Raw genomic sequence first — 69218 nt, 5'->3', positions numbered from 1 at the left:
TCGATCGTACCGATCTTTATTGGGTCCGTGTGTTCTCATTTCCTTCACTGTGTTTAATTTATTTTGTTTGTTTAAATCTCTCCAGCACACTTAATGCAACTTTTAAAATCTGCAGGTTTTAACGTCGTGTGGAAAGTCGCAGAGGGGCGGGTGAGTGGCAGACGGGTGATGGGTGGGGAGAAGGAGAGACGGCTCCCAGAGTGAGAGCTTACTTCCTGGTCCCCACTGCCTCCCCAGAACCTGCGGGTGACCATCGTGTCCCTTTTCTCATGTTCAGCACTTTAATTTTTTGCCTTACTTTCATGTGCAATGAGAATTATTTAGAGAATTGGTAAAGCACGTAGCTTTTTTAAGTAACCTTGGAAATTCTAGTCATTCTAAGGAATCATAAACCTTGCCCGGACATTTGCCACCTAAAAGACCAGTGTGGTGCTGCGTTCTGGCCAGTAAATTCCATATTTTTGGCTATATCTCATCCAAATGGAGCAGTGTGTATATATAGAAGGTAGAAATGGAAAGTGAGAAATATTTGAAAGGGATTATATTAATTGCTAAATATTTTATTCACAAAAGTCAATAACATGGCAAGATGAAATTATTTGTATAGTTTTGTCTGAATGAGCAAGAAAAATGTGGATGTATTGTTTGTATATATTGTATATAGTAAAACAAAAGAGATATGTGCATGAAATCAAGAAAAAAGAAACGAACAAAAGCAAAGCATTAGTGGCTATGGTCTGTAAAATGAAACAAAAAACTTTATTTCACTATAAGAGTACTTTATTTTAAATGTTCTTTAGAAGAACATTTTGCTAAAGCATGACTAAACTGCAAAAAAAATTTTAAAAAAAGAGCTACTGTATTTAGACTTAGGAAAAAAGGCAGAGTAACATTACTTAAAAAAAAAGGATATGTTTACATTTAATTTTGGCTACCAGGAGTTTATTTTATTTTATTTAAAATTTTTTTTGCCAATGGTGCCAAGTAATGTGAATGCTAATAATTGCTTAAGAAAATTAAGTTACTTTTGCTAAACAGATAATCATAAGATGAATCAGTATACAGCTTAACACCATCCACTCGCTCCAACAAAGAACACTTAGAATGATCAAAACCCGACAAAAGAAATAGTATGAAAGGCATAAAAATGTCTCACGTTTTCATATCTCCTGTTGGAAATCAGAAAATGTAATAAAAATTGCACAAAAATAGCTAAAAATGAAGAAGATGCAAACTGGTCTTATAGGATGCCGTGGTGTATTACTATTTCACATAATGAGGAGCCAAAGAAATCTGATGCTTTTAAAAATCAAACTACTAATGTTAAATTGAGAGAATCACGCTCGCATTTGCTGATGCCAGTTTAAAGCCCCCGGGTTAAGTTTCAGGACCAGTTGCTGTAAAGCTGAAGTTATAGTTTTTTTTTCTTGGTTCTGGCTGCCAACTGTAAGTTTAAACTCCAGGCTTGTTGTGAAGCCTGAAAATATTCACAAATAAGCTTTTAAACTGGTGTCTCTAGAAGGAAGGTAGATACAAAAAGATCGTGGTAAAAACTGGGGTCAGTGCTCTTGGTGCCTTTTCTATAATTGTACTTGTTTTCTAATTCCTTCCTTTCACTGCCAACCTCAAATTACTGTACAGTATACGTCTCACTGCTTGGGATCAGCTTCGACAACACTGGCAGCCCCACAACGAGGAGCCATCTGTACATTTGTAAACCGAGCTGACTCAACTTCGTTATTTTCAATGTGCGGGTTGTGTTACAGCTGTTGCAGTCCCCCCGGACACCTATTGTTTTTCCACAATTTGACCTATAGGAGGACACTGAGTAACTTTCCAACACAATTGCATCCATCAGTGGGAATAGAATGTGAAAGCCAGCTCTCTCAGAATATCCTACATTAACACTGAAGTTAGAAATGTTCATTCCATTTATTACGGTACAAACAACTAATTGATCTTTCGACAAGAGTAATGACCTCAGTGGGTTTGCATTAACCCTCACATTTATTTTATTTTTTTAAATGTTTCACATGCTACATTGTTAGCTGAGTAAGTTAGAAAATTCCGGAAGGTAAAGACTTACATAGAATTAGGAGGGTTCTTGCGGAGGGGACAGGAAGTAGCAGTACAACTGTGAATCCTAGGTGAGGTACAAACACACTTCCACTGAAACGAAGCATTTCTGACCGCTTTTTCTCGGTTGTGAATCTTAATTTTGAATATAAGATGATAGATAAGCGCAGCTTTCTTGGATAATCTGAATTCCCAAGTGCCAGGAGTAGGATTTCATTATAAAATTAATAGCTAATCTTATTCTGTCTCCTGAAGATTTAATTGCTATTCTTGTTACCCATTTGAAATCAGCTGTACTGTGTGAACGAAATAAAGACACTCACTCGAACCCCTCTGGCTGCACGGTCGCTTCTGGCAGTTCCACACAGTAGTTGGCGCCCAATGGGGGGTCCCTGAGACTTGCATGTAAAACTAGTCTAGATGTCTTCTTTTTTGTAAGTTTTATTTTTGTAATTGTGCATGTAAAGCATCGTTGAATCAATGGATCTGTTGAAGAACTCAGCTGCTGGAAACCATGCAAAATGTTTTGAATTGCCCTTAAAATATGGAAAATGTTTTCTGAATGCTTTATATTCTTTCTGCTGTAAATTAAAAATGAAGAAAATTTCCCCATATTATGTGTGTGTGTTGTTTTAACTCGACCTGATACTACGAGGTGATGGGCATGTTTCAAACCATATGAAATAATCTCAAATGTTTCCTTATATCAGAACTTATGTGTTGACATTGACTGTTTCATGGTTTGGGGCATGTCCATGAAGGAGAAAATTCCTTAGTACAGCCACTGTCCCTGGAACACCTGCTTCTCAGCTCCCGGCACCCCTCAGCCTGTCAGTCCCTCGTCTCCGTGCAGTTATCTGAAAGCTAGACACCAGTGTAAAGTCACCTCTTCAGTGAAAACCCTCCGAAGTTTGTTAAAAGGAACCTGCCAGCTGACTACTGTCAGTCTCCCTTTCTGAGGACGTTGTCATCGTTTCATTCCCTCTTACGGCAGAGCCTCAGTGCCCTGGTGGTCCCTCTTCCATCCACCCTGTCGCAATGACAGTGCCAGACACAGCCTGCGTGATCTCCCACCTCCACGGGGCCGCAGTGGTTTCTTCAGCCAGCCGCATGTAAATGACATCTTCCTTTCATGTTTGTCCTCACCCTTTATTCCAGCTTTACTTCACCTGTGCCCCAGCCCGCGCCCTCTGGTGTGTACAAACCATGCTTGTTTCCACTTGTATCTTTGTTCATGACGTTTGTTCATCCCTCACTTGGAACGTTCTCCTTTTGGTTACTTACCAACTCAAATCCCATCTTCTCCTCTGTGACCCTCCCTTGCTGTTCACTCTAATGTACGCTAATGGTTCCCTTTCCATAAATTATTCCATGAAGAGTTGGAAAAGAGAGGTTCGCGTTTATTTCCGTTTCTCGTCTAATCTGCCGGTCGACAACCCATTAGTGCTTTTTGTTTTTTAACTCAGGAGTTGTCTGTTGGCAGGAATACTTTCTGTTATAACCGGAAGACAGTGAGTGCAAAGTGACCCTCGGCATTCAGATACCTGCCTCCACCTCCGTGCCATTGAAAGGTGAGGACCTACTCTATGCCACGCCCAGGAACACAGCGGTGGAGAAACTAGTGCCTCAGGGCAAGGCTCGCGCAGATTATAACACGGCCTGTACAATGACAAATATTTGTCATGAATACGAAGAGAGTGAAGCTAACCCAATCAATTATCTGTGACAAATACACCCAATGGACTTCCTATTTCAACAGGTTGCGTGCAAAAACGTGGTGTCTGCGGGGCCACTAGGTTCCTGTGGGGAATTGCGCAGGAACACACAGGCTGTCTCCAGTATTGTCGCCGCCAGAGAAACGGCCCAAGCTCGTTCACCTGCACAGTCCCTTTGCAGCACGTGAGCGCCACTTGCCCAGCCTCAGCACCTGCGGCTGCGGAAAGCTGGAGCACACGCCACCGCCCCCGCACACAGCAAAGCCACCCCTTCCCAAGAGCTCAGCGCCCCAGCGCTCGCACGTGGCCCCGCCCACCTCCTCTTGCCCCCTCCGTGCCCCGCCCACCCCTCTGGTCCCGCCCCGTGATGTCATCGGCCCCGCGCCACTGCCACCGCCCCACCCAGATCCCCGCCGTCTGGATTCGTTCCGCCGCTTCGCCGACACTCGCCCACCGCCGAGGTCGCCAAAATGTGAGTGACGCGAGGCGAAGCTGGGCTGCCTCGGGCCCAGGGGGCGGGCGGTACGCTACTGGGCGCCCTGCCAGGCCCGGTTCCTGCTGGCCACCGCTCTGACGCGGGCCGAGGCCGCGGGGGCCTGCGCGGAGCTCCCGAGGCCTGCGGGTGGGCGGCAGCCCCGGGAGTGCAGGCTGCAGGCGGGCGGAGCGAACCCGCGGCCCGGCCGACTGCCCTGGAGGGCTCTCGGCCGCCGGGCGGGCCCGGAAGGAGCTGAAGCTGGGAGGCCTGGGGGCTGTCCGGGGGAGGAGCGGCCCCGCCCCGCCGCTGTCGGGTCCCCGCCCCTTTGTCGTCACTCCTCCCCGTCCCCACCCCCAGGGTCCCCGAGAGTTAGGGCTGTCTGGGGGCTCTCTTCCTGGTGCTGCCTAGGCTGGAACGGGCTCCGGAAGTTGCAAGGGAAAGAATCTCGGCGCTGTCTCGAGGCGCCCACGGTCAGAGTGGAGGGGGCCGTGAGACAGAGGAGCCCTTGCAAATGGGGACTTCCCTGTGGTAACGTTCAGAAAATGCTGTCAAGAATCGCGAGAACCCTCTGTTCCCTCTCCGGCCTGTTCGTGGCACACCCATAGAGGAGAAAGGAATGCGTCCTTTCCCCGGGTGTCTTCTTGGGAACACCACGCTGGGGTGTTAGTACCGAGGACTGGGCCAGCAGGTCACAGCGGTGAGATCTAGATCCGTGGATTACACAGCGGCGGCGGTGACTTCTAACCTCACTTTCCTCACCTATAGTCGTCTATAAAAGGGGCATACAGCAGTGTTCCCCTTGGACAGTTATGAGGACTGAATGAGAAAATGCCCCAGTACACGAATATCCATCAGACTGGAGGGCCGAGATGGTCATTGGCACGGGGTAGAATGCTGCCTGTTGAATCAGTGAGTCAGGGGCTGTTGTATGCCAGACACATGCTAGGTGCTGGCTTGACATCAGGAAGACCTCTAAGACACAGGAGCCTGGGATCTCGCAGGGAAGGCGAGAACATATGCACACACATATATAAATAATCAAAGCACTGCCAACAAAGTAATGGAAACTCTAAGGATTTCAAACCCAGAGCAGTCAAGGAGGATCTGCTTGGGGAAAAATAAAGCATTTGATGAGGTTTTTAAAGATGAGTAATCTTGCCCTGGCAGGTGTAGCTCAGTGGACTGAGTGCCAGCCTTCAAACCAAACGGTCACTGGTTTGGTTCTCAGTCAGGGTACATGCCTGTGTTTCAGGCCAGGTCCCCAATAGGGGACATGGGAGAGGCAACCACACATTGATGTTTCTCTCCCTCCCTTTCTTCCCCTCTCTCTAAAAATAAATGTTTTTTTTTAAAGACAACTAACCTTTTAAGAAAGGGAGAGTTGCTCTTTGCTTCTGTAAATGACTGTATTCCCCCACACTGGAAAAAGGGCATTCTGTAGCTGTTCATAACTATGAAAACAGTTCTTGCCGCAGTGAAAAGATCAGAAGAGAACTGAGTGCATTTAAGAAAATGTGTGGCTTTTTAAAAATGACATAAAATTGGCAAGTAGCGTCTATCTATCTTAGGATCAGGTTCATCAGTGATACAGAGTAGATCATATTATGTCTTTACTTTAGACCCTGATCACTTTTAACATACGGGTGAATCTTGGGAGTTACAGAGGAATTAGAAGAAATGTCATTAAGACCCATTGTTCATTGCTACAGGAAGGATTTCTTTTCTGCTTTACTTGTGAAACACCCAAAGTCTTCATACTTACCACAGTGTCTCTGCAGTGATGATTTACTAATGGTCCTGCCTTTCAGGTCGGCAGGTGCGCCCAGCAGTTCAAGCGCCGCCTCTGGCAGTAATCGGAGACTTCAGCAGACTCAGAATCAAGTGGATGAGGTATTGCTCTGAAATGTTGAAAAGATTAATTTTAAATTAGCAGGAGAACACGGTGGAAATAGTTGTTTAGAAAAAATGTGATAAAAGTGTGAACGTGAAGTAAATTTTACTGTATCAGAAAGTAACAAAATTTTGTCCCCCACTATTCTGGAAGCCATCATCTAAGCAGAAGACAGATTTTCCTGATTTCATGTGTATTTTTCTGTGACCACATCACACACCTGATACACAAATACCCCTTCCCTGAGAACATTCCTTCAAGAACTACTTTATAATGTACATTTTGCCACAGTAAGAAAAATTTTGGAAAAAAGAGAACCACTTTATAAAGTAGGATAATAGAGTTTTCAGAATTAGGTCTATCGACTGTTCAAGCCAGGACCAGTGCTCTGACCAGACAGATTCTTCATCACGTACCCTGCCAGTAGCCTGGCCTTTCTGCCTGAGCGGGCCTCTGCAGAGTGCGCTCCCGCTGTTGCCCACTGACATGGAGCGCAGGTGCTGGCAAGCTGCTATAGCCCAGCGGATCTGTATCTGTAGAGTTCTTGAGTTTGAGGACGTTCACAGTGTCTGTGTTCTGCCCTACATATGCAGACTCACAATGGTTGAGAAATTCAAACTAGCCTTTCCACATTCCTAAAAGCCATCACTGCCAGCAAGGCTGTCTTGGTCTTTCTGCCTTGAGCTGCCTTAAAAAGCAGCGTTAAACTTAGGTTAAACTGGGGGCCAAATATTTAGTTGGCCAAAAAGTCCATTTTTTTTAAATAAAATAAAGGTGCATTTTTTCAGTTTCACCAATAACTTTATTGATTGGGGTGTTTTGAGTGTGTCGGCTGTCTCCCACTATTGGCTTCTAGTGAATGGAGGCCGGGGCTGCTGCTAAACATCTTCCAGTGCATCAGACAGCCCCACAGCGAAGAATTGTTTGGCTAAAGTGTCAATAGGACCAAGAAACTTCACAAACCACTTTTGACACATTTTATCAGTCACAGCACCTTTTCCAAACACTGCACAAATCTTTTCTTGTATTTCAGTTGTGTTTTTACCTTTCTTGAAATAATAAAGCATAATATGCCAAAAATGTTGCATATCTTTTTCTATCTTCAGTATTCAAATAGCTGCACAAAAATTCACCAATTTTGATTTTTTTTAATGCATGCTGCTATGACAGCTGTCACAGTGCATTCTAACCAAATTGTTTCAAATGAAGTTGAAGACAGCTAAGCACCAGTAGAGCCACTGCACAGAAAAAATTAAATGAACTTTTCAGCCAACCCAGTGTATGGTGACAGAAGATGATCTGACTTTGGGTGGTGGGCACACAATGCAATATACAGATCATGTGTCATAGAGATGTACACCTGAAGCCTATATAATCTTATTAACCAAATCACCCCAATAAATTTAATTAAAAAACAAAAATAAAACTGATGTTAAGCTGCGTTTAATAGTGGATGGTTAAACATACGGTAATATTTTGGTGTGATGGCTATTTATGAATGTCTGAAAGTTTTATATTTTCATGCTAAAAACCCATCCTAAGTCCATCCTGCATGAGATTTTTGTTTACTTACAAAATCAAATTGAGTCCTTTTTCTTAACCAAAGGGAGTTGGGTTTTTTGTGTTTTTTTTAATCGAGCTGAAATTCACATAACATACTGAGCCATTTTCAGGTGCACCGTCCAGTGGCATGTGGGTATATTCACAGTGTTGTTCAACCATCAGCTCTGTCTGGTTTCACAGTTTTCTCCGCACCACAGAACACACTGTACATGTCTAGTACTTACCCCTGTTCTTCCACCTCCCCTTCCCTGCTAACTTCTCATTGGCTCTCTGTTTCTATAGATTTTCTTATTCTAGATATACCATAAAAAAGGGATCATATACTGCGTGGCCTTCTGTGTTTGCCTTTCACTTGGTAAAATATTTTCAATGTCTATCCAAGTTGTAACAAATATCAGTGCTCCTTCCTTTTTCAGGCTGAATGATATTCCAGTGCTTGTGTACACCTTGTTTGTCCATTAGATGATTTTTCAGTTGTTTTGGCCTTTTAGCTATACCAGCAACGCTGCTATAAACATTTGCATACAAGTTTCTGCGTGTACATGTTTTCATTTCTCTTGGGTACGTAGCTAGGAGTAGCACTCGTCTACCGTTTTGAGGAGCTGGCATACGTTCCCACGGTGGCCGCACCGCGTCACATTCACACCGGCAGTGCCACGGGTTCCTGTTTCTCCACATCCTCACCGACACTCGTTATTTTCCTTTTTTATTTTTATTTGGTTATAGCCATCCTAGTAAGTATAAAATAACATCTCATATTGTTCTGATTTGCATTTCTTTAATGACCAGTGATGTTGAGTATCTTTTCCTGTGCTTATTGGCCATCTGCTAAACATCTTCCAGTTGTACACTCTTTGTTGAAATGCCTATTCAAGTCTGTTGCCCTTTTTAAAAAAAAAAATCCTTACCTGAGGATACGTTCATTGATGTTTAGAGAGAGAGGAAGGAGGGAGAGAAAGAAAGAGAGAGAAACACCGATTGGTTGCCTCCTGTACGCGCCCTGAATGGGACTCAAGCCCACGACCTTTTCTCGTGACTGGGACGACGCTCCAGCCAACCGCACCACCCAGCCAGGGCCACTGAGCAGTTTTTAGTTGGGTAGTTTCTCTTTTGTTGTTGAGTAGTAAGAGTTCTTTATATAGTCATTCTGGATTTTAGCTAATAATAACCTATTAAATATGCAAACGTGATAAAAATTTTAATAGAAACGAAGTAGGTGTAATCGTATGTAGTTTTTCAATAATCAAATTTAATTGAGATATTAGAAAATAGTCACATTCTGAGAATTAGTACTGAGTTCTTTTATTTCTTACGACCACAAATACCTTATGGTACTAGCTACCCACTTGTGATCATTCCGGAGCAGGCAAAGAAAACACATACCCATTGAACCAGGCCAATCTGTTCACTGGAGAACCAGAAGATTCTGGAACTGAAGCCACCAGGGGGCGTTGACATGGTATCAGGTCACTGGATTTGGCTCAGTTCTTGAATGTAATTCCAATGTCAGTCAGTGTGGAAATGAAGGCTGCCTGATGACAGCAGGTATGAAAGCTGCCTAATGACAGCAGGTAATTTAGACTTTGCGGGGAAGCTCTGTGTCCCACGGGCCCTGGTTTGGTGATCCAGTGCTGCCAGCGATGTGCAGCCGTCTCCTCGGTTAATCCCCACCCCCACCCACCATTTCTTTACCCCCTCCCACTTCCATTCCTTTCCCAATAAATTTGAGTCTGTAAATTCTTTGGGTGAGCAAAGTCACTTCTATATTGCGTCCACTAAGCCACTGCCTGAAGCTGAGGTTCCTATTGCCTGCCACAAAGGTCTTCAAACAGAAAAAAGAGTGTCATAAAAAGGAGTTTTTTAAATATTCTGGATATTAACTCCTTTTCAGATATATGATTTGCAAATATTCCATTCTGTGGATTGTCTTTTCACATCCTCAGTAATGCCCTTTGATGCACAAAAGGTTTTAATTTTGACAAAGTCCCATTTGTCTATTTTTTTGTTGCTTTTATTTTTTATTTCAAATCCATGGCCAAATCCAAAGTTATAAAGGTTTACTCTTCTAAGAAGTTTATAATTTTAGCTCTTACACTTAGGTCATTGATCCATTTAAGTCAATGACCTAAGAGTTATTTTTGTATATGGGATGAGGTGCTGATCCTACTTCATTCTTTTGTATGTGGCTCTCCTGTTGTACCAGCCCATTAGTTGAAGAAACTTCTTCCCCATTGACTGATCTTGGCACCCTGTCGAAAATCAGTTGGCCATAGGTGTTTGAGTTGATTTCTGGACTCTCATTTCCATTCCATCATCAGTGCTGCTTTGTAGTTTTCCATGACCCAGTTTTTGCCTCCTTGGTTCAGTTTATCTCTGGGATTCTATTGTACATGGAATTGTTTTATTAATTTCAGTATATGGAAACACTGTATTTATAGTTGCTGATCTTGTACCCTGAAACTTTACTGAATTTGTTTATTAAGCCTATTAAGTTTATATTGCAGATTCTTTGGGATTTTGTACATATGGAATGTCTGCAAATATGGATCATTTTACTTTTTCTAATTTGGACACCTTTTCTTTCTTTTTCCTGCCCAATTGCTCTGGCCAGAACGTCCAGTACACTATGGAAGCGCAACATGACAGCGGGCATCCTTGTCTTGTTCCCTGATCTCAGCTTTCTGTCTTTGACCATGGAGTGTGGATGTTAGTTGTGGGGTTTTTTTTAAATAAATGCCCTTTATTATGTTAAGGAGGTTCCCTTCTAGTCCTAGTTTACTGAGAGTTTATTTGATGAAATGGTGAAGCCCAGCCCCCCTTTTAATGAAAATTAAACTTAAAATAATAAAGTGCTGACCTGTGGTTGCTCCATTTCTTCATGTGAAACTTGATGTGACCATCTTCTTTCAGGTGGTGGACATCATGAGAGTCAATGTGGACAAGGTGCTGGAGAGAGACCAGAAGCTCTCTGAGCTAGATGACCGCGCAGATGCACTGCAGGCGGGAGCTTCCCAGTTCGAAACCAGTGCTGCCAAGTTGAAGAGAAAATACTGGTGGAAGAACTGCAAGGTAATTCTCCTCAACCGTCTTTACAGTGAATCTCCCTCCACATCCCCAAGGGGTGACAGAGGCCTTAAATGTTGGACTTGCATCAGCCCTGCAGGCAAGTTGGACTTCCCACACATAGAATTTGGACTGACGCTGAATCCGGATCACTGACCGAATGCCCTTGCTCTCGCCCCACAACTGGGGAATCACCACATGCTGTGGCCAGCCTTACAAAGCATGCGGGAGTGTCCAAAATCAATCTCAGACATACGCCCCTTCCAACTGTCTGCCCCAGGGGAACCTTGAACACAGACTGACAGGAGAGGGTGGAATTGGCAGTCAGATTGTGTGTGCTTGTGTCAGTGGCTCCAGCACCCAAGGGAGGAGCTTCTCAAGCTACAGTTCGCTCCAGAAGAGCAGGAAGCAGCCACCCGGGAGCCTGGACCAAAGCAGATTATTATATGACTACCAAAGAAATTTGCTGCCCTTGGTCCCCAGTGTGTCCTGCCCCATCCTGGTGTAGAAGTGACACTTTCCAACACAACACAAATGTGTTAGGAGCCCCGCCCAATGTGGAGACCTTGTGTACACAAACGTGCCTGCTTAGGGCCCACAGATCATTTGAACAGCTTGTGAAAAGCATGTAAGGAAGCTTCAGGTCCTAATGGAGAACATTATAGTTAGGCTTTAAAAACTATGGATTATTTCCGATTGCAGCGCCCCTGAAGTTCTCCTTCATTGACTAGGATGATACCGTCTGCTACTCATCAGGAAGCACGTTAATCTCTTTCTGACATGTGACTGGGACGTGTGTTTCATTACAGATGTGGGCCATAGGCATTAGCATCGTGGTCATCATCATCATCATCATCATCGGTGAGTGCTCCTGCTCTAAACCCACTGAAATTTACATGGGTTTGCAAAGATCTTTTTCTTTAGTCAGTATTTTAAATATGATTGTACGATTAAAGCCTGGTTTTTGATGTAAACATTAATGCTTTGAAATTAGAGAAAACTTTCTGATTATATTTTCATCAGCTCTTCCCTTTGTGACTGTGCAGTCTAGCGACTGAACGCACAGCCACCTGTGTCCACCCTGGCCCCACCACCATCCAGCTGTGTGGCTTTGGGAAATAGGTTCATAACTCTGCACTCTAGTTTCCTCATTTTAAAATGGGGTAATAAGAGGACCTACCTCGTATGTTTGGTATGAGGGCAAAGCTGGTGAATATATAAAAAGTGCTTAGGATGGTGCCTGGCATGTGATGATGATGATAGTTATATAAATAAATACACACCCCGTCGTCGCTGTGAGTACTAATGGGGCCATATACAGCACTGGGACAACCCACTGCCATCTCAGCCCAGGACAGCGTCTTCTCCAGCCCCGTCTTTGGATCATCCCGTCTAGCGCTCCACAAAATCGAGACAAGCCCCCAGGAGAAAATAGGCCAAATCACATTTCTGTTCGCATATAGACTAGCATTCAGTGTTCATTCTGGATTTGCTCTAAAAGACTAAACTGTTTTCCTTGATTTTTTTTTTTTTTGCATTTCCCTGCTTATTAGTGTTGAGTGTTTCTCCATGAAGAACCAGTGAAGCTCCAGCCTTCTGTTCCAGAAACCTCTTCAGGATTTTTGACTTAGAACTTTCTTTATCATCAGGCTTACGTACTGTAATATCTAAAATGTTTGTTTTCTGTTAATGTAACGTTTGATTTTTAGAAAATGTGCCTTTAAAAAACATAATTCCAAACTAGAAGTACACTCACTCCAGCCCACATTTTGCACAGTGCCTTTACAAATTTACATATGGGCTGATGACAAGGACTTCATAAACTCCAGAGTGTTATAACTTAGAAGTAACATTGTCTGATTAATTGCCATTAATTCTAGTCAGGGGAATTTTTGCTAAGTGAGCTATCCTCATCATATGATCTTATCTTCAGAACCACATTTTAAACCTTTGGGTTATCAGATTTTCAGTTTGTGCCTTCCAGAGAAAACACTACTGTCTGACTCAAGTCTGTGACTATGACAGGCTGTGCCTTATTCCGCTACCTTCCCGCTGCCCTATGAGCGCCTTCTACTGTTTATGAGCACTACTGACCTTTGCGCTGTATTTAAAATAAGATGCTGGTAAAGAATTTTTGCTCTTACATTAGACACAAAGATGTTTACTTTCTTGTTATTGTTTTGTATCATTTGCTAAAAATATTTTAATCAGAAATAACCTCTTTAAAACATTTTTATAGGACTATGGCTACGACCAAAGTTTCTATTTTGCCAAAAAGTTAAATCCCAGTAAAATGCCCTTAAGTCTGTTCCTGACCTGACAGATAAATCTGAAAAGTGACAGATGGAATTCAAGGTGCCCTTGAGAAGTTGTATTATTATTTGTGGAGCTTCTATATCCTGACAGGCCTTTCTTGCCTGTGAAATACTATATGTGGTACAGCTCCCCTTCCTAGACAGCATTTCCCTGGGTTTAGAGAAGGCTCAAACTAGACTCTCTCCATCTCATGCCTGGAGACAGATTGCAGAACAAACACCAGCTATGGACTCCAGCATGTTTCTAAGAATTATGTGAGCAACAATTTTGTAGCCTTCAAGTAAGACAGTTGTGAACTAGTCATTACTTGGCCCAGTCCTCATAGACTATAGCTTTTTGGAGTTTGTTTCTATTTTTATTCATATTCCACTTTCTAAATGTCTCCTATATTATGCTTTCAATTAGTATTTGTCAGGGTTGGCTGACTTTTCACAGAAATAGCTGACCGGAGACCTTCTTCGATGCACTGGGCTGTTGCACAAGATGCTGCTTTGCAAATAGCTGTTTTCATCTAAGAGACTTTTGTGGAGACTTTCGACATCAGGCTATATGGCCTAAGGATAGGAATTAGATATGAATGACACAGGCAAGGAGGCACTGAGGGAGAAAGAGGCTTACCACTCTGTGGCCCATTGTACTGGAATATTCTAAAATTGTTTCTTGCATGCTAGTATGTGACTTACAAAGCAACAGTGGTTGAGGCACACCAGGATATGGGTTCCAGTTCTTTGGTATCTGTTCCCGTCAGCACTGAAATGAAATGGTGAACACACACCCCACTGGGAGAGGAAAGCAGCTGTCAGTGTCAGGGCAGTAGCGCCATCTCGGCTTGGGGTCTGTGGTGGGGTCTGAAGCTGAAACTCTGGTGCTCTCTCCTTGGCCTTGATGCTCAGTCCCATGTAACTCACCAGCTCCCGCATTAACCCAGGAGTACCTTGCTTGTATCTGCATTTAGCTGGTTACTTGCCCACTGTAATGAGCTGAATAAAGTGTTTATAAACATTACCCTGGTACCTGTGTTGCTTGTAGAGGAATAGCTGCACCTCATCCAAGTCCTAAAAAATAGCATGTTTTGTTGTTCCCCCACCTCTCCCTTAGAAACCCTTAACTCCACTCTGATCCTTTCTCACCCATCCCCTCCCTAAGTACTCAAACTCCCTATCACCCAGCCTGTCCCCATAGCTAGTCAACAGAAGCAAAGCAGACCACCCCGTTGTGAAAAGTGCTTTCATGTAGATGACTGAGGAACTGGCTTTCTTATGAATACCGAAGCCTTCCAACATTTGACTTTTGAGTTTATAACTACATGGTCTTTCAAAAGCGATGCGCAGAACTGGCCTTGTATGTGGTCCAACAGCTGCCTGCATGGGACATGGGGACTTTAAGTGGTGGTGAGGCACATCTCCAAACACACGGCTCTCATGATTCCGTGTATCTTCCCTTCAAAAATACTTATTCTGGAACCCTAGGGAACTGTACAGTATGGGTGGAAGTAGACTTTTGCTTCTCTTCACAATAAAATGTCAGTTTCTATAAAACCCTATTGGGAGAGAAGTGGACTTTCCCCGTTGCCCTGGACAAGTGTCCACTGCTTGCCTTGTCTGACATACTGCTGTGTGCTGGGAAAGAGCTGCAGAACTATGCCTGTTGTTCAGGGCCTTTCTTCAGAAACGTCAGTATGAACTCTTGGTGTCATTTTCAAGATTTAGAAGGAAAATCTACATGTGAGCTTCACTACTCCGCCCCTCCCTTAGATACCAGGGGTCCTTGGGCCTGGGTCCTCAGCCAGCTGGTCTTTCCTGTGGTACCTCCATTCATAGTCTACTGGCTTGCAAGACATAGGCCTCTCAAACTCCACGCCCCAGACAGAACTGAGCACGCCCCTGCCTCGGCTGCTCTTCCTGTCGTTGACAGTGTGCATCGCAGAGAATGGCTGGGAAACCATCGGCCCACAGGGCCCGTGGAAGTGCAGTGCCCATCTCACACGGGACTTGAAGAGAAGCTCCCGGGCCTCCATCAGCTCAGACCACCCAGACTTGCCCATCTCGGTGTGTGTTCCATCACAGGCAGCTCGGCTTAAACCAGGCCGGGGAGTCATCCCTGATTGTTCTCCCGGAGCGTACATTCAACCCACTGGCAAGTCTTGTCTCCTTGTAATCAGCTTCTTTGAACTGTTTCCTGTGCAGCAGCCTGACCCATACAAATCCCTTTCTTAAAACCCTCCTTTCTACCACCATTAAAAAAGAATTCCAGTTTCCATAGTGACAGAGCCCCCTCCCCCAATCTGGCCCTTCCTGACTCCCCGACCCTCTCGCCATTCTCCAGGCCAAGTACACTGCCTGCTTCTACACAAGCCTCTGCTTCGAGCCCCACCCCCTTCTCATTCAGGTTTCCATTTCACCCTCTCAGAGAAGCCTTCTGAACTCCACGAAGTTGTTCGTATGTCGTATGCCAATAAAATGGAGAGTCCCCGAGTGGCAGGGACTTTTGTCCCCACTGTCCCCAGGGACCACCATCAGCCCTCCCGGATACGCACTCTAAACACTCGTTGAATAAACGCAGCCTGACGAAGGAGCTTCGGAGGCCAGTGAGATCGGCCACCCTCTGGGAAAAGAAGGGGGTTTACCCCATACAGGGGAGCAACAGACGGCACCCCTCACTTCGCACGCAGTTCCTTTCATTCCGCCCACAAATAGTGAGGATTTCTGACGCACGGACACTGGAGAGGGTGGAGCCTGCCCCGCGCCTCCGGTTTCGGAGGAGTCGGGAACGGTCTAAAGGGAGCGTCCGACTGTGAGACCGGCGTTCCTGAAAGGGCTTCTCTGCGCCTCCCTTTTACATACACGTGTCTTCCTCCAGCTGTTAGACCAGGGACGTGTTTACGTCCCACCGTCAGAATTCCGTCCTGAAAAATCGGGTTTGATTCTTCCAGGGCTGCTCTGCCGCCGGGCTCCTCCAAGCCCCTCGCGGAGAGCTGGCGGGACGGAGAGCGAGGGAAAGGAAGGCTCAAACTACGGCAGCCGGAGAAGACACAGAGAAAGCGCTCGAAAGTCCAGCGCCTTCCTCAGACTGCCCCAGGGGGCACCCCAGGCACCAGCGCCCGCTTCCTCAGCACAGCTCCCCCCAAACCTGGGACCGCTGCTCCTCACCGCCCGCCCGCCGCCGCTCACGGGAAGACCCCGGCGGTCCCGCCTTCCCCCACTACTAGGGTCCCACCCCTTGACTGACCGCGGGAGCGCCCTATCACGGACGCGCAAGTTCGGGGGGGGGGGCCCTCCCTCCCCTCCGGCCGTGAAGGGGGCCGGGCACTCGACTTGCTCAGCCGGGGCTCAAGCCTCGTCCAGGGAGCCTCCACCTCCTGCTTACAAGTCAGTCTGTTGGGATTGGCCAGCCTTCCGCCCTCTGCGTGTTATGTAACGAGCAGTGGGACCTTCGCCCCGCCCACTCGCTTTCGATTATGTAACCCGGACGCCCCAGCCCGGGCCCCGCCCACGGGCCAATAGGAGCCCTCAGTGCCGGAGGCGGTGGCCAATCGTGGGGTTAGGGGGCGGAGCCCAGTCACGTGGCACGCGGGGGGCGCGGCGCCCGTGGCCGCGCTGCACGCGGCGGGCCTCGAGACTCGGGCCCCGCGGGGCTGGGCGAGCCACTGTGTGAGGGGCCGAAGGGCGGCGACGGAGGCAGCGGAGGCGGCGGTGACGGAGGGTGAGTGCTGGGGTCCAGCAGAGAGGCTTCTGGGCTCGCCGGTCGCAGGTTAACGAGAGCTTGCCGTGAGCGCCGGGAGCGCCGGGAGCGCCGGGTCGGGAACCTGGGGTCCTCGGAACTTTGTGCTTAAAGTTGCCCCCTGCGCCAGCTTCCATTTCTGGGTGCACTCCGACTTTGCAGAGCTGCGGGCGGGCGAGCCCGAGTCAGGTTTTGTGACCGCTGGGGCTGAGGGTCCTTCCCGGGGCTGCCCAGCTGGCCAGCCACAGCCTGGTTTCTCGCATCAAATTCAAATTGTCCGTTTCACTCGACATTTGTTACCTTTGCCTCACCCCACCCCCCAAGGCTGGACTTCCCGGGAGTGAAGACCTCCAAAATTGTATGGAAACACTAGAGAGGAAAGTGCCTCCAGATGACCAGAGATCAGTAATTGCCGGTTTCTGATGACTGATTATTATCTCTCATGCAATGGCATGGATCAGAATGAGGAGTAAATGGCTGTCGCCAGTTGCAAAATAAGAAAGAAGCAGGCAACAGATTGGAACTGCCATGGACCCTTGTGAAGATCTAAAAATGTCCAGCGGTAAATCGGACTCCCCGGGGGTTGAACCTAATGAACTTCAAGGACCACAGGCCGGCGGCACTGGGGCCCTGGGGAAAGAAGCTGATGAGATGTGGAGCCAGAAATACCAACTTAAGAGCAAATACCTGGAGAGCAGCAACAGGTGATACTTTATAGCCGGGTTTGTTGTTCTTGGCCCGAGTACTAAAAGGGAAAGGAGAGTTTAAGGCAATTTCTTTTGTTTGTTTTAGGTAAGACTAGGAGGAAGTTTAGGGGGAAACTCTGGGAGCTTAGAATGAAATGCTCTGGGAAACTGAAGAAAATTCCCAAAGAGTAGATAAAAAGTAGTTTTAACTACTACTGTACAGTAGTAGTTAAGCTGAGTTTAGCTTAATTGAGACTGAAGTGGGAATGAGAGTAGAAAATGTTCAATGGTGACCAGTTTCTTTGGCTGGGATTCCCTGGCCTATAACAAAGAGATAAACTTGTGACAAAGAGATAAAGCTACAAGAGCTGATACATGTTAAGCACTTAGAAGGTTGCTTGGCACATAATACCCTGTTCAATAAAAGTCGGTGGCCTATAGTAATTGAAAGTGTGAATTTATTTTTATCTCACAGTGAACAGCAAGATCGCAACAGAGTTTCTGAAGAGCTGATAATGGTTGTCCAGGAAATGAAAAAATACTTCCCATCAGAGAGACACAATAAACCGAGCACTCTCGATGCCCTCAACTATGCCCTTCGCTGTGTGCAGAGCGTCCAAGGTAAACAGGAGGGGGAGAGAACACAGCCCTGCAAGGCCACCACTGCTCAGAAACATCAGCCAGGCCAGATGCGTTGTCAGTGGGGTTTTCTCACACTAGGGGCACCAGGAGGACCTGGTCTGGGTAGAGTTCAGTGGTGGTGCAGTATGTTAGTGAGCTGTGGCAGGAGAGAAGAGTTCAGTATAAGCACTTTTTGAAGACTCACTTTTAAAAGGAGCATTGTCTGCTATAAATATTAGGGGGGAAATTCATTTGACTGAAAACATTTTACCTTTCCCGGCCATATACATGCTTTTAAAATGTACTTGTGATGTATCAGGAACTTAGCAAGTTAAAAAATGAACAGTTGTACGCACTTTTTCCTTTTTATCTCTGACTTTGCTTCTCAAGGGATTTCACAAGGTGCACAGTCTCGAGTGCAGACTTCTGTGGCCTCGCATGTCACACATAGGTCCCAAGTGCTGGAGTGATGTTGCTGCCATTGCAGTGCCCCGTGTGTATGTGGGGTGTGGGGTTTCGGTCCCCTCTCTAGTACCTGAAATGTTCTCTTCCTTGTGATCTCGAACATGCAGGATTCCAAAAATTCAAAGTCTTGAGTTTGCACAATTATCAGTGCTTGAGGTGAAGGAAGGGTGATCTGGTTCCAAGGATGACACTGAGCTGTGTCCTCACATGAAAAAGCAGCCAGCTTACCTAGTTGTAAAAATGATTTCCTAAAGATACTCTTTTCACGGACTCCCTGTTTATTTTCCTGTGTTTTTTAGCAAACAGTGAGTTTTTCCAGATTCTCAGTCAAAAAGGAACACCTCGAACAGATGTGACCATGTACAGTCTTGAGGAGCTGGCCACCATTGCTTCAGAGCACACTTCTAAAAACACAGTAAGAACTCGGAATTTTGCCTGTGAACCTGGGTGATTTTTCCTAACAGCCTTATCTGGTAAAAACCTGTCTGCCTGCAGGTTGTTAAAAACAGTAATGGAGAGTGTCAGTAGCCACAGTGTGAGGTAGACAAGAGAAGAAAATTGCTAGAGAGGCACGGTGCAGTGTCCCCTGCCCTGGCCAGGGGACAGGGCTGCAGGCGTTTGCTTTGCTCTGGTTCCGAGGTGCCGCAGTCTCCCAAGCATCCCTGCGTTCTCTCAGACTAATGACAGAGAGAGCTCTGCAGAGTGATTCCTGTATCTTATTCTAATCTCCCAATTGCTAATTTCTACTGACATCATTTTTAGTTCCCATACCTACTACTTCAAGTTGTAACAACTGGATTTGGTAGAACAGGTGAGTTGAGATGCTGTCATTTTTTCAAAATTTTGGAAGAGACATTTGGTATATCTTTTTTGAATCTCTTCATGTTGAAAGTAATTTCACATCATGTTTAGCTAGATAACTTTATGTTTAGCTCGCGACATAATTGTAACTTAAATATTTTATAATATTGGAACGTGAGCTATTCCTAATATTACAGCAGTGCTTACATTGCTAACCAGTGTGTTCATAGTCAGGTAGTAGGTGCTATTGAGATTTGAGGGCAAAAAATGTAAGAAAACATATCCCCTTGGTGGTCTGGGAGTAAAGCTGGAGAGGAAAACATGGGCCAATGCTAGCAGGTATACCCAGTGGGTGATTGTAATAACTAAGTTACATTTACGTCTGATGGAACAAATTCAAAAAATAATCCTTTTTTTCCTCATCCTCACTGAAGGACATTTTTTCATTACTTTTAGAAAGAGAGAGAGAGAAACGTCAGTGAGAGAGAAGCATCGATTGTTCCTCTCTATAGGTGCCTGAACCAGGGATCATACATGCCTGGACAAGGCATTGAACCCGAAACCTTTTGGTTATGGGACAATGGTCCAACCAACTGAGCCACGCTGGCCAGGGCTCGAGAAATAATGCTTACGTAATGATGTTGGTTAAAGACAACGTCTTCAGGGTGACTCTTGAGCTTGGTCTTCAAGCCTAGAATACACTTTGGTGAAGAGAAGGCATTCCCTCCAGGTGTAAAGCACAGTTTGCAAAGGAGAAGGATTCAGAAGTCTGTGTATTAGTCCTGGCCAGTGTGACTCAGTGGTTTGAGTGCCGGCCTGCGAACCAAAGGGTCACCAGTTCCATTCCTGGTCGGGGCACATGCCTGGGTTGCAGACCAGGTCCGCAGCAGGGGGTATGCGAGAGGCAACCACATGTTGATGTTTCTCTGCCTCTCCTTAAAAAAAAAAAGAAAAAAAGAAGAAGTCTGTGTATCTGTATGGTCTACGCACTTATTAGTCAGTGTGGAATGAGCTGCTGTGGTTTTTTGACCTAGAAATCTAGCCTTCGAAAAGCGCCACACAGGTGTCACGGTATTGCCCATGCCAGGTGTGTGTGTGTGTGTGTGTGTGTGTTCGTTCTAAGCTATTGATCACTGAAATCTAGAAGACATTTGTACCTTTTAGGGGATATTGCTGGTATCTCAATATTTGCATTTACTTTGAATGTTTTTCGTAGGATACCTTTGTGGCAGTTTTTTCATTTCTGTCTGGAAGGTTAGTGCACATTTCCGAGCAAGCAGCTTTGATCCTGAATTGTAAGAAAGATTCCCTGGACTCCTCTCATTTTGTTGAACTGCTTGCTCCTGAAGATGTGCGGATGTTCTACACACACACTGCACACACTCAGCTTCCCTTCTGGCACAACTGGACCGAAACAGGTAATGGGACCCACATTCAGCTGTCTGCCTTGCCTCATGAAGATCAGTTTTATCCTTCTAGTAATAACACAGAAATGTATGCATTTTTTGGAATAGGCAGACTGGGGCTTCTTTTCTTCTTTTTAAAAAAAGTAGAATTGGTGAAAACATTTTAAATGCTTCTAAAAGAGATTCAATAAATTTGCTTTTGTGTAGTCAAGTTAGTTTCATAGATTACATGTTGTAAATATAGTTTGAGTACTGGCATACTATGTAGCAAGCAGGTGAGTTGCTATGAGATTCTGTTTAAGTTAATAAAATTAAATGTTTTTTCTCTTATATTGACTTTGTAATGTCTTAGCTTGGCCTTGGAGAGAAACACCTGATGGTCAGCTTTCTTTTCCACTTTTTCTTGTCCCTAGAAGTTCACAAATCTCGTTACTTTTCCTTGTGAACTACTGCTTTTCTGACCTGGGCATGCTTCTTTTCCTGACCTGGGCTCCGTTTTCTTTGTGACAGTCAGTCCTGCATGATCTTCAAACAAGTCATCATTTCTTTTTTATGTCGCCCTTTATTAGTTCATGTTTTTTGTAAAATGTCTCTTAGGAACTTAGTATAGATCATCTTCTCTTTGATGCTAATCCTTTTCTCTAATTTAAAAAAAATATTCATTACTGTATTTTGCTGTGTGTAATGCACGTCCATGTTTTTGTGCGCATTATACATGGGATTATTATATTTCTTATTATACCCATGGTATGTCATCAGTATACCCACATATAATGCACATCCTTATTTTCCTCTAAAATGTTTGGACGAAAGGTGCATGTTATACATGGCAAAATACAGTAATTTTTTTTAAGATTTTATTTATTTATCTTAAGAGGGAAAGAGAAGGAGTGAAACATCAATGTATGGTTGCCTTTCATGTGTCCCCTCCTGGGAACTGGCCTGCAGGGGACCAGCCTGCAACCCAGGCATGTGCCCTGACTGGGAATCGAACTGCGATTGTCTAGTTCGCAGGCCTGCGCTCAATCCACTGAGCTACACCAGCCAGGGCAGTAATTTTTTACTGTTGTAAAAAAACTGGTTAACAGAATTGATTATCTTAACCGTTTTTAAGTGTATAGCTCAGTGGTACTAAGCACATTCACGTTGCTGTGCAACAGATCTCCAGAACTTTCTCATCTTACGAATCCAAAGCTCTGTATCCGTTCTGATTTTGTAATCCAGTGCCTGTTCCAGTGAAGAGTATAGTTTTTTTTTCCGAGTTGTAGATCGTTGTCCCATCTTTTATGCACCTCGTGCAGGAGTTTCAGAACACAGACCTATCCCCTTGCTTCCTATGGCTGCCCCCTCCTGTTGCCATCATCACTCAGAAACATTGATTTCGTTCCTCTTCCTTTTTCCTAAACACCTACATTCAACCTTTCATCATCCGTGTTTGTTTCTCCACATTTATCAATCATTAAGTCATTCCATAAACATTTACCCCACAATCACTGTGGGCCAGGAGCTGTTCTGGATACAGTGGGAGCAGAGCAAACGTGACAGAGTTTGCAGGTTCACTCACCTTCCCCAGTGTTCTCCTTCCACTTTGCCTGTAGAGTCGCTGTCTCACCCTCCCAGCCTTTTTCTCTTTGCTAATTACTTATTCCGATCTACTTCTCCTTGTAAAGCATGATCTGACCTGAAATTGTTGTCTTGTAAACCTAAACATTTACTTCATTAAGATCTGATGCTCATTTCGTTTGCTCCTCACCTTGTACTCTACCTCATAATCCTCAAGAATTCACTCTCCCTGAGCATAGCCTTCAAACTCGGTGGCATTCTGGGGCTGGGCCCTGTTCCTCCTCCTTTCTCTCCCTTGTTTTGAGCTCAGAGAACATAACGAGGGCATAGAAAGCTGTAACCTCAGCTGTTGTCGGCTTTTGGCCCTGCATTAGAGTATGTTTCAACTTCAGTTGTGGTCCAGACCTCTCAGAAGGAGCCAACTATTGTTTCTTTAGAATTCACTTAAAAAACGAGAAGTCACATGTTGCCGCTGAGGTGTGGAAGTGAGAAGGGCCCACATCTGTGTTTGAGGTCACATGGTTGGCTCTCTGTGCTTTGAGACTCTGAATGAAGGCAGTTGAATTAGGTGCCTGCTGTAACGTAAAAATAGCGTAAGGAAGTTTGCGTACATAGAGTTGCACTGTTTTCTACATGCAAAGAATATTAAGCTAAGAATCTGAAGATCTGAGTTTTAATTTTTTTTATCCTCACCTAAGGACATTTTTTCATTGCTTTTAGAAAGATGAGAAGCGAGGGAGAGAAACATCGATTGGTTGCCTCTTGTAGGCTCCTCGGCTGGGTATCAAACCCTCAACCCAAGTTATGTGCCCTGATTGGGAATCAAACTCTCAACCTTTTGGTTTATGGGGGACAATGCTCCAGCCAACTGAGCCACTTGGCCAGGGCTGGAAATCTGAGTTTTTAATTGAGTTCTGTCCCTTCATGAACCTTGAAGGCCATTTAGCTTCTCAGTAAAAAATAATAGTTTCTGACGAGCCTACTAATACACAGTTGCTGTAAAGGTCAAGAAAGTGAAGGGTTGGAAAGCTCTTTGGAGACTGGGAGCATCTTACAGCATAAGGAGCATCCTGACTGCTACTCCCTATTGAATGGGGACTCTTCTTAATGCGTTAGTGGGTTTTATCTTCCCAGAAACCTTGTGAGGTGTGGATACTTTCGTCATCCCCAGTTGACAGAGACAGTAACTGTTAGTCGAAGTCAGCCAAGAAGCAAATGTCCAGTGGGATTAGCCATGCCCAGGACTTAGGGAGAGGAGCCCCCGTCCCCAGTTCAGGGCCGACCCCCACGGGAGGAGCAGTCTTGGCCTGCAGCGTAGCTCAGAGAGCAGTGGGGCCCAGCAGCCCCAGGGAGTCCAGGCCACAGCTGTGTGTGTGCGTGGGAGGACCCCTGGGTCTCCAGGGAATGGCCTGCCTCAGGGCCCCTGTGTGCACAGGCAGTGGCCAGAGCAGCCTGCAGGAACTGATGCTCCCTGAAGCCAGGAGCCCTGTCCTGTGTCAGCCACCATAGTCCTCAGGCACAGAGCCGAGTGACTCACCCAAGGTCACACTGCAAAGCCCAATTTCACCTAGGGGAGGGGGACCCGGAGCCCCTGTTCTTAGCCACTGCCCCCACCCTTCAACAGCAGGGCTGCCTGTGACAGTTACTCTCCAATGGGACTGTACCTAACAAGGCATTTGGAAGTGGCACTGAGGTGGGTTCCTGTCCATGAAACCATCTCAAAAAATGAAGGATGTTTGTGAAACGTCCTCGTCCTGCATTAATTCCTCCAGTTCCTGCGTGCAGGCTGGAGTGTACCTTTGCGCAGTTAGTTCCTTAGGCTCACTGACTGAGTGGTTCTTTCATTTACTTGCCACAGACATGCTGTAGGGACTGTTTTCTGCTTTCAGAATTCTGGGACTCTAACCTTCATAGTTTGATGAATTTTGATAGTTTGATCATTGGTCCTTTGACTTTTAAACTGGAGTTTTTTTGCTTTTTTTTTTTTTACTCATGTACATTTCCCTTGATCCTTCAAAAGCCCATTTTCTGATTCTTCCTGTGACCCTTTTCTTCAGAGTGCGAAGACCAGGACCAGATTCCACGTTTTGGTTCTTTAGAACTTTGGTTGTTTATGCTCCTTCAGTGTATATATTTTTTAATATATTTTATTAATTATGCCATTACAGTTCTATTTCCCCCCCTTCATTCCCTTCCACCCTGCACACCCCCTCCCCTGCCATTTTCCCCTTTAGTTTATGACCACGTGTCTCAAGTTCTTTAGATTCTATATTTCCCATACTATTCTTGCCCTCCCCCCTATTTTCTACCTACCATCTATGCTACTTATTTCCTGTACCTTCTCCCCCCTTCTCCTTCTCCCACTCCCCTGTTGCTAACCCTCCATGTGATCTTCATTTCTATAGTTCTGCTCCTGATCTAGCTGTTCTCTTAGTTTGCTTTTGTTTTAGGTGTGGTTCTTAATAACTGTGAGTTTGCTGTCCTTTCACTGTTCATCTTTTTTATCTTCTTTTTCTTAGGTAAGTCCCTTTAACAGTTCATATAATAAGGGCTTCATGATGATGAACTTCTTGAATTTGACCTTATCTGAGAAGCACTTTACCTGTCCTTTCATTCTCAATGAAAGTTTTGCTGGATAGAGTAATCTTGATTGTAGGTCTTTGGATTTCATGACTTGGAATACCTCTTTCCAGCCCCTTCTTGCCTGTAGGGTCTCTTTTGAGAAATCTGCTGACAGTCTGATGGGAACTCCTTTGTAGGTGACTTTCCCCTTATCTCTTGCTGCTTCTAGGATTCTCTCCTTCATTTTAATCTTGGGTAATGTAATTATGATGTGCCTTGGTGTGTTTCTTCTTGGGTCCAACTTCTTTGGGACTCTCTGAGCTTCCTGGATTTTCTGGAAGTCTGTTGCCTTTGCCAGATTGGGGAAGTTCTCCTTTATTATTTGTTCAAATAAGCTTTCCACTGGTGGCTCTTCCTCTTCCCCTTCTGGTACCCCTATAATTTGGATGTTGGAGTGTTTAAAGATGTCCTGGAGGTTCCTAAGTCTCTCCTCATTTTTTTGAATTCTTGTTTCTTCATATTTTCCTGTTTGGCCATTATTTTTTTCCTTCTGGTTCACTCCCTTGATTTGAGTCCTAGTTTCCTCTTCATCACTATTGGTTTCCTGTGCATTTCCCTTCATTTCAATTAGTTTAGCCTTCATTTGTTCCTCTAATTTGTGACTATAATCAACTAGTTCTGTGAGCATCCTGATCACCAGTGTTTTGAACTGTGCATCTGAAAGTTTTTCTATTTCTTCATCACTTAGATTTATGGGCTCTGGGACTTTGAGATCTTCTTGAGCCATTTTTGGTATGTTTGTGCCCGTTAATTATGAGGAGCAGAGCCTTAGGTGTTACCAGGGTGGGGCTGCCCAGGTCACTGGGTTGTGATGCTGTATGTGGGGGCAGGGTCAGAGTGGGGAAATGGCGGCCCCCTCTGCTGCCTCTCGCCGCTGGTGCCTGCTCGATCCCGTCGTCTCACTGCCCACTCCCTCGCTGGTCTATCTGCGCACAAATGTGGGACCACGGTCAACCCACTGCCCTGCACCCTCGCTGGGTCCGCCAGTCGCTTACTGGGTCTCTCACTGGGTCCGCCCGTTGCAACCCCACACCTGGGATCCGTGCGCCTGAGTCCATCTGACCGAGTTTTCCTGTACAACCCAGCTCCGCCAGGTGCTGGCTTCGCCCCTCTTACCGGTCAGGCTGAAGAATTTGTTGTTATCAGACTTCCGAAAAGTTCAATTTTCTGTGTTCTGGCTATGTTTTCTGTTGCTAATATTTTGTTGTCTCTCAACTTGGTTGTGGGAGAGAGCACGGTGTCTCCACCTATGCCTCCATCTTGGCAGAAGTCTCAGTGTATATTTTTTAATGTCTCCTTGGTTTTAACATTTCATTGGTTCCCATCACTGAGGACTTTTTGCTTCAGTGAACAAGGTAATTTACCCAGATGATATATACAGGGAACTCTAAGCCCAGAAAATACAGTCAGCAAACACTTAGGAAAAGGTTCAGTTTATAATGCATCCTAGAATAGACAAAGGTGAACATTTCTGAATTACCACCTCACAAATCAATAAATTTATTGAGCAGTGTGGTTAATGACGTTTGTCAGTAGGTAACAACTTCTGGACGTCAGTTCCCAACACATGGTGAGAGTCATGACACTGTCATTTCACCAAGGGACACAACTTAGGGGAGTTTGTACCAGGAAAGGAAACAGTGAAAGAAATTTGTACCTCGTATGCCTAAAAGTTGTAAGGAGTCAAATTCTCAATATGTAAGACATGTGGAATCCAGACTCTTACAGTGGAGTAGAATGTTATCACCAAAATAACTGTGTCAAAGAATTATTACTTGGACGTATTTTAGGAGTGAGTCTGGGCAGTTCCAGGCGGTCTGTTGGAGGTAATAAGGGGGAGACTGAGTCCAGGGCTCTCGTCATCCTACCTGGAGGCTCCTGTCAGTTAGAACAGAAAACCCTGGACACGACCAGATCTCAAAGTAAGGGTGGGGGGAGGCCCATTTTAATCAGCATCTCTCTCTTAAAAACCACTGTCTCCTTCGTGTGGTGACAGTGTGCTACTGTTTGTCTGAGGAAGTGCTGCCCTGCAATGTCTCCAGGGGCCTGAGTGACAGTTTCCCTTTGTCCCCAGCAGCGTCGCAGTATGACCGTGCTCCAGTGAAGTCCTTTTTCTGCAGGATCCGGTAAGTGCAGGGGCTCGTGGAGGCCACACGGTGGACTTTGTTTTATTCAGTGCTTGCTTCGACCCTCTTGCGTTCGCCAGCTCTGTTGTGGATACAAAGGAGAAGACTTAGTTCTTACCACAAGGAATTTATAATTCGATTGCGGGGAAGAAACATCCTCGTGAGAAAAGTAGAGTGCCAGGAAGAAGATCGGAGGGACCACTCGTAACCCAGGGCACTTTCACCTGGCCGTTGCTGGGGCCCGTTCGTTTGTTTGCTTTTTGTTGTTTGGTCGCATCTAAAATTAACTTTGAAATTTTGAATAACTTGAAAAAAGCAAGATAGTATATTTACGACAAAGATTCAGAAGGTCCAGGGATAACTAAACTAGAGGAAAATGGACCACAATTACAATAGGAGTTAATTTCTCATAGGATTTATTAGTGATTTTTTTCTACCGAATTTGCTGCCGTGTTCACTACTGTTACACTCATGCCAGTGCTCCCCTCACGATAAGATGTCGCGGTGCTGATTGGGCGTTGGTATGTGAACATGGCGTTCAGGGGAGAAATCCAGGCCAGAGGCAGATGTCAGGCCACCAGCAAATGGAAGACGCTGAGCCCAGGGCTCCAGGGCTGGAGCAGAGGAGCCAGCCCAGGGGCGGGGTCAGGAAGGGAGTCACGCAGCACCTCCTTCTGTCTTGGCACGCCCAGCGGGCCCAGCCACTACTCCACGAAACCTCTCCCTCACTGCGTAACAATGGTCTGGAATTGCCCTGGGAATTGAAAATTTAAGCCAACATTTCCCTTCTCTTTAAAGTAAGTACATTTAAATAATTTAGACTGGGCTATGTCTCTTTTAGAAATCACCAGTAAAATATTTTCCAGCCATGTTTCCCATTGGGCCGATTGAACACATCAGGACAGCCATGAACCATTTCTGTTCTTTGCAGTGGAGGTGAAAACAGAGAGCAAGAGAAGCGTTACTACCCATTCCGGATTATTCCGTATTTGATTCATGTGCACAGCTCTGCCCGGCCAGAATCGGAACCCTGCTGTCTCACACTGGCCGAGAAGATTCACTCAGGTTACGAAGGTCAGTTGGGAGTGTCTGCATCCCCATGTCAGGAAGGGCCTGTGGGACAGCAGCGAGCACGCAGGCCTTCAGCTGGACACGGGGCACACGTAGCCGGGTCTCGGGTGGCCTTGTTTACCAACCAGGACGCCTTGCTCGGTGCTCTCCTTCATGGACGGCCTGGCCTCGGGACTTGCTACACATACTTGGTTCTTGAATGTTTTCTCTACTGGTGACAGTCCAATGGCCTTTTGCTTCTGTCTTCGGTGAAATTGTGAGTGTTGAAGTCATTGTACAGTAAGGTCACAAGAATGAATTTATGTTTTTAAAGTGTTGTGAAGGCCCCTGGTTTTTATTGTATGTAAATATAAACTTTTTAGGCTGATGGCAGAACTACATTTTAAAATTCGCATACCAATGCAGAGCAGCTTCCATTTATTATTTGAAATTATAGTCACTTCTGCTGAAACATGGCATATGTTTTTCTAAAAATGATAGGCCTATGCAAAAAAAAATCACACAAAAGAAAAACCACAGGGCTTATGGGGAAAAAGAAGTTAGGGCACAATGCTCAAAAACTTAACCACATATTAAAAGTAAGACAAGCCTCTATTAAAAACAGTAACGGTTTAAACATTTAATGGTTAAGTAATCAAATTGGTGCAGCCACTATGGAAAACAGTATGAAAGTTTCTCAAAAAGTTAAAAATAGAATTACTATATAACCCACCAATTCCACTTTCAAGTATATATCAGAGGACATCCAAAACATTCATTTGAAAAGATATATGCACCCCTGTGTTCATCGCAGCATAGTTTACAACAGCCAAGATACGGAAATAACTTAGCTGCCCATCCACAAACCATTGGATAAAGAAGACGTGGTACTTGTATATATATGTTGGCCTGTTAATCAGCCATAAAAAAGAATAAAATCTTACCATCTGCAACAACATGAATAGACCTAGAGGCTGTTATGTTACGTGGGTTACAGACAGAAAAAGACATACCACGTGACTTCATTTATATGTGGAATCTAAAGGGTGTTATAAATGAACAAAATAGAAACAGAAGCAAACTCATAGATACAGAGAATAGACTGATGGTTACCAGATGTGGGGGAGCTGGGTGAGGAAGGTGAAGGGATTGAGAAGTACAAATCGGCAGCCACGAGGAAAACAAGGTACCAGCTTCGAGAATACTGTCAGAAATAGTGTAATAACTATGTATGGTGTCCGGTGAGTACCAGAGTTCTTGGTAAATTATGTAATTGTCTAACCACTATGCTATATACCTGAAACTAATATAAAATAGTATTAAATGTCAACTGTAATTGAAAAATAAAATTTTAAGATGTGCAAAAAGAAATGCACAACAATCCAGTAAACAGGGCTCGTCACCATGGAAAAGCCCCACAGTTTGCTTGTGGGCATGGCTATTGGAATGATTGTGAGGGGTGTGAGGAATTTTTTCTGAAATAAGGCTGGCAGTTCTAGCGTCAGATAGACAGGCCTGTCCTGTAATGCAGGGTGTGTTGAGGAGGTGGGAGGGTGTGTGGGGTGTGAGCATGTTTTTGTGTATTCCTGCATGACCCCAGGCAGGTAGATGTTTTCTGCATTCGCCTCTTGTTGCTTGCCACCAAAATCGGGCCTAAGCAAATGCAGACTTTGTATTATTCTCAAATGGTTCTCTAATGTAGTAATCACATTTTCAAAGCGAGCTGTGGCAGAACCGACCATACCAATTTTATCACGCAAATTAAAAAATGTCCATGTCATACTGACATTTTAAATCCTCTGTGTTTAGTTCTATGCAACCACTAAAGATGACTAAACTGATCGTGAACCGAAAGGTGCTCCTGCTTTGACTGTTAGATTATTTGTGATGAGCGAGCTCCTCAGTGTACATGGCTTTCTCTGAAATTAGCTTTAGTGGGCATGACATTTTGACTTAATTAAGAGGTAGGTAATGATGCAAATTATTATCATCTAACTGTAGCTTTGTCTGCTCAGAGTGAGACTTTACCACTTCACGTAGCAATTGTGTTAAGTGGTTAGTTGAGTGGATGATTAATTAGATATTTGCCTTTAAATGAATATCTGTTTTCCATAGCTCCTCGAATCCCAGTGGATAAAAGAATTTTTACCACAACACACACTCCAGGGTGTGTTTTTCTTGAGATAGATGAACGGTAAGTACTTCCTTAAGCCTAAAAGAAATTTGTTTCTGGAAATAAATACAAATATGAAAAGGTTTACACATGCTTAATACTTACACATTACATATCTGCTACCTACCCATTATCTTTTGATTTTTGTTAGTTTGAAATTATTTGTGTCGTCTCCATTTTTAATATAAATATCTTTTAAATATGAAAAAAAGGTGCACAAATACTGTGGGAAAATAGTCACATAATCTAAGAAATGTTGGTCATCTGACTCACTGCATCAGAATCTTCTGGGGAACCTGCCAACATGTGGACTCCCGGGCTCACCGCAGGCTCACAGGGTGGAGCTTCTCGGGTAAGAAAAATAAATACAAAACCCTTCTAAGATTTGCAAGCTATATTTGATTTCATAGTCTGCTTTTTAGGTAAGTCAGGAGTTATTGTTCCCTTTACACAAGAGGACAATGAACATCCTCTTGTTTACCAAGAACGGATGTGCTCTGTAATCACAGACAAGGTGACCCTGGGACTCCAGGCCCCGGCACCTGGTCTGGGGTTATTTCCACCAGACAGGTGCTTCCCGAACCAGTTGGTGACTTTTTTTTTACTCTGAAGGGAGGGGAAAAAAGACAGATTGTATGTGTGTGCATGAAACTAAATTTATTTAAAGAATCATTATTTATTTTGACTTGCTCCTTCCTACTTTTTTAAGTGTTAAAATAATTTTTTTTACTTAAAAAATAGTGATGTTGTTTTTTAATGTCTTTATTTGGAAAAATAAAATGTTATCTCCTGATCAGTACCCCTCCATTTTCCCCCAATGTATTTAAAATTTTTTCTTGTGAAATCTCAATATCACACATAAGCATAAATGTTAAAACTTGGTACAATTATGATATGTTCATTTTGTTTTTTAAAAAATTTTAACATCCGAAAATGGGTTTATTTCACAATAGATACCCTAAAATAATAGTTGGTGAGTTACTTTGTCTACTCTAATCTATAGAAAGTAAGATAACCAAGAATATTCTGAAAGTAGCTTAAATTTTACCACATTAGACAATTTTTCAATTTGTAGCAGAAAATGTCTGTGGGGGTGGTTCTTCCCAAGCTGTCCCGAGGGCCGCACCGCGACCTTCACCCACAGACCCGTTGTCCTGTGAGTGGCTGTCTGTCTGGTGTGGCCTTTGCAGGACATTATTTGTGTTGTTTGCATCATACCATACAGATTTGGAGTGTGCTGTGTTCACTTAGTGTCATAAGCATTTGTCTGTGTTTGGATGTGATCTTTGTATGCTTTTTAAATGGCAGCAGAGTGGAGGACATAGGACCTCAGCTGGACCTGTGAAACTTGGATTCCAGGTCTTGCCCGTGAAGCTCCGCCCTGTGAGCCTGCGGCGAGCCCATGAGTCCCCAGACGATTTTGATGCAGTGAGTCAGATGACCGACATTTCTTAGATTGTGTGACTATTTTCCCACAGTGTTTGTGCACCTTTTTTTCATATTTAAAATTAAGTGAACAAGTATTTTGTTAAAGTAGGTTGAGTGTAAAAAGTACTGCTCATAACCTGTTGCCTGTGCTGGGTCTGTGCCCAGAGCCGTGCCTCTGCTGGGATACCTCCCTCAGGACCTGGTCGGAACGTCCATCCTAACATACCTGCACCCGGAAGATCGTGCTCTGATGGTCGCCGTCCACCAGAAAGGTGAGGACGGACTTCTTTGTGGGGGGCAGTTACTTTCTTAGTCATGGATCTGAGTTTTTGTTTCATTTTTCATTAGAGCTTAACCTTTAATCAGGTCAATGATGTGTTGAAACTGCTAAGACAACTTATTTTCCTACTTTTACATTCTTAAAAATTTATAAATAAATGCCGAAAATGCCGACATATGTAACGTTTGTATTCAACTCTTATTTTGTATAGTGCTGAAGTATGCAGGCCACCCTCCCTTTGAACATGCACCCGTCAGATTTTGTGCCCAGAATGGCGATTACGTCATCCTGGACTCCAGCTGGTCCAGCTTTGTGAACCCGTGGAGCCGGAAGGTCTCCTTCATCATGGGCCGGCACAAAGTCCGAACGTAAGCCCATCATTTTTACATTCTCTAAAAGAATCTTGTTTTATCAAATAATATTTCTTCACGTACTTACTCCACCTTGAATCAGTTAACACATGAACTAAATGGAAAAAAACAAAAGGTTTTTTGTGTGTGGTTTTGGAGGATAGTTTAGCAATACGTATCAAGGGCCTTGAAAGATTTCTGTCTTTGACCTTATGGTTCATCCGTAAATGTTCTAAGGAAATAATGGGTAAACACAGAAAAGCTATAGAGAGAAAAGGTGTATTTTGAGATTTAATCATAATGGCAAATTTACAGTAGCTTAAGTGGACATTGTTAACTAATCTAGAATACTTGCTTGACATGTTATGATATTGGTCAATAAACATTTTTACAAATTCTGGTCAAGATGGCGGCATAGGTAAACACAGCTCACCTCCTCTCATGACTACATCAAAATTACTACTAAATTATAGAACAGCCATCACTCAGAACTGTGAGAAATCAAGTTGAATGGAAGTTTGACAACTGTGGAGTTACAGAAATTACACCCATCCAGACTGGTAGGAGGAGCGGAGAAACAGAACAGGATGGTCCCGCATCTGCTTGTGGTGGATAAAAATTCAGGAGGGACATCTTGGGAGCAGGAAGTCCAAGGCCCACACCAGGCCCTCTGGTCTAGGATTCCAGTGCCAGGAGGATAAATGCCCATAACTTGTGGCTGAAAAGCCAGTAGGAATTGAGTCAGTGGAAGAAACTTCTGGAGTCCCACACAGTTCCTCTTAAAACACCTACACGTGGACTTAGTCAGACTCACTCCCTCTGAGCTCCCGCACTGGGGTAGCAGCTTGAAAGGCACCAGTGGTGTACGGGGGGAACTGAAGTGTCTGGCATCATGTGAGAGTTGGGGAACCGCTTTCTCCCAGACAGAAAGGTGAGGAGAGGCCACTGTCCCTTTTTTCAACCCTCCCCCCACAGAGGTGGCAGGCAGGTGTCATATCTGAGACCCTGTCAACCAGGCTAACACTGTCCTGCCCTGGAGGTCCCTGAGGCTCCATCCCACCCAATTTACAACTTTTACCAGTGGCTTTTTCATATGAATAACTGGTCTTGGCTCATGCTTCACAACTTCCTAAATTTTTCAAATAAGCAACAGCTGACTTCAGTGAGCCTCCGTCCCTTTACCTCTTGCCAAGTGACCCCAGGACAGGTACTAGCAGCAGCCAGCCTAGATTCACAGCTTGGCTTTGCCTGGGAATCTCCAAGCCAAGCCCAAGGAATAGCCATCTCAGACTGCTTTATAGCTCAGGAAGGGTGGCCCTGGTCAAAATACAAGTGGGGTCTGACCTTGGCCTGTACTACCCAGGAAACTCCAGGGACAGTGCACCCAATGGACAGCAACAGACTATGTTAAAGCACTACCACCCCACCACTGAACAGCTGATCCTCCATGGAGGACAGAGGTTGGTGGTCAGTGGTCACAGCCAACCCTTGCAGCTGACTGTCCTGGGTGAATCCCTCCCACTGACCTGCCAAGAGTAACCAAGGCTCAACTATGAGATGAGGGTATACTTAGCCCACACAAAGGGTATACCTTGAGTACCGAACTTGGGTGACGGGAGGCTGTGCCACTGGACCCTACAGGGCACCTACTACATTAGACTACTCTACCAAGATAGGGAGTCACAGCAGCTCCACCTAATACACAGAAACAATCTCAGGGAGGCTGCCAACACGAGGAAGAGAAACATGGCCCAAATGAAAGAACACAAAAAAAGTCCAGAAAAAGAACTGTAAAGTGGAGATAAGCAATCTATCAGATGCACAGTTCAAAACACTGGTCATAAGGATGCTCAAGGAACTTAGTGAGGACCTTGGCAGCATAAAGAACATCTAGTCAGAAATAAAGGATACACTAATTGAAATAAAGAACAATTTGCAGGGAAACAACAGTATAATGAATGAAGCCAAGAATCAAATCAATGATTTGGAACATAAGGAAGCAAAAAACAACTCTTCAGAACAAGAAGAAGAAAAAAGATTAGAAAAAAAAAAGAATAATGTAAGCAGCCTCTGGGACAATTTCAAGAAGTCCAACGTTTGCATCACAGGGGTGCCAGAAGGAAAACGGCAAGAAATTGGAAATCTATCTGAAAAAATAATGACAGAAAACTTCCCTAATTTTATGAAGGAAATAGACATGCAAGTCCAGGAAGCACAGAGAGTCCCACACCAGATGGATGCAAAGAGATCCACTCCCAGACACATCATAATTAAAATGCCCAAAGGTTAAAGGTAAAGAGAGAATCTTAGAAGCAGCAAGGAAAAAACAGTTACCCACAGGGGAGTTCCCATAAGACTCTCAGCTGATTTCTGCGCAGGAACTTTGTAGGCTAGAAGGGATTGGCAAGAAATACTTCAAGTCATGAAAAGCAGGGACCTACAGCCAAGATTGCTCTACCCAGCAAAACTTATCATTTAGAATAGAAGGGTGGATAAAGGGTTTTCCAGGCAAGAAAAAAACTAAAGGAGTTCATCATCACCAAGCCATTATTATGTGAAATATCAAAGGGACTTATTTAAGAAAAAGAAGATAAAAACTATGAACAATAAAATGGGAACAAATACATATCTATCAATAAATGAATCTAAAAAACAAACTAAGCAATAAGAGGAACAGGGACAGAATCATGGGTATGGATTGCATTTCAATGGTTGCCAGATGGGAGGGGGAGGGGGAGAATGGGTGCACAGGCGAGGGGATTAAGAAATACAAATAGGTAGTTACAGAATAGCCCTGGGGGTGTAAAGTACAGTATATAGGAAATGAAGAAACCAAAGAACTTACGTGCATGACCCATGGACAAAAACCATGGTGGGGGGACTGCCTGAGGGAATGGGGAGTGCTGGGTGGAGGGCAACAAAGGGGGGAAATGGAGACAACTGTAATGGCATAATCAATAAAATACAATTTTAAAAATTCTTCCATAGATTGTACAACATGGGAAAGTGATGTATTTGGATGTAAAAAGCAGCGTACAAAATTGTTTATACCATGCAATTATAATTGTCTAAATGCAAACACTACGAAATATGAAAAAGATTAGAAGGAAATAAAATATAAATTTTGTTTTTGTGTGGGGTAGTGGGAGTGTGGATGTAAATTTTTTTGCCTTTTTAAAATTTTTAAGGTTCTTTAACATTTGTTTTCCTGCCTGCATGGCTGGTTCAAGCCTTTTTGATTGCTCTTTCCTGTTCATTTGACATGATCTGGGAACTGGATGGAGAGCAGCCTGGCCCACCACCCTCAGAGCCTAAAATGCTCCTCGTCCCTTCACTTTTTGGTCCATTTAAAATTGATGTATAGGTTCCTCGACTGGGCCATAGGTTCCCTTTGATGTCTTTATTTTAAGGATGGAAATTGAACTTTATCATCCTGCTGAGGCCGAGGTGTCTCTCGAATTTTGTTATGTGGCTGTGTGCCCATAAGCATAACCCGAGAGCAGCCGGTGTGCCTCATGGCCCGTTTGACCACGTCTCGGACTGTGTCGTGTGTGCACAGCCGTGGTGAGGGATGGGCTCCACAGCGCACCTGCCTCTTGGTCCTCCAGGGCTCGGCTCTCAGCAGAGCAGGGCTGGAAGCTTAATGGAAGAAACGAGCTCCTTGCCACCCTAGCTCAAAGAGACTGACATGTGCCAAAAAGCTAATGTAGCAATTAAGATAAGAAATATGATTGCCAAGTAAGTGCTGTGCATGTTGGTCACAAAGGACTTTTTTCCTTGGCAGGGAAACTTATTGGGAAATGAATATAAAATCAGATGCTTGCTTAGCGTGAACTCAGACTAATAAATAGAAGACGTCCGTCCAGGCGTCTGTTGGTTGGTCTCTGTGCTCTCCGTAGTCCGTGCTGGCGATGAGGCCTGGGTTCCTCAAGTCGTCCTTTCAGTTATTTGATTGAATACATATGAAATTAACGTGACATATAAGGACTCACAATGCTGCGACAATTTTTAAAAATTAACAGTTCCCTGATCCGTGTGGCTCAGGTGGTTAAGTGTCAACCCACGAAGCAAAAGGTCGCCAGTTTGATTCTCGATTAGAAATAAGCACATGCCTGGGCCGTGGGTTGGGTCTCCAGTCAGGGCGCAACCAATCAGTGCTTCTCTCCCTCTCTTTCTCCCTCCCCTCCCCTCCCTCTAAAAAATAAGTTAATTAAAAGTTTTATGTAAATTGAGAACTGTGTTTTTAAAGAATATACTACAATATTCATGTCTCATGATTTAGAATTAAGAGAAAGAACTCAAGAGTCTAGTAAGTATTACTCTTGTACAATAATTATCCATTACATTTATAAGTCATTTTAATGCATTTATTCCTTAAATAAGTATTTACAGATCATATACTGTTACAGGGACTATGCTAGACCCTGGGAATGAGATGACAGATGCTCTTGCAACTGTCCTGAAGCCCACAGTGCAGTGGAGAAGCAGTAAATAGAGACGGTCAGCAGGGTTTAGGACAGTGTGACAGTTGAAAGGGGAATGGGGCCCTGAGAGAGTTCAGCAGGGACTGTCCCTATCTCTGTGTGGGTCCCTCCCAGCAGCCCTGTGCATGGGCAGGTTAGGTGCTGGTAGCAGCCCTTTCACGGAAGAATCCGTAGTGGGGGAACCAGAGTTACTGCCCCGGGGCCCATGGAGGAGTCTCTGGGGAGGCCGGGTGCCAACCTTCTCCCCACCACCCGTCACTGTCCTGCATCAGCCCTCGACAGTGACAGCTGTGCGATCTCACCCAGGTGGCAGTCATCTTGCATCATAATTACTGATTAAAGAGACAACTTTGTTTTGTACAAAGTTTCACAAGTGGGAACATCCAAATCTCCTACCACAAATCCATCTGTTTTGTTTCTGTTTCTGAATTTTACTTGAAAAATAAAATGCAGACACCTCAGGGAGACATCCAGGCCCCTAGTGTGGGAGTATGTAGATCATGAATCCAAAGTGCTCGGTTCCCAGACTGATTCTCCACTGACGTTCATTCCATCCTGTGCCAGGCACTGCCGTGGGCACAGGAGGGGAGAACACAGTGCACAGGACGGCCTGACCCTACAGGAAGAGACAGACCAAGACCCACCAATTACATAAAAGCCACTGTGTGTCCAGCTGTGCGTTCCAGTGCAGTTTCTCACTTATGCACAGCATGCACTGTGCTGCGCCGACGGACACAAAGGGCATACTGTCCGAAGGTGGAGCTGCTCCTGACGACTTTTCTGATACTGCTGACACCCTGTGGCATTGTGGTGATGATTTCTGTCTGGGGAAGCCTTGCGGTCTGTAGGGCACGAAGCTGCACAGTTCTGCAACAGAAGCCACAGGATAGCACAGCGGGGGAGTCCCACACTGGCTCCTGAGTCCCACCCTGCTGCTTGGCTATGTGAACTCTGACCTCAGGGCCATTCCTCCTCCTGGGGCTTTCGAGGACCTGGACATGCCAGATCTGACTCAGTATACCTCCTTTGCAGTGCTTGCTTTTACCGAGATAGCGAGAGGCGGTCAGTATGGGGAGCACGTCTGGTCCCTTCCAGACTCCCTGCTTAGACCGCACCAGCTAGGTAACCTGGCACAAGCGTCCACTTCAGGTGAAGCAGACGGCACCTGGTAGAGCACTTGGCACCTGGCTTGTCATGGGGTGTAGAAATCTCTGGCCATTCTCACGATATAGGGCTGGCCCACTGCCTCCCCATCAAGGGCCCAGAGAGGCGTCAGGCCTCTTCCTTGTTCTCCCGTGTGCATGTCTGCTCCTCACGGAGTGCAGGTAGAAGATGCAAAATGCTCTAGAATTTGGACAGAGAGAAGACTTGGAGGGATTCTGACGGCCACATTGTTACCACTAGGGCATGTCGCAAATTCATCTTTATTACCTGGCTTTAAGGTGTTAGGTGCTTCAACCACTCAGTGGTGCTTGGCAAACCTAGGGTCCTAGGTTTCCTACAGTGGGTTACTCGGTTCCTGCTAAATTATGAGACCAGTAGTTGTTGGATGTTTATCAGTATTTTCTCGTCTATTCTGTGCGTAGAATTTTAGCTTCGTATTTTCTGTATTCAGAGTCTGTATTGTAGAAACATAGGTTTATTATTTGAATATTAAAAGACACATTAGACTTCACTGGCAATGAATTTTACATCGCTTGGCTCAACCTGCACTTGGTATTTTGTAGGAGTCCATTGAATGAGGATGTCTTTGCTGCCAGAATAAAAAAGACGAACAACAGTGACAAAGACATAACAGAATTACAAGAACAAATTCACAAACTTCTGTTACAGGTAAAGTGAGAGGTTTTTAAAAGGATTATGTTTGTTTACTTTTAGATAGAGGGGGAGGGGAGGAGGAGAACGGGAACATCAGTACAAGACAAACATCAATCCGCTGCCTCTCGTATGCACCCCGACCAGGGACCTGGCCCGCAACCCAGGCCTGTATCCTGACCAGGGATTGAACTGGTGACCTTGTGCTTTGCCAGGTGACTCCCAGTCAATGGAGCCACACTGGTCAGAGATCAAATGATTTTAAAAAACAACACGAAATTCCCATTATAGTATTTTGTGTTAGTATTCTGTCTTAGTGAGGTCACTTCACAGACATAAACTGCGGAGAGAAGTCCTTACCCTCTGCATTCCCAAGGTTTTTGTCTTCCTCTCTAATGTTTTTGAAATTAAAATTTATTAATCTTTTCCCCTTTTTCTGTATTAAATACACAGAACATTTTGTAATAACTCAATTTCAGACAACAAAACTGAGAGTGAGCAGTGAGACAGAGAAGTGATTCTGAGTGAGAGAATTCTTCTCGTATTCCAAGAACAACCAGTGTGCTCAGCCTCTGGGTTTTGGCTTGAGTATTTTTTAGAATAATTCCAGTTTTCAAGGTGGGGGAGAGGGCTGGCCAGTCTTAGTGTCTGGTTATTATAAGGCAGAAGTAGGAAAAACAGCTTATTGAAAACAGTTAGCAAAAGTGATTTCTATTAGAGATTCAAGCAGTGAACTTGGAAAGCAGGTGCTGAAGGTGTCACAGGGTCTCGTGAACCCCCCAGGGCTCACACGGCGTGTGCCACAGGAGCTCCTGGGGGAGCCGTGCTGTGTGTCTCGCTCCCTCTGTCTATCCTACACACAGCCTACAGAACAAGCTACTTGCCGATTCTGGTAAATCACAGTGTGGCTTTAAAATTTTTTTTTGTTCCAGAAATACCTACTTAGACTAGAAAACTAGCTTTTGCCCTTGAAAATTACAGAAATGCGAGGGGAATGTTTCTCATGGCATGTCTGCATTAGGGCGAAGCACGTCAACCTTCACACACTTCATGTAGGATTTCAGAAATGTCAGTCTTCACTTGGTGATGACTTAGATGAGCTCTGGGGAGCCGATGCTTAACTCTGACCTGCACGTGGCCAGTAACCCCCACGTTGGCCTCTGTCCTTGCAGCCAGTTCACGTGAGCGCGTCCAGTGGCTACGGCAGCCTGGGTAGCAGCGGGTCCCAGGAGCAGCACGTCAGCGTGGCCTCCTCGAGTGAGTCCAGCGGGCCCTGCAGGGAGGACGCCCAGAAGGAGCCGGTGAGTGGGCAGGTGTGCACCCTTTCCCCCCCGCTGTCTCGTTACCTGGGCCACGGTACTGGGTCTGCAGCCTGGCTCTGGCCTCTCGGTCCAGCCCCAACATGAAGACCCTCCGTGTTAGCAGAGATTCTCATCTGGTTTGGGAAACTGAAAATACCATCTTCGGAAAGAAAGTGATATTTGGGTTGATAGCGTGCTTTCTAAATATTAGCATGTTATAAAGAGACTATTTATTTTTATTGAATTTACTGGGGCGACATTGGTTAATAAAATTATACAGGTTTCAGGTGTACAATTCTGTAACACATCATCTGTACACTGTACCCTGTTTTCATCACCCCAAGTCTCCTGTCACCATTTGCAGCCCCTTTTACCCTCTTCTGCCTCCCCTCACCCCCTTTCCTTCTGGCATCACCAGGCTGTTATCTGTCTGGGAGGGTGTGTGTTTTGTTTGTTTGTTTGCTGCTTACTCCCTTCACCTTTTTCCCCAGCCCCCGTGTCCCCGCCCCTCCAATGGCTGTCAGTTCGTGAGCAGATTTACTTAGTTTTGTCCGCATTACTGTAGTGTGGCGGGGAACTGAATTCGGGTTGTTACTTTGCTTTTCGTCATCATGTGTTCAGAGAACCAGAAGTTAAATGTATTTTGTTTATGTGCCTTTCAATGTTCATTTTTATAACATTTGAAACACACTTTATTCTTTCCCCTAAGTTGACTTTGCAGCAGGTCTATGCCAGTGTAAACAAAATTAAAAATCTGGGTCAGCAGCTGTACATCGAGTCAATGACCAAATCACCCAACAAGCAAGCATTGCGGACACGCCCAGGACAGCCTGGCGGTGAGTTGGCAGGGCCCCTGGTGCGCCCTGCACTCTTCTGCATGGATGTGGGGTGTGAGTGTGTGAGCATGAGGCCATAATGTCATGCTGTCCCTTTGAGGGTCACTTGCCAGGATAGTAATAGTGATGATAATGATGGCAGCAGCGAGGGCTCTGCTCAGAACTCAAGGGCACTAGAGCGTGGTTGCTTCTTCTGGCTGGTGTGGCTCCAGCCAGTGGGTTGAGCACCAGCCTGCAAACCAAAGTGTTGTTTGCTGGTTCAGTTCCCAGTCAGGGCACATGCCTGGGTTATAGGACAGGTCTCTCCGGTTGGGGACAACCAGTTGATGTGTTTCTCACACACGGATGTTTCTGTCCCTCTCTGTCTCCTTTCCTTCTCCTCTCTAAAAATTAAAGAAAATCAAGAAAAAGCATAATTGCAATGTACTTCTACTAAAGAATTGACATTTCTTTCTTTCTTTCTGTCTGTCTGTCTTTCTGTCTTTCTTTCTTTTCTTTCTTTCTTTCTGAGAGAGGGGAAGGGAAGAAGAGAGGGAGAGAAATATCAGTGTGTGGTTGCCTCTCATGCATCCACCACTGGGAACTGGCCTGCAACCCAGGCATGCGCCCTGACTGGGAATCAAACCGTGATCCTTTGCTTCACAGGCCTGTGCTCAATCCACTGAGCTACACCAGCCAGGGCAGAATTGACATTTCTGATGCCAGCATAAACATAGATTCCCCCTCATGAACTATCTATAAACCAAACATTCATTTGAAAATACATTTCAGGTAATAAAGTATAGTAAAATACTAATCCTTGTCATTTCAAACAAATGGAGAACTCTTATGACCTAAGTTGAATGAAAAACTTGGCATTTTTCTTTATATATGTATATTTTTTCAAATATGACTTAAGCAGCGCTGCATAGGAATCAGGTCTATCATGATGTATTATATTCGTTTGAAAAACTGAACCTACTTGCGTTATGTGGCAGAGGAGAGTTCGGTGAGGTTGACATCCAACTTTATTCACTTCTGATTTAGCGGACTTCCCCTTCATTGTCCTCCCTGATGCGAATTTGGGAGTCGTTACAGGTTTGGGCACCTGAGCATGATGTGCAGTCTCTACTGTTGTCCGTTCACGAGGTAGCGGGGGAGTTTCTCTCTGTCGGCAGTGACCGCTGCCGTTGTCTGGACTGGACATGGCGCCCACAGCAGAAAGGCCAGGCCCGCTCCTGCGGGCTGTCCCGTGGCCGGCAGCGAGCCCCCCAGACTCAGCGAGCCCGCACTTCGCTGTGCTCCTCTCTCCTTGGTGGGGGCTTAGCATTCTGTGTTTCTTCTGTGATGTGAGGGTGCAACAAGGTAGACATAACGGCTTTTTGTGCCCCTCAAAAGTGTCAGATTCCTTCTCTCCGTGAGAGTTCATCCTAAATGTCTTTCTTGCTGTGTATTGTTATCCCTTGTCTTGGCAGAGAAAATTCTTTGGGCGGATTTAAAACCTAAGTTTTCAAAGTGTTTTCTTTATCGTCCGGTCCGGTCAGTGCTGTGTGCTCTGCCTTGGCCCAGGACCTCACAGTCACACCCCTGTCAGGGTCACAGTGTCACGTCCCGACCTCTGTGTGTGTTCTCAGAGTAGAAATCCTTCGTCCCCTCCCACTTTATTCAGTTTCTTACCATCTGCCCGTGGGCATCACAGAAAGCGCCGTTGGGCGCCAGGCCAGCGTGGGCTGCACTGTGCACTTCTCATGGTGACACCTAAGGTGTGCACAGTGCCAGGTACCTACCCGTGGTGCCAGGACGGCCCAGTCGTGCAGGTGGTTTCAGATCACCAACCCTTCACCCAGTAGCTTTATTCCTGGGTACCGTTCGCCTCAAGTATTTGTTTCTCTCCTTTTTAAAACATAGTCACATGCGTATCTTTTTGTATCAGTGCATTCAGAACTGAGCTCATTTGTAGTAGCTGCATGATACTCTATGGAATGTATTTATTCTGAAGTACCATGATTTCACTTTGCTGAATAAGTGCATGTTCTTAAGAACAATGTATTTCTAGCCCTGGCTGGTGTGGCTCTGTGGATTGAGCACCAGCCTGCAAATCAAAAGGTCACTGGTTTGATCCCTGTCAGGGCACGTGCCTGGGCTGCCAGCCAGGTCCCTGGTTGGGGCGCACGAGAGGCAGCCGATCCACGTCCCTCTGGCACAGTGATGTTTCTCTCCCTCCCTCCCTCCCTCCCTCCCTCCCTTCCCCTCTCTCTAAAAATAAGTAAAAATAAAATCTTTTTAAAACAAGAATGATTGTTTTTAATTGTTCATACTTTCATTCTGTTTTAGGTGAGCAGAAGGCCTTTTCGTCCTTACAGACATTGAAAAACACTGGTGTGAACACAGAGTCTTGTGAGGATTTGAGAAAAGATCAGCATAGCCCATCCTATCAGCAGATAAACTGCATTGACAGTGTTATCAGGTATGAAACACATTTTGATAACATGTTAGTTTTTCCAAAGGCATAACATTGTGTCTGTGAAGCCTTTATATAATATTTTATAGCTGTTGTCTTGATTTTTTACTATAAACTGATAGGTATTTATGGACTGCCTACTTACTACATATAGTTTATAATATATGCAGCATTTTGGGGGATGCAAAAAATATAAGATACATTTCTTTTCTGAAGAAGCTACTGGATAGTTAAGACAAGACCTGCACTTTTCAGATTTTAATATTGTGAGATCAGTTCACACCCACAGTAAAAGAGAGGCAGCCACCCAGCAATTCAGGCTGGGATGTCGAGGAAGATGCCATCAGGGAAGAAGTACACGGTCAGCATCATCCTTTCTTCTCTCTCCTTCAATTTTCAACTTCTTGGACATCCTTAACTGTGAGAAAGCGCCTCTGCACGGCGTAGCAGTACACCCGACAGACCCATCCACCTGTAACCTGCGCGTGGGCGGGCGGCCGCAGCAGTGGCAGCAGGGCCGGCAGGGGGCCCGCACGGCCTTCCTGGCAGCGGAGAGGGGGAGTGAGCATGGTGGGCTGGGGATGGCCTCGTCGGGCGTCCCGCAGTTGGAGGGATCGTTGCTCCCTGAGGAGAGACCACAGTGAGGGGAAGGAAAAGGACGTAGGCAGGCAAGGACAACAGAAGGAAGATGTCTGCTCGGGATTCTGGCAAGATTGTCCATGAAGCTCTGGGGGTGCCCACCCCCAACCTGAGGACCCCTCTCTCAGGCCACGGGCCCACCTAAAGCCCCAGTGCTGAGTACACAGTTCTCCGTTCTGCTCTGTACTTAGTTTTTCCTTCTAGCAGCTTTTCTAAAGGTGTGCGCTCCCAGCCTTAGCACTGGTAAGGCAAACCCCGAACTTGTTACCATAGCACCACTTCCTGGAAGAAAGCAAAGGGGGGTTTGTCATTACCAACCTATTCAACTGTTAAAAACAAAGTGGACAAGTCCTTGCCCAAATAAGAAAGGGGTTGGCTGCTTCCAGGGCAGCAAGAGAGGCACTTTACATCAAATACCATGAAACATCACAGCAAGGTGGGTCACAAAGAGAAGATAGCAATTTCCCAACAACTGGATGCAAAGCCATGGCATATTGCTGTCTAACTGATAAAAGTGCAAACTAGCTGTGTGAAGAAATCCAGCAAGCTGCAAGAAAACTCAGAAGGGTGATACAGTGATCTCAGGAATGAAGCTAACGAATAGAAGGAGTACTGTACCAAAAAGATTAAAATTCTAAAAAAGCATTGAATTGTGGAACTGAAGAACTCCATAAAGGAGATAAAGAATGCATCAGAGCCCTCACTGGTGTAGCTCAGTGGATTGAGTGCCAGCCTGTGGATCAAGGGGTCATGGGTTCGATTCCCTTTCAGGACACATGCCTGGGTTGTGGTCCAGGTCCCTGGTGTGGGGCATGCAAGAGGCAGCCAATCCATGTGTCTCTTGCACATTGATGTTTCTCTCCCACTCTTTCTCCAGTCCTTCCCTCTCTCTAATAATAAATAAGTAAAATCTTTAAACAAAAAGAACTCATTGGAAATACAACAGGTCAGATGGAAGAATTAATGTGGTGGAGGATAGGACTCTAAAAATGATTATGGTTGAAGAAGAGAGAAAACCAATATTTTTGAAGAGTGAATAAACTCTACAGGAGCTATCAGACACCATTCGAAAAGTCAGCGTGAGGACAGTGGGCGCTCCAGACAGAGCGAGCACCAGCACCGCGTGGGTGCCGAAGCCAGGCAGGGGCACCGCAGGGAGAGAGAGCTAGACCCGTGTTCCTGATGGACGTAGATACAGGAGTTGTTAGCAGACTGTGAGCAAATTGAACAACACATTGAAAGGGTTATACCCCATGAGCAAGTGGAGTTTATCCCTGGAATGCAAGGATTCATTCCCAGAATGTAGAAAAAGCATTTGGTAAAATACAGCATCCTTTTATGATTTAAAAAAATAAAACCTCTACAAATTGCATATAGAAGGAACATACCTTAACACAGTAAAGGCCATGAACAGCCAACCCACAGCTAGCATTATACTCGGCGGGGGGGGAAGTGTTTTCTTTAAGGTCAGTAACGGATGCCCACTCTCGCCACTCCTATTCAATATAAGACTAAAAATCCAAAAATAAGAGGCATCCAAACTGGAAAGGAAGAAGTAAAAGTGTTGCTGTTTGCTGTGATCTGATCTTACATATAGGGAATCCCAAAGAGGCCGTCAGAACCTGGCGGAATGAAGCAGCGGTGTCAGTGAAGTGGCGGGGTGCAGAGTCAGCACAGCGGTCCATTGCATTCCTTTACACCAACGGCAAAGCATCTGGAGAGAAGTGAAGAAAATCGTCTCATTCACAGTAGCATCAAAACAGTAAAATACATAGGAGTAGATTTAACCAGAGAAGTGAAAGATCTGTGCGGTGGGAACTACAAGGCTTTGCTGAAAGAAACTGAAGAAGACACAAGCAAATGTAGACATTGCATGTTCATGGGTAGGAAGAAGTAATATTGTTAAAATGGCCAAGTATGGCCCAAAGCTGTCTACAGGTTCAGTGCGGCCCCCATCAAAACACCAAAGGCATTCTTCCGAGAAACAGGAGAAACAATCCGAAAATTTGTGTGGAGTCACAAAAGACTCTGAAGCAAGCCTCAGGGAAAAAAGACAAGTTCAGATGTATCTCACCTCCAGATTTCAAGTAATACTACAAAGTTATAGTAATAAAAGCAGTATGCACACAGATAAACACAGCGATGCTGTGTATGGATGCTGATATAGACACAGGTATAATATATTCAACTAGTATTTGACGGGGAGCCAAGAATACCCAATAGGAAAAGGATAGTTTCCCTAACATATCGTGCTGGGAAAATTGGGGAAACGTATCCAAAGCCATGAAACTAGACCCCATCCAATGCCACTCAGAAAAATTAACTCAAAATAGATGAAAGACTAAAATATAAGACTCAATACCATAAAACTGGAAGAAAACATGGGGAAGAAGCTGACTGATGCTGTTCTTGGCAATGATTTTTTAATACGATACCAGAAGCACGAACAACAACAGAAGTCCCAAAGTGGAACTGCATCCAACGCAAAAGCTTCTTGCACAGCAAAAGAACAAAATTTGAAACCAACCTACAGAATGGAGATTTTTGTAAACCCTATAGCAGATAGGGGGCTAATATCCAAAAAATACAAAGGAATCAGTCAACAACAGCAACAACAAAAAAGATCTGACTTTTAAATGGGTAGAACTAAATAGACATTTTTTCCAAAGAAGACATCAAAATAGCCAATCAGCGCATGAAATGATGTTCGGTATCCCTAATCATCATGGAAATGCTAATCAAGACCACAATAATGAGCTATTACCTCACACCTTTTCAGAGTAGATATCAGCAAGAAGACAGACAGTAGGTGCTGGGAAGGATGTGAAAAGGGAACGAACCCTCACACGTTGTTGGTGGAAATGCAAACTAGTCCAACCACTGTGGAAATCAGTATGGAGGCTCACCCAAAATTAAAAAGAAATCTACCATATACTTCAGAAGTTCAACCTCAGGGTTGAACCCAGAGGAAATGAAAACAGGGTTTTGACGAGATACATGTCCTCCCGTGTTTAGCACAGCATTATTCATGATCACCTGATTGCGGGAACACCCCAAATGCTCGTCAGCAGGTGGATTTTAAAAAGCACGGTGTGTACACAGTGGAATATATTTCAGCCGTGAGGGAGGAAGGCATCCTCCCACTTGGAACAATGTGAACGGACCTTCAGCACAGTGTGCTAATAAGCAAGATAAGTCGAACATAAAGTCCTGTTCTTAGGGTAGCACATACGTGAAATCCCAAAAAGTTAAACGTGTTAAAAAAAATGAGGGTCACCAGGGGGTTGGGCACGGGGTAAGTGTGATGGTGTTTAAGGGAACGCACTTTGAGTGGTGGGGAAGCGAGAGATGTGATGCGCAGTAGAGCGAACATACTGCATTGTGTAAGGTGATACGGATCTACATCTGCGGTCCTGTTACAGTGTATTAATGTGTCAACATGCTGCACACCTTAGATCGATACAGTGTTACATGTCAAGTGTATTCTGTTTCTTTGTTTAATAAAAGGAAGTACAGTCCGTCCCAAACAGAAGCGGTGTTAAAAAAGCAAAGAGGCTGATGACAAAGTTAGGGGCCAGGTAAGACTACCTGACCTCAGTGTGTTGTCGCAGATACCTGAAGAGCTACAACATTCCAGCTTTGAAAAGAAAGTGCATATCCTGTACGAATACAACGTCATCCTCAGAGGAAGACAGACAGCACCACAAGGCAGACGATGTCCAGGCTTTGCAAGGTAACAGGAGTGCCTCTCATTGTTAGAGGAAAAGCATTACTACAAAGCCACCCCTTTCTCTCTGTTTCTAATTTTGTGGCATTAATTCTTTCATTGTAGTTAATCAATCCCTGTTTCAACCCCTCTTTATGGTCCATAGGTTATCATTTGTGAGTTACCAATGTCTGAACTGTTCAGTGTCTCACATAAATTTCCCGTTGGGAGTTAAGTCTTTTCACTGTGTGTTGTTCTCATGTCTCCAGCTGTTTCCCAGCTCCCAGCCACAGCTAAGTCGGAAGTGCCCACTCACAGACGGCCCGCCAGCACCAAAGGGGGTGCTCCACAGAGCCTGTCCACCGCGGCGCTGAGCCTGGGCTCCGGCATCAGCCAGTGCAGTTACAGCAGCACCATGGTCCACGTGCCACCGCCAGAGCCAGGTACCACACTGACCTTGGACTTCATTCACAGACTGCACACTAGACATGCTGCTGTGAGGAGATAAAAGTCATTTATACCCTTTGCTGAGCAATAACTTCTACGTTACAAACACTTTTTCTTTAATTCAGTTCAAGCATTTTGGGAAGTGTCTCGTTATGTTGGTTACATATATACATGTATTGTAGACTCTATTTCTTAGTCATGTCATTTGTCAGTCAAATCAGCTGACACATGGAAGCACTTGGAATGCTGCCTATGGCGACAAGCCCTCAGTCGGTGTGGCCGCTGCTGATGCGGGCAGGCCACCGGGTGGCTGACCTCAAGAGAAGGCGTCTGTTTCACACTTTGTAATTGGGCCTGGGTACGTCACGCGCGTGTGTGTGTGTGTGTGTGTGTGTGTGTGTGTGTGTGTGTGTGTCTCTGCAGAAACACACACACACAGAAATCTTGTGTTTGACCACTCTGTTCATTTAGCAATGTAATGACTTGGTAAATAGCTCTGATATTTTCTTTTTATTCCTTTTTACTGCCTCCTATTCTTTTGACTTATTACTCATCACAGTTTGGTGGGTGAAGGAAAAAAAAACAGTGACAGATGTGTTATATCAGGTTTCCAGATTAGCTCTGATTGACCTTTGTGTTCCACGGTATGCCCATCAACCTGTGCCCCTCCCTGTCCCTGGTCCTCAGGGAAGCCACCCTCCTGTAGCACTCACAGCGCCCCCTTGAGGGGAGAGTACAGTGCTGACGGGGCCGTGGGCTGGTGGGGAGAGGCCAGAGACCAGCCGTTGTGAGATCGGATGGTGTTGCTGATGAGCCAAAGAGAGCTTGTTGATTTTCGAACCACATGAATATATTACAGACTAAAAAATAAATTCAGAGATGAAAAGGAACATTTTTAAGAGTTTAGGGAGATAGGAAAATATTTACAATAAAAGCAAGATTTAAAGAAATCCATAAGTTTCGGGTACTACAGCTCTGTAAAATGAATACACAGGTATACAAAGACTGTGAAGACAGGCAGAAAAACAGAGTGTGTGTGCTAGGTTGATGAAATTTTTGTTCTAGCTGCTGTAATAATGTTCATAAAACTTACTGAAAGGTTGGTAAATTGGTGAAACTGAAGAAATACAAGTAGTCATTAGCAATTGAAATTAAATCTTTCTTCTTCCTCAGCAGAATTGACTCCAGCTGAGGAAGCCACTGCCACCTGTGAGCCTGGGGCACCCCCGACGCAGGCGTCCCCGCTGACTGCGGAGGACTTCAGGCACGTGGGGCTCACGAAGGCTGTCCTGTCGGCCCACACACAGAAGGAGGAGCAGAACTATGTGGACAGGTTCCGGGAGAAGATCTTGTCATCTCCCTACAGCTCCTATCTTCAGCAGGAAAGCAGAAGCAAGGCTAAAGAGTCCTGTGTTCAAGGTAACTAAGTTTTTTAATTGCATTTCATTCCTGTATGTAGCCGCCAGGTTTGTAAGTCACCTGTCAGTAGTACCAGGAGGTAGGGGCTATGAAACTGATGAGGAGCTGATGGAGAGGTGCTTGCATCAGTTTATTTTTATTTGATTTTAAAGAGTTTATTTATTATTTTTAGGCAGAGGGGAAGGGAAGGAGGAAGAAAGGTAGAACAGTATCCAGGTGTGGTTGCCTCTCACGCACCCCATACTGGGGACCTGGCCCACACCCAGGCACGTGCCCTGAGTGGGAATCGAACCAGCGCCGCTTTGGTTTGCAGGCCGGCACTCAGTCCACTGAGCCACACCTACCAGGGCATCAGTTTATTTTTAGCATTACTTGTACCTGGGATTTTGCTCATCTCCTCCGAGCTGCTCGCAGTCCCTGAGCAGACAGAGTTGGTGTCGTGATCTCCCTGTCACCGCCGCCCCTCCCCCCACAGGGCAGCCTCCCCCCTTCAGTTCGGTCTCCACCGTGTGCCTCCTCTCTGTCCTCTCAGGAGACTCGACTTCCAAGCAGACCCGGCCGGCCAGTTGCAAGAAGGGGAAGCACAGGCGTAAGAAGCTGCGAGAGCCGCTGGACAGCCAGTGCGCTGGGGACACCTTCTGTCCCCACGTCAGGGTGGACGCCCAGAACCCGCAGCCCTGGTGCTCGGCCCCCGCCGCTGCTCTCCACACCCCTGGCCTGTCGCTCCCGGCTGCGGTGGCGGCCCCCAGCCAGGCCCCATACCTCATCCCAGCGTTCCCCCTGCCCTCCGTGACCTCACTGGGAAGAGAGTACGAAGCCTCAGTGACAGCACTGGACTGTCTGCCCAGGCTGCCTTTCCCAGCTGTCCCTTTGCCTTACGTGACCATTTTTCTACCTGACCCCCCGGCCTGTCATCTGTTGGCACCAACGTTCTCTCCGTGTCCACTCCTGGGAGTAGCAGGCCCTTCTGAAACCCCGCCCTTGGTGTCGGCGGTGGCTCCCCACGTGGCAGCGCCACCTCCAGTCACTGACCAGAGGGCTGGGGAGCCCTGGGACAGCCAGAGCGACGATCCCCCGTTTCTCAGCTCGAGAGGCAGCTCGCCGCTGCAGCTGGACTTGCTGCAGGAGGACCTGCCTGGGTCCTGTGCGTCTGCAGAGCAGGTGAGGGGGCGTGGCGCCCGGAGTGGAGGCGGGAGGGGACACACTTGGCGCACGACTGCAGAGACCACGGAGATCGAGGTTCTTGCCCTGGGCTCCGCGCAGGCGTGTGAGCAGGACAGTCCCCACACCAGCCACCGTGGTTCCCCGGGAATGGCCCAGCGGGCCTCCCTGCTCTGGTTTGAAGTCAAGAAGGACAGATCAGCCATGTCCTGGTTTCTCAGATGCTGCGTGTGGTTTTCCCAAAGCGCTTCCCCATTTTCTGTGTGATCTGAGTTGTGTCCTCTAAAGTGTGATATCCACGCATTACACTTAGCATGTTCGTTGTATGTAAGATGCGTTTCCATACCTGTGACTGAGGTTGTGGTCTGGTGAGACCAGAGTAAGCCCACCAACAAGGCAGGAGTTCAGCAGTCTCCCTTGGGGGCCTGGCTGGAGGACCACCGTCGTGCGCAGGGGGAGGAGACTGTCAGCCTGTCGGTGCCCGTCAGTCAAGCAGGCGGTGTGTAGTTTCACATTTGCACATGTCATTTTCAAAAGTCGAGAATCTTTTTGGTCCGTTTTTTTTAACTTTTCATCCCATTACCTAAAAAGCATTCTCTGATTTCCCGGTTACATTTTGGAATAGGATCCAAGACGAGTGTGAATAGTTACACAAAGTTATTCTCAGTCTTCCCTTCAGGGTATAATTATCCTTCTTTAACACATCCAAATCAAGAAAATGTATGTAATTTCAAAAGCCTGTCATTAGTGCACTTGCTGTAAACCTGAGGCCAGGCGGTGTATCCCAGAGAGCAAATCCTGGGCCGCGGAAGAGACACGGGGTCAGATCCCAGCCCTGCCACTTGGTAGCTGATGGGTCAGCGTAGGCAAGTTATGGAACCTATCTTTGCCTTTGTTTCCCTCTTTGAAAAACGGAAAGATTAATACTTCATAGCTTATTCTGAGAATTAAATGAACCAGTATTTATGGAGTTCATCCCCCCCATCCCCCAGGCAGTGAGAGTCCCAGGATAACGGGACCTTTGTTTTGTTTACAGTTGTATTCCTAGTGTGTGGGACACAGCCTAGAATGTACAAACTGTTTGGTGCGTCTGTTCTGAATGGCCAGACATCAAGGCATACGGCTGTATGGCCTGTAGCACATAGTAAGTGCTCAGAAAAACAGTGTCTTGAATTTTATATACAGAGGAACTTGGGCCCCATTCTTGGGGACAGGCTGACACTGTTTAGCGGGTCAGTTTTACCTGGCATTTTATTCTGTTTGTGAAGTGGAAGCGCTCCCAGTTACTTTGTACCATGTTACCATTTTTTTCTCGTGTCCTTACTTTCTAGCAGTGCATCACAGACCACAGTGGCAAGGGGAGCCACCGTTTCACTGTGGGCGCCCTGTCGCCTCCCCGGGAGTCTGGACCTGGCTCTGCAGCATCAGGTAGGGTCCGAATGACACCTTCCTCGGGCTCTGCTGCCCGGGGATCACTGTGAGGACGGGCTGCTTCGTTTCCACACTGGTGTTTTTCCTTCTCCGTTCTGTTTTTCCATAAGCTTTATTGGGTTTACTTATTTACTTACAGTGAGATGCACCGCATTTAAGCATATAAAACAAGATCCCTGAGAAACAAATGTGGTGGGGTCCCCACCACCGCAGTCGCCAGGTGGAGCACCTCCCTCCCCGGGGACACTCTGCTGGGGCCCTGGCTCTCTGGCCTGGGGCCTCCACCCCTCTGCCTCGTATCACACAGGTGTTGGTTTTTCTGCAGTGCATGTCGATGCAGTTGCCCAGTGTGCGGCCTTCTGTGTCGGGACGCTCAGGGCCCACGGTGCTGCTGAGCTCCGCGCCGACTGCCGTCGGGGGCCTGCTCCTTTTCCCCACCGAGCAGAGGGACACCATGTGGCTGGCCGTTCACCAGGTGGTGGGCATTGCGTTTCTAGTGTGGCCTCTTAGTGCTGCAATGAACATTTTAGTCTAAGACGTTTTGTGGACACAGGTTTTCTTTTCTCTTGGGTAAATACCTCAGGAGGAAATTGCTGGGTCGTACATATGGCCCACTTCACAAGAAACTGCCACGCTGTTTTCCAGAGTGGCCGAACCATGTGTGTGCCTGTCGGCAGCCAGTGAGCGCTCCTGCTGGGCACGTCCTGCCCCATGCTGGGGACTGCCTGTCGTCTAAGCTCGCCATTCCCATGGGGTGTGTAGTGACACCTCACGGTTTCCCTTTGCATTTTCCTGGTGCCCAGCGGTGCTGAGTGTCTTGTAATGTACTTCTTGCCATTGTATGTGTTCTGGTCTTTTGCCCATTTGGGGGAGTTAGTTTCGTGTTGAGTGGTAAGAGCTCTGTACGTATTCTGGATATAAGTCCTCTGTCACAGATTTGTTTTGCAAAAACTTCCTCCCTGTATGTGGCTTGCTTTTTCATTTTATTACCTTTTATTTTTAGCCTCATTTTGAAGAGCGAAGTGCTTTTTTAATGTTAATGAAACCTAGTGGATCAGTTTTTTCTTTTCCGTGTGCCCTCTGTGAGAAGTCTCCTGTCTTCTCAGACGTCACCGAGACGGCCTCTGTCTGGTGGAGATGGATGTTTCGTGGTGCTGGCTTTTAGAGTTGGGGCTGGATTCATTTTCAGTTGTTTTGCTGACGGTGTGAGGTAGGGGTCGCTGTGCTTTCCTGGCATACAGATACCTGGTTGTTCCTGCCCGAGGCGTTGAGACCGTTACTGCTTCCCCCACTGAGTTACCACAGCGCCTCTGCTGGAAAAGGCTCGGCGTCTGTGTCAGGGTCTGTTCCTGGCCTCTGTTCTGTTGAGCCTCCCGGCTAACGGTAGGGCCACCTCCCATTCTTCTGATGTGGCTTTCAGATAAGTCTTCAGTGCTGCTGGCTTGACTCCTCCACCTTTATTCTTCTTTGTAAAGTAGTTTTGAGTATTGTAGGTCTTTTGTCCATGTAAATTGTAGAATCAGGTTCTTGGTTTCTACAAAACAAACAAAAAAACTGCCGGACCTGATTAGTGTCGCTGTGACTCGCTGGTCAGTTTCGGAGGAATCACCACCCTGCGAGTGTTGAGTCTGACCCTTCTGCATGATCCGTCTCTGATTTATGTAGGTCTTTAATTTTCGTCAGCAGCGTTTGCAGTTTCCCATGTCCAGGTCTCACACATACATGTTTTACTAAAGTGTCCCTAAGGATGTCACATATTTGATGTGATAGTAAATGACGGAGACCTATAGCAGGATGACCAGGCTTTCTGATGCTCCTTCTGGGGATGATGGTTTTCTTATAGAATGGGTCCTGTGTGCCTTCCTCCATGATGGTGGCTTTGTGGGTGGGGGTAAGCACAGAGTTGATCACTGACTCTCCCAGGGCTGACGTTTGACCGTCACGAGAAGTCGAGGAGAAAGAAGTCAGAGGTTTCACGGAGAGCGTTACCTCGAGACAGGCTCTGGGCCACGAGCTGAATGGCAAGGGCTCCGCCCCAGGTCTGCAGATGAGCAAGTGGACAAGCCAGTGAGAAAGGGGATCTGAGACATCGGTGATTTAGGAGGGGGAGCCAAGATGGAGCCATTCTGGGGACGCTGTGAGAGGGCATAGCTCAAGGGTCTGAGGAAGAAGCCTGGGGACGATCCAGGTGGAGGTTTACCTGGCTGACGGCTGTGCTGGGAGGTGATGAGCATCAGGTCATGGCCACGGTCCCTGAAGAACCAGGTCCAGCCTGGCACACCAGTCCCTGATGGGCATTTTCTAATTTGTTGTGTTGACTCTTGACAGGAACCAGTGAGAGCAGCGTGCATTTTGCTAGCAGTGACGATTCCTCTGAAATCCCCCAGCATGGGCAGCATTTTCGGGATGTGCAGGCACAAGCAGCGCTTGCCACCTTGGGGGACGAGTCCATCTGGAGGATGATAAAGGAGACCCCCGAGTGCATTCTCATGACATACCAGGTGCCTGAGAGGTAAGAAGGCCTTGTCCAGGGTTTCTTAAACGTTTCTTAATACAAAGTGATTTTTTAATGTTTTTATACATACTCTTGGGGAAATGTATATTCAGATTCATTCATTTGAAGTTCAGTAACGAGTGATTTCTTAAAGCAGTGGCCAGGGTGAGAGGGCCGCATGCATGTGGGTCCAGACTCAGCAAACGTGTCACCATCATGAGACGAGAGGACGAGGAGGAGGGCGGCCCTCGCCCAGGCGGCACCTAAGTGCGGGGCTCCTTCTAGACTCTGGGTCTTGTTCCCACTACGGGCAGAGGAGAGCCCTGCGCCCCTCAGAGCTCTGAGCAGGTGGTCTCCACGGAGTGCTCTAGCCTCACCAGCCGCACAGGGAGATGACGCGGTTGCTTTAATGTGTACCTCGTGTGTGGTAACAAGGTGCAAAGCGTGTTCCAGACCAGGAAGAATGGCCATCCTTAGGTGGGCCTTGTTCAGAACTGTTGAAGTTTCTCGTGTCCGTTTGGTTTCAGGGTCACCGAAGTTGTCCTGAAAGAAGACCTGGAAAAGCTGGAGGGCATGAGGCGGCAGCAGCCGCACTTCTCCCCTGGACAGAGGGAGGAGCTTGCCCGGGTGCATTCTTGGATCCAGAGCCAGACTCTCCCTCAGGAAATAGACATCCCAGTAAGCACACTGCAGTAGCTGTCACGGGTCAGGTGGGGCCGGGCAGGGTCCTGGGCCCTGGACGTGCGCGCACGACACCACTGAAAATTCCAGTCCCCAAGGCCGCTGCTGTGTCAGGTGTTGTCTCCCCTGCTTCACCGGTAAACACAAAGCGAGGAGTGGAGATGAAGAATTTGCATAAGGTTACACAGGCCACTGGGTTTTCAGTGCAGGGCTTTCTGACTGCAGACATTTTTTGATTCCACCATTTGGAATATGCCGGCGCCATAAGGAGCAAGGACACCTACTCTGATAGGTGACTGACCAGGGCGGGAGGTGCGGGAGGTTTGCACCTCAGATCTGCGTGCACGACTGGAAAGAGTTCAGACTCAAGACGTACGCTTCACACCAGGGTAGCATCTGCACGTAACGGGAGTTTCCAAGGGACTAGGTGGGCCTTCCACTCCCGAGAGGTCTTCTCTGTGAGCCCAGATGCACGCAGCCTACCCAGGGAGGGTTCCCTTTATGGCAGGCACAGCGTCGGTCTGGGGTGATGGCTGTGACAGTGGTGGGAGAGGATGAGTGAAGTTAAAAGTCCAAACCAGCAGATAGAAAGGTAGGCATCCAAAAACAGGCATGTAAGACTCATGCATTAAATGAGGTGCGGGAATCCACGTGTGCCTGTCGCTTGAGGGTGGCTGGACACGGTCTCTCCAAAGCACAGGAGCTGGGCTGGTTACAGTATCTCTGTTTTTTAAATACTGTGTTCTGGTGTTGGAGTAGAAGGGTATAGGAAGAATGAACCCCAAGACAATGTAAGCAAAAGCTTTTAAGAAGGTGCTGCCGTTTGCCTTCTAATAATAAGGGATGAGCCGTAATGGATATTCCTAGACAGGAATAGGTGAGGGACTTAGACCTGGTTTGTTTGGCCAGCGTTTTACTGATTCTAACCTTGTTTAGGTGACATCGCCTTCAATAACCTGCCCGCTTTTGTTCTTTCTCGGAGGGCTGTGTCACTTGCAAAAGCAAAGATTTGGTCGCTGGTGCTGTAGGACCCCGTGGCGAGGACCCAGCAGAAGACAGCAGTTGAGTGATCGTGGAGGTGCCAGCGGCACTTTCTCCGCAGGACCTGCTGGGCGGGGGTCCTCTCTGCGCCTCTCTGTCCACCCCTGGCTCTTAATGGCCGGGACCTTTCCGTTGAATGTTAAGGTTTTTCCGCCCCAACTTTTTCATAGACATCATTTTTCCAAAGCAGACTTTGTATATAGTCTTCTCCTTCTCCCCGTTCCTGATGTATTAAAACTGTCAGTAGCTTTGTCCTGGTTTAGCTGCCTTCTAAAGAGGTCGGGGGCCTTGGAGAAGGTGCGTGTACAGCAAAACTTTATTCCGCGTGTCACCCACAATAAACCCTGAAGAGAAAAATAGCTGAAAAGAGCCCCAACCAAAACTCAGCCTCACTGGTTTTGCTCTGCTGTTACATAAATCATTTCCCTGTTAGAGAATGTGAGGAAATCCCACCTGTGGGCCGTACACCTCTCATCGCGGTTCCGTAAATCTGTGGGGTGTCCGCCCGAGTGGTCTGCCCTCTGTAATCAGCACAGACCTCACTCAGCTTCCCCGCTGTTGGATTGTGCTGCCCCCTGGTGCCGGGGGACCCACTCCGAGAGGGCAGCTTAGCCTTCATTTTCGCAGATGCCTTACCCCTCGGTTTTCCACCTTCCACAGAAACTTGGAGTCTCATCCTAAAAACGGATCCAACCACAACAAACTTACTCCTTGGGGAGTCGAAGTTAGATTTTGCATGTATCATTTTAACACAAAAGAGCTTCTAACGCAACCAGTGACATTTCCCTTTTTAATGTTTTTGTTTTTAAAGTGATTATAAAGAGTCTAGTGAAAATTAATATTGGTTTTTTATGTGTCTGTGTTTAAGTGTGTTTAAACCAAAATTAATAGTTAACTCTTTCTTTTCAACCAATGTGCACCAAGAAGGTCTCCACCCCTGCCCGAGGCCTGACTGGCCCTGCCTTTGTTTGCCCGTAGGCCGGGTAAGTGTCTGGCAGGGCCACACTGTGAGCAGGGGTCCTCGGGAGCTTGGGAGTCCGGGGCAGGCGGGGTGGGCGCAGAATCCCCGGAATCCGAGCTCTTTCCTTGTGACTTTTGAGAAGGGGCCGGGTTGTTTCCTGGTTGGTTAGGCCCTGCTCTCTGGAGAAGGTGGTGGACCCTTCTCAGACTTGGAATGACGCACCCAGGCTGTGCCCACTTGACTCAGAACGAGGAAATGGAAGAAGATAGAGGTCATGGTAAACTCTTATCTTTACCAACTAACTTATTTTTCTGTTTTGTTGTTGTGTTTTATTTTGTTTTAGGAAAACACTTCTTCCTTCCTTCAAGTTGTATAGCTTTTTGTTAAAATGCGCCCTGAGAGTGACTAGGAGAAGCGACCTTTGTGTCCGTGGTGACCTCCGAGCCTGCTTCTCGGTGTAGCTTAGATTCGCATTTGAAAGCAGTCGTTTCCTGCGAGGTAATTCTGTCTGAAGGTGTCAGAACCTTTTTCAGATGCTGCCTGTGACATTTCTTGACATTTTTTGATATTAAGCAAATATTCCTATTTTACAAATAGAGAACTCTCATATTCGTCCCCACCTTGATTGTTCAGTGCTTTTGAAGCCCTCATTGTGTTGTTTTGTGTGCTGTTTTTTCCCCCTGGGGGAAAATAATCAAATTTTTTAAAATTAATCATCCTGGATATTGTCCATCGATAGAACCGTGGTGACCTTCTGTAGTGATAAAATTCTGAATCTCCATTTGCACAAATCGAAAGTGACCAGCTGCCAGGGGTCCCCCTGCACTGCTGTGTGTGTTAAAGCTTCTGTCCTGTCACAGGACAGGCTTTTCTTTTCCACCCTTTCCGGGGATTTGTTTGATCTCAGTGTGCTCACGTCTTTGCCTTGGTACACACTGTATGCAGTGTACGCTACCCAAGGCTTCCTTTGAAGCCAGTGCTCACTGTCGGCAGAGTCCTCAGACCATTCTCACCCTCGGACTTTGGCAAGTAGGCGAGCGCTGTGTTGAGAGGCTGGGCCGCGATGTCCTCCTGCCGGCAGCGGGGGAGGAGGCTCAGCACCGCCCCCCATGGGGGCTTCGCCCAACTGTCCACTGTGGTGTTCAAGTTCATTTACTTTTTGTATTCATGACTATAGAAATTGGTAATAAAAATGTGTATTGTAGGCTTCAATGTTTACATAAATGTTGCCCAAAAGGCTGTATTTTCTTGGATAAGAGGTCAGGATTTAAGAAAAGCAGAACACTGTGTGAATGGAATCGTTTTGCTATTGGGTGAAATTTTATTATGACTCACCAGGTGAACTTAAATGAAATTTAGTTTCAGCTGAACATACAATTAGCTGTGTGAATCCACTTGTTTTTAATGGTTATTAATATTTTATTAGATATCTTTTTAAGTAAAAACAATAAACCATGTACAAGTAAAACTTGAGAAATTCTCTTGCACTGTGTCAACAAACCTTTGCCAAGGCTGTGTTTGGTGTCATTCGGGAACCCAGTGGCAAGGGGCTGGGTGGCGCTGGGCTGGGCTGACGCCGGCCTGCTCCCCACAGCACCTTGCGTTGGCGTCACCAGCGAGTGCCTGTGTGGGCCATGCAGCGTTTCCAGATTCGCTGTCACTGAATCCTCCCCTCAGCGCTGAAGAGTTTAATAAGTCCTGAATATATGTGCACATTTTTAATACTTAATACTAATACTAATTCTGAATTTAGGAAAATCAGTCCTATCAAAATTCTTCAAGATTCCATAGTGAACCTGTATTACACAATGTCTGTGTCACTGGTAGCAACAAAATCTCAAAATGCAGAACAAGATCCTGAGAACAACAGGGATTTTTAAGTAGTACCCCTTTCAAATCATCTGCCCCTTTCTGTAACAAAACGACAACAATGCCAGAAGAAAAAGATCGCCCAGGGTTTGTGGCGTGTGCTCCGCTCTCGCAGGAGCTGTCCGAGGTGCTCCCTGGAAACTGTCTCACGTGATGCTCTCAGTCCCCCAGGAAGCTGGGCTCTTACCCCCATTTTACGGAGAAGGGTGTCTGGCAGCCAGAGTCAGAGAACTTGGTCAGGGACTCTCCGGCCGAGTGCGTTGGGAGCAGGCATCAGAACCGAGCGATCGGACTCCAGAGCCCCAACCGTCGGACAAAATAGCCTCATGTCAGTAAAACAAGGGAGCGATTTTAGGGTTGTGTGCAATGGAATGTGCGGTTCCACCGTCAGCTCTTTCTGGTGTCATAAACGTGAAACAGTCCTGTGGCTCAGAGACTCAGTTTTGCCAGTGAGAGAGAGCACGTAATGTGAGCCTGCTCCCGAGGCGACCCATCCGTTTTCTGAGTCTCGAGTATCTCTTTCTGCAGGTTGGTCCTTGATGTCTTCAGTAAGGACAGTGAAGGTTTTCAAACCTGTGCTCTGGTAAGAGACTGTTGGTGTTTGTTGACAAGGTCAGTGCCAATTTGTGTGGCAGTTTGGTGCAGATCCAACACTTGATCCCTCGAAAGTGGTGATGCTGTGAGAGCAGCGTGCGGTGGGGGTGCTTACATTTTAATCCAGTTCTGTGCTGGAAGCACCCCACTCACGCTGTGTCCTCTACATACAGGGGTGGGCAAAAGTAGGTTTACAGTGTGGGTGTGGGAAAGACCAATCACACAGAAGGGTATGAAATAATGAGATAGTACAGTAATTAACAAATGATAATACAAGAATAAACTTTTGTGTACTCACCACTGTCAACCTGACTTTGCCCAGCCTGTATAAAAGCTGCACTTACAGAGATGGATGAATAGGATGTACAGTAGTGCACACACAAAACAGGTTGTGAAGGTACTTTCCTGCTAGAAGTGAACTGATCCGTGAGCTCATGGGAGCTGAGATCGAACAAGGTCTGGTGTTAAGAGACTCAAGTTTCCACATGTTAGCCAAGGGCGGGGGTTGGAGCCCGGGGAGGCACCTTCATCAGACACTAAGAAGGGGTATTCAGACTGTCCCCAGCCCTCAGGCATCCTTCACTGGAAAGGTTTTTCCAAGTTACTGATTTTTCTTAGGGTAATAACTCACATCATTTTTAAGGGCTACGATAATGTAGCTTATGTAAATGATCTGGCCCTGGCTGGTGTGGCTCGGTGGATTGAGGGCCAGCTAGCAAACCAAAGAGTCACTGGTTTGATTCTCAGTCAGGGCACATGCCTGTGTTGCAGGCCAGGTCAGCTCCCCAGTAGGGGACACATGAGATGCAACCATGCATTAATGTTTTTCTCCCTCTCTTTCTCCCTCCCTTCCCCTCTAAAAAGAAATAAGATATTTTTTACACCCTGGCTGGTGTGGCTCAGTGGATTGAGCTCGAGCCTACGAACCATGTGGTCGCGGTTCAATTCCCAGTCAGGGCACGTGCCTGGGTTGCAGGCCAGCTCCCAGTGGGGGACACAGGAGAGGCAACCACACATTGATGTTTCTCTCCCTCTCTCTCTCTCCTTCCCTTCCCCTCTCTCTGACAATAAATATTTTTAAAAAATAAGATATTTTCAAATCAATTTAAAAGTACATAAATGATTTGCAGTGTAACTATTTTAACTAAATTTTACTCATGATTTTTCTTAGCATTTGCTTCTGTTATTTACTTTTAAATTTTCAGAGAATTCTTTAAAAATAAATTGATGCAAGGAAGACATTCTGTTCTAAGCTGTGTTTATAAGTAAAATAACCACTGATGATATTTGCAAAATACAGAGGATTTATTTTCCAAATGATAACGAGCAGGGTGTAGTTTGCCAAGTGTTTCTTCTGTACCGTTTTCAAATCAACAAGCTTTTCTGTCTTTAGTTTTCCAAGACGGTGGGTTCTGAGCTGACTCATGGGTGTTCGTTTTACTTCAGACACAGTACTTCCAGAAGCATTCAGAGGGGTGCCCACGCTTGTCCTGTTTCCTGATTCTGGCCCAGAGGTGATTCAGTAGAATATTGGGCCCCTGTCCAGAGAACGCCTGAAACCAAAGCCAAACAGACAAAAACGGATGGATTATCAGTGGAGGCAGAGTCCTGCAGGAAAAAGGAACTGGGTTCAAGACATCAGTCCTCCCCTCTTGTTCTCTGGGATCTGATCACACGGGGAGCCCAGGGCATGGGCTCTCAGGGCATCCGCGCCTGCCTGGTGGTCTGTCCCGTCTATTCAGCCCTGGGATTGCCCTGAATTTTCCTAGATGCTCACCGACTTCTTTTTTTTTAATATATTTTATTGATTATGCCATTACAGTTGTCCCATTTCCCCTGTTCATTCCCCTCCACCCGGCACAACCCCTCCCCTGCCATTCCCCCCTTTCTTTTATGTCCATGTGTCACAGGTTCTTTAGCTTCTACGTTTCCCACACTATTCTTGCCCTCCCCCTGTCTATTTTCTACCTACCTTCTATGCTACTTATTCTCTGTACCTTCTCCCCCTTCTCCTCCCACTCCCCCGTTGCTAACCCTCCATGTGATCTTCATTTCTGTGGTTCCACTCCTGATCTAGCTGTCCTCTTAGTTTGCTTTTATTTTAGGTGTGGTTATTAATAACTGTGAGTTTGCTGCCCTTTCACTGTTCATATTTTTTATCTTTTTCTTAGGTAAGTCCCTTTAACATTTCATATAATAAGGGCTTGATGATGCGACTTACTTCTATTTAAATAATCTGTCAGTAACACGTTCTGTACATTTGTTATCTTGTGTATAAAATAGGTCTTTTATTTGTCTTTCTAGAACCTTGGTTTTGGGTGTGTTTTTTTTTAATCCTAGAATTTTATGATCAAATCTTATTATTCACCCATATGATTTTAAAGTCTTTAACCACAATTCTCTACTGAGAAGACTAGAAACATCTGAATGATAATTGCTAATTGGTCACATGCAGAAGCCACAACATCCCGGACTGGGTGGTGCCCCCCATGGGGGACCTCAGGTCAGCCTCTCCCCCAGAGCCAGCGGGTCCATGACCATGTAGCAGAGGCAGCGAGTGAGAATGGCAAGTGATGACAAACTTAATGGCAGGGACCTTATCTTTTATAGTAATTTATCCAAAACATGCACTGGATCAGTTTCTTTCATCTTCACACATTTCATGTGAGTCAAAGTTTGGAAAAATTAATGCTTTGAAACAATGACAACTGGCCAGTTATTTTAAGGTGTAGTTTCTACCAGAATCACTTGTCTGGTTCGTAAATTCAGGATCTCTGAAGTTAAGGTGCAGAATGCTCCCGTCTTTTAACCTAACTCATAGTCACTTACCTTTCTCGTAATCCCTCTTGGGTTAAAAATGTCGGTGTCGGGATCTGGAAAACAGTATTTTGAAACCATTTGTCATGAGATCTGTTGTTTCTGCTTCATGCTTGGTTTATTCAAAACACACCAACTAGCATGTCACTAAATTGTGTCTGGTTTCTGGTCGTCCTGTGGTGGCCTTTGCCTGAAGGCTGGTAAGCAGCACCCTTGTTCTTGCCGACAGAGCTCACAGAGGGCACTGCGTTTTCCTCAACAACTTACCAGCTCAGTAGTTTACCAAAAACATTTTATAACAAACTGAACTCCTCTCTATTCAACTGTGTGTTGAAAGCCTCTGTTTTTTTCCCTCTGAATGTCCCGGACATTTGCATCCATGCTTAGAGAAGTACATTCCAGGGGAAAATGCGGACGGACCTTGTTTTATTGGGCTTTGCCTTGTTGCACCTGACCGACCTTGCATTTTTTACAAGTTGCAGGTTTGTGGCCACCCTGCACTGAGCAGGTCTAGCGATTGGCATTATTTTCCCCGCAGCATTTGCTCACTTCCTGTCTTTGCTTGCCATCTTGGTCATTCTCCCAATATTCCAAAGCTTTCCATTATTGTCGTATTGGTTATGGTGATCTGTGATCGGTGATCTCTGATGTCACCACTGTAATCGGGAAAGCCACAGACCCCACCCACATAAGGTGGTGACTTAAATGTTGTATGTGTTCTGACGGCTCCACCAACCAGCCTTTGTTTTTCCTTTTCTTCTTGGACCTCCTCATTCCCTGAGGCACAACAGTATTAAATTTGGCCAATTAATAACTCTATAGTGGCCTCTAAGTATTCAGCTGAAAGGAAGTCATGAGTCTTCTACTTTAAACCAAAAGCTAGAAATGATGAAGCATAGTGAGGCAGGCATGTTGAAAGCAGAAGGAGGCCAAAAGATAGATCTCTCGCATCAAAGTTAGCCAAGTGAATGCAAAGGGAAGGTTCTTGAAGGAACTTAAAAGTGATACTCCAATAAACACATGAATGAGAAGAAAGCAAAACAGTTTGATGGCCGACTTGGAGAGTTTCAGTACTCTGGATAGAAGATCACACCAGCCACAACATTCCCTTAAGCTATAGCCTAATCCAGAGCAGCTCCTAACTCTCTCTAATTCTATGATGGCTGTCAGAGGTGAGGAAGCTGCCGAAGAAAAGTCTGTGGCTGGCTGAGGTTGGCTCATGAGGTTTAAAGGAGAGAAGCCTTCTTTCTCCATAACATCCAAGTGCAAGGCGAATCAGCAGCAAGTCATCCAGAATTCTAGCTAAGATGATCCCTGAAGGTGGCTACACTAAACAACAGGTGTTCGATGCAGAAGAAACAGCCTTGTACTGGAAGAAGACACCATCTAAGGCTTTCATAGCCAGAGGGGAAAAGGCAATGCCTGACTCCAGAGAACGGGCTGACTCACTTGTTAGGGGCTAATTAACACACTTGAAGTTAAAGCCAGTGCTCATGTTCCGTGTGAAAATCCTAGGGCCCTTCAGAATTAAGTCCAGTCTCCTCTGCCTGTGCTCTGTGAATGGAGAACCAAGCCTGGATGACTGATTGCACATCTGTTCACCACGTGGTTTACGGAATAGCTGGAGCCCACGATGGAGGCCGGCTGCTCGGAAAAAGACTCCTCTCAGAACATGACTGCTCACCAACAGTGCACGGGGTCACCCGGGAGCTCTGAGGGCAATGGACAGAGATTTATGCCTTTTTCATGGCTGCTCACCAAACCCCCGTTCTGCAGCCCATGGGTCAGTGAGTCATGTCAACTCTCAGGTCTCATCATTTGAGAAATACATCTCATAAGGCTCTAGCTGCTGTAGATAGCGATTCCTCTGATGGGTCAGGGCTGTTGCTCGAAAACCGTCTGGAAAGGACTCCCCATTCTAGACGCCATTAAGAGCATGTGTGTTTCATGGAAAGAGGTCAGAAGAATATCAATGTGAACAGGAGTTTGAAAAGTTGGTTTCAACCCTCATGGGTGACTTTGAAGGGTTCAAGAGGAAGGAAGTAACTGCAAATATGGTGGAAATAGCAAGAAAACAGAATTAAAATGGGAGTTGGAAAACATGACTGAATTGCTGTAATCATATAAAACTTCAATGGATGAAAAGATGCCTCTGGTGGATGAGCAAAGAAAGTGGTTTCTTGAGATGGACTCGATTCTTGGTGAGGATGCTGCGATGATGGTTGAAAGGACAACAAAGGATTTAGAATATGTCATAAGTTTACTTGATAAAGCAGCAGCAGGTTTTGGGAGGACTGACCCCAATTTTCAGAGACACTCTGCTGTGGATAAATGTTATCAAACAGCATCACGTGCTACAGAGAAACTGTTCATGAAAGGGGGAGTCAAATGATGCAGCAAATGTCACCGTCTTTTTTAGAGGAAGTTGCCACAGCCATGTCAGCCTCCCACAGCCACCACCCTGGCCAGTCAGCAGCCGTCAACGTCAGGGCAAGACTCTCGCTGAACACTCAGGTGGAGGTCGGCACTTTTTAGTAATGAAATGTTTTTTAAGTAAGCTATGTACATTGCACACTTAATAGAATATGGTATTGTGTAAACATAACTTTTATATGCACTGGAAAAGCAAAAATTTCCTTGTATTGCATGACTTGCTTTATTGCAACGTCCACTTCATTGCAGCGTCTGGACCTGAAAACTGTCTCCGAGGTTTGCCCAGAGTAAAAGCGGACATTTGGTCCGTTACTTTGTGCGTGGCTGTGCTGGCCTTTCCACTTCCATTTCCTCGTTGACTTGTCACCATAACCCTATGAGGTAGGTATCTTTACTTACTGATGAAGAAACTCAGGTACAGAAAGATTAAGTACTTTGTTTAAGATTTTAGTACATGGGAAACTAGCATTTAAAACTGCACTTAATAGAAACCGGCATAATATCCTGCGCCCTCCCCCACCAAAATGAAAGTCCATACAGGAAAAGAACTCCCTAAGGCGCCACGTACAGCAGGATGCTTGCAAGCAGTGGCTGAGAAAAGAAAAAAGATGGCAGGAGGAGAGAATGTTGGGTAATTAACTTATTAGCTCATCTTTATGTTCCAGAGCAGGGCTTCCCCTCACCTGAGGTGAGACTAGAGAGTAAATCCAGGAGCCATAAAATCAGACAACCTCGACCCACCAGAATCCTTTTACCTGCTTTCCTGAGACCATCTCCTGTCTCTGCACCTAATGCCACCAGCAGCTCGTGCAGAAGGGACGCCCTGTCCCCCTTGTCCAGAGTCGGTCTTACGCCGCCATCAGGTGCTGCACAGAGTAGTGACAAGTTTAGTAACACAGTTCATTCTTGAGTGAGTTCTTTCTGTTCCCTATTGTCTTTTGGGGGGTGGGGGTACCAAGGACAAGGAGATAATACTAGAAAACCTTCAAATGCTCAGTCAGTGATTTGCCATTAATGGTATTGTAACGGAAAAGGACAGTGGACCCAGAGGAATGGACCTAATCCAGACCCTGCCTCCTGTGTGACCTGCTGACCCGTCCGCTGCCTGACTCAGAGGGTCGAGCTGAGCCACAGGATCAGTTTAAAACGTCTCCACTTTTTAAAAGCAACTGTTCCCCAGTCTATTCATCTGCCGCTGCCTCTTGCTTTTGGAGGCTTGGGTGGTAAAAGGGGAGAGGAAAGGAACGGACTCGTTTTCTGAAAGCTCATGTTCTTCCTGTGAGGCAGGTAAGAAGGCATCGCCTCTCTCCGGCCTTCAAGAGTGAGATACAGTGGCTACCAGACAAGAGTCGGCTTGAACACACTCTTTAAAGAGCTTGGTGGTAGCATTTCCAATGTGAAATTTGGTCAACAGGAGGCATGTGAGATGTTTGGTATGTAAGGTACGTATGGAAGATACCAGTAAGGCAGCGGGAAAGTGCACGCACGGCACATGGGAAGCGCGTGTAAGGGTGGAGACTGGGCCGGGGCCTCTCCCATGGCCGGTGCTGCTAGTTGAGACCCGAGGCTCCAGGACTGTCAACACCCGCGCACTTAAGGCTGGCAGGCCCTTAGCCGCAGCCTCCGTCCGAGGGTGATGCACAGACCATTACAAAGGCATCCGAGCACATACACGGCATTCCCGAAGAATGTTAATGGGCATCCATGAAACTTGGCCACATATAGGAGTCTGTGTCACGAAAGATCATTTATAGAGAAATAAATAAATGAGGAAAAAGATTCGGGCCAAAACTCTAAGGTGAGATATCACCTGCTTAGAATTTGAGTGAGATACTATACTCATTTCATCTAGGTTTTTATCTATTTGTTTTTATTTTTAAAAAATAATTATGTCATCTACTTCTATTAAAATCATAATAATGACATGCATATATTTGAAGATGACAATAATAGTTGAGTATCTATCCTTGATTCCATCTTGCGTGTTCCACTGGTCTTGTTTGTTTGTTTGTTTATTTTAGATTTTATTTATTTATCTTTAGAGGGGAAGGGAAGGAGAGAGGGAAAGAAATATCACTGTATGATTGCTTCTCATGCGATCCCTGCTGGGAACTGGCCCCTGCTGGGAACTGGCCTGCAACCCAGGCATGTGCCCTGACTGGGAATCGAACCGCGATCTTTTGGTTTGCAGACCCGTGCTCCATCCACTGAGCTACACCAGCCAGGGCTGCACTGGTCTTTTTTAAATAGGAGAGGGCCAGTCCAGTTCATGCTTGGCCTGGTCCTCACAGTGGCCGCGCATCTGAGCTCGGGGACTCCGGGAGTGGACGGGCGGAGCACCAGACGGGCAGCGCTGCCAGCGGTCAGGAAACTGCTTGGCAGGTGGTGCGGAGGCTAGAAATGGCAAAATCAATGGCTTTTCCCCTTAATTTAAAGAAACATGTCCAGAAGTACCCAGAGTTAGAGATAAGATCAAATCCAGCTAAAAATGCTTGTGGAACCTAATACATAAGCATCAACTTTTTCATTTCTTAAACTAAATTAAGAGATAATAGCAAAGTATGTGTGTGCTTGACTGATACATTCTTTAAAAATTCAACTCAGACTTGAGCTGAATGCAACACACATCAGAAGGAAAAGGTAAGCGCGCTTGGACGCCCGGAACGACTCCAGCTGGTCACTTTTAAACTTTTTACTATGCAGCTTTGTTCCATAGAATGCATGTCAGATGATTACTTTTTAAATTAAAGTAATAGAGGATAAAATTAGAATATTTTAAACCTACACTTGGAAACACCAACTTCTATATACAAACAGTGAATTTAGAATAAAAACTAAAATAATGCTTTTAATCTAGTTCAGATTTTAAAATTAAAAAAACTGACCAAAACCAGAACTTTGAATCCTAGAAGTGACATGAAATAAGCAGTTCTACCACCCTCCTCGTACTTGCTGGAGAGAAAACAGACGTCTCCATCACCAGGTCTGAAGTGCGCTATGAGACCCTCCCTCTTTCCATAGCCAGGACTAGTAACAAGATGCCATTTAAGCAAGAATTCCTGTTCTTCCCTCTAACATTGCGCTTAAGATCCCAGCTGGAAGGCTCTTTCAAGACTAACAGACGGGAAGACAATCCATCTTACCCAGGAGCTGCAGGGGCTCGTCCCTGGAGTCAGGAGTGGGGAAAGAGAAGAGAGAGTTCAAGCATCCCAAGAGAAGCAAGCAGCAGGAGGCCAGCTTATACATGACTGACAGCCAGAGTCTTCCCTCCTGGCTTCTGTTGTCCAGAACTTTCAATCTGCTACTCTTGGTCTGTGATCAGCGACTGTATATATTATCCTATGACCTCATACCAGTCCCTCCCCAAAAAGTCAAATCGATTTATTGGCTGTGGAAGCCAAAAGGCAATCACTTTGCATTGATGTAATTTTTCAAGGTAACGACTCATAGACAATAAATTCACTGCTTTGTTGCCCAGTGTACAAAGTAGATATTACAAAGAAAGAACAGTTAAGTTTATAAATCTGGCAAGAGGAGTGACTTAGAGCAATGAATCACAAGTTAAATGAAGGATTCGGGCATAATTGTGTCCAAGACAGAGATGGGTGTGTGAGTCCAAGCCCAAGGGACACAGGGTATGTCACAGGACGTGTGGGGCTTCCTTTTCTCCTCTTTCATGAGTGTGTAGTGAACACGGGGCTGCTGTGCCCGAAGAGCGGCAGTGTGTGGATTAAAACCGAAACCCGGTTGTTTAAAACAGTGACCCACAGAGAACTCCCAGGCCAAAGGCTGGGTTCCTGCGTGCTCCGGGCCTCGCGCAAAACCACCAGCACCTGGGTGTTCAGAACAGGGCAGGGACTTCCCTTAAAACTGGGCAGTACTCATCAACCAGGACGAAGACCAAGCCTGAAAGCCCTGCTGGAAGTTCTTCTAGAAGTTCACTGCTCTGGGCCAGTGCCCAGCCCGATGGAAGCCCAGATCGGGGCAGCAGCCTCCTCCTGAAAGCCCTCCAGGCTGCCTTCTGCCGCTGCAGCCTCCACTCATCGTGGCACACCGACGCTCTTAGCACATTATTCAGATCGTATCAGTTCTCTGTTCAACCTGTGTTGCTCTGAACAGAAAAGTTGAAACTACAGAATTACCAGCAAAAAAACATGAACAGACGCACAAACTTTGGGTACGCAAGCATTTTCTAGGAGACTCACCATGTCAGGAAAAAAAAAAAACAAAAGAACACAGATACATTGGAATTTATCAGA

At 45.9% G+C, this 69218-nt stretch overlaps 4 protein-coding genes across 8 annotated transcripts in view; 3 read left to right on the top strand and 1 right to left on the bottom strand.

The window, feature by feature from the left end:
• Nucleotides 1–2682, top strand: part of CAMTA1 (calmodulin binding transcription activator 1) — a 586497-nt gene extending 583815 nt beyond the window's left edge. Inside the window, exon 22 of the mRNA XM_053660233.1 lies at nt 1–2682. This exon is cut by the window's left edge and continues 526 nt beyond it. The gene's annotated coding sequence lies outside the window, so the exon portion shown is untranslated.
• A 1487-nt stretch (nt 2683–4169) lies between these two features.
• Nucleotides 4170–14104, top strand: VAMP3 (vesicle associated membrane protein 3). Its single transcript, XM_037154259.2, has 5 exons — nt 4170–4263; nt 6075–6156; nt 10631–10789; nt 11593–11644; nt 12337–14104. Coding segments are annotated over exons 1-5 (315 nt in total). The 5' UTR covers nt 4170–4261; the 3' UTR covers nt 12357–14104.
• Nucleotides 14105–16693: 2589 nt separating this feature from the next.
• PER3 (period circadian regulator 3) lies at nt 16694–56413 on the top strand. 5 transcript variants are annotated; one of them, XM_037154224.2, is made up of 22 exons: nt 16694–16801; nt 17144–17523; nt 17981–18126; nt 18891–19006; nt 20609–20810; nt 27061–27109; nt 28041–28183; nt 30275–30353; nt 31926–32032; nt 32252–32408; nt 38602–38707; nt 39862–39990; nt 40700–40826; nt 43140–43272; nt 47517–47638; nt 47881–48054; nt 49232–49477; nt 50010–50638; nt 51970–52066; nt 54398–54581; nt 55091–55241; nt 56227–56413. In XM_037154224.2, exons 2-22 carry the CDS (start codon nt 17348–17350, stop codon nt 56308–56310), a joined length of 3357 nt encoding a protein of 1118 aa, XP_037010119.2. In that variant the 5' UTR covers nt 16694–16801; nt 17144–17347; the 3' UTR covers nt 56311–56413. The 5 variants fall into 5 exon arrangements, with proteins under 5 accessions (XP_037010119.2, XP_037010120.2, XP_053516293.1 ...); XM_037154225.2 differs by having other exon boundaries at nt 27058–27109; nt 49235–49477; XM_053660318.1 differs by having other exon boundaries at nt 27058–27109; nt 51973–52066.
• Nucleotides 56414–61151: 4738 nt separating this feature from the next.
• On the bottom strand, nt 61152–68205 carry UTS2 (urotensin 2). Its single transcript, XM_037154261.2, has 3 exons — nt 68103–68205; nt 65701–65825; nt 61152–61262 (listed from the first exon to the last, which is right to left on the bottom strand). The coding sequence occupies exons 1-3, from the start codon at nt 68203–68205 to the stop codon at nt 61152–61154; spliced, it is 339 nt and encodes a 112-aa protein (XP_037010156.2).
• Nucleotides 68206–69218: the final 1013 nt, after the last annotated feature.

Source organism: Artibeus jamaicensis, unplaced genomic scaffold (genome assembly GCF_021234435.1).
Source record: "Artibeus jamaicensis isolate MK-2021 breed Jamaican fruit bat unplaced genomic scaffold, CSHL_Jam_final scaffold_847, whole genome shotgun sequence".
NCBI classification, from domain to species: domain Eukaryota; kingdom Metazoa; phylum Chordata; class Mammalia; order Chiroptera; family Phyllostomidae; genus Artibeus; species Artibeus jamaicensis.
Note: the sequence above shows the minus strand (reverse complement) of the source record. Positions and strands in the feature narration are given on the sequence as shown.

Coding starts and splice junctions, on each gene's coding strand:
- VAMP3 (XM_037154259.2), top strand. Junction 6,157..10,630: donor CTCAGAATCAAGTGGATGAG/GTATTGCTCTGA, acceptor ATCTTCTTTCAG/GTGGTGGACATCATGAGAGT. Junction 10,790..11,592: donor ACTGGTGGAAGAACTGCAAG/GTAATTCTCCTC, acceptor GTTTCATTACAG/ATGTGGGCCATAGGCATTAG.
- PER3 (XM_037154222.2), top strand. CDS start 17,348: ATGGACCCTTGTGAAGATCTAAAAATGTCCAGCGGTAAATCGGACTCC. Junction 18,127..18,890: donor CTGTGTGCAGAGCGTCCAAG/GTAAACAGGAGG, acceptor TGTGTTTTTTAG/CAAACAGTGAGTTTTTCCAG. Junction 19,007..20,608: donor AGCACACTTCTAAAAACACA/GTAAGAACTCGG, acceptor TGTTTTTCGTAG/GATACCTTTGTGGCAGTTTT.
- UTS2 (XM_037154261.2), bottom strand. CDS start 68,205: ATGTATAAGCTGGCCTCCTGCTGCTTGCTTCTCTTGGGATGCTTGAAC. Junction 65,826..68,102: donor CGAGCCCCTGCAGCTCCTGG/GTAAGATGGATT, acceptor TACTCTGTGCAG/CACCTGATGGCGGCGTAAGA. Junction 61,263..65,700: donor AAGCAGGTAAAAGGATTCTG/GTGGGTCGAGGT, acceptor CTTTGGTTTCAG/GCGTTCTCTGGACAGGGGCC.